Source organism: Urocitellus parryii, chromosome 3, assembly GCF_045843805.1.
Source record: "Urocitellus parryii isolate mUroPar1 chromosome 3, mUroPar1.hap1, whole genome shotgun sequence".
Lineage (NCBI taxonomy): Eukaryota > Metazoa > Chordata > Mammalia > Rodentia > Sciuridae > Urocitellus > Urocitellus parryii.
In genome coordinates, this window is record NC_135533.1 from 11288954 (window position 1) to 11350977 (window position 62024).

Here is a 62024-nt window from a genome sequence, read left to right on the forward strand (position 1 = left end):
GCCACTAATGCCTTCATAGGGCCTCACTCTAAGGATCACATCTAATCCTGATTGGCTTCCAAAGTCCCCACCTCCAAATACCATTAACATACAAATTTGAGAATTAAATTTCCCACATATGAAGTTTTGAAGGACATGTTCAAACCACAACATCATCATCTCTCCATCTCATAAATGAGAAAATTGAAGCTTGAAAAAAGTAGGTGGTTTGTCTAATATCACATAGCTATTAATATCACATATTGATATCGAATATCACTTATTGAGACCTTCTAATAGACAACTCTGCTTCAGACATCTCAGAGAAAACCTCAAGGTCTCTATCTCAAGATTGCCCTATTTTATATACAAAGATCCAGCTATCTAAACCGTATCAGGTGCCTGACTTTTGGCAAAGTGACATGGAAAAAGAGAGGAACGTTGGGGGGGTGGGGGGGCCAGGTACACAATTGGTGTCTGCTCACAGTCCACCTGTGTAGATGCTTCATCAATTCGTGACCATTTGAGTTAGCAAAAAATCTCCTCTGAAAATGGAAGTAGCTTCTAGGAGAATGAAGCATGCCTGATAAACCCTGGGTGTCACCAGATACAACAATTCAAGTGTAGAACATTTAACCATAGATCAAGAGGTCTTTAAAAAATAAGGTGTTCTTCATACAGTGAATGAAAATGAATCATACATTTGGAGCCTGGATCAACACACTGCGTGACTAAATCTCACACCCACAATGAAAGAACTCAAACCACGAAATGCATTTTGGGTGGCTCCATACCAAATCCATGGTGTTTTAAGTCAGGATACTTGTTACTTGTAGGGGTTGAACAGGAGTAGTAAAATAAAATAGGGGTTCCCCAATACCCATGCTTCTTGATATCCTGAGTATGGGTTAGGGTTGGGTAGGGGTTAGGGATGCAGGCCAAGCAGTCACACAGAACTGGGTTCAAATCCTTGGTCTGCAACTGGGTGATTTTGAACAAGAAACGTAGGCTCCCTGTGCCTCCGATTTTTCCATCTATAAAGTGGACTAATAATACCTTCCTCAAAGGGTTGGTGTGAGAAGTAAGTGAAATAATGTATGTAAAGTGCCTGGCAGCCTGCGTAGGTGCTGTAATAAACGGTGACTATCATTATCCCCACCCCGTGCCTGAGAGCAAACCAGGATCAGAGAAGAGATAGGTGAGAGCACAGGTGAGAAGGAAAGGGAAGGAGGAAGTAGGCTTATGATCAAAGTTGTGCAGAATTCACCAGAAAGCTGCACAGGAGGGAGCTGTTTCTTCCCCTCCCTCTGCCCACACAGCCTCCTGAATCTTGTTGCCTACAAGTGTAGGCTGGTCCCATGCAGCTCACAAAGTGGTTTTGGTCCCATCCATACCGGCCTCGCCAGGAGATTTGACGTTCATCTGATAAATTAATTTGTACTAATGGTCTCCTAATGGTTACCAGCCATTCGCTGGGTTAACCTCCTGGTGACATTCGTTGCATTTCAGCCAAGCCTTATGGACATTCAAGACCTGGATGTAGGCTGGTGTGATTTTACCTTACCCCAGGTCAGAAAGGAGACAGGGTGGGAGGGAAGTAGGGAACAATATAAACAAGTTAGCCAGAAAGGTCCAGGCTGCAGGGACAAGTCAGGGCCCGGGAAGTCCCAGGTGGAGAGATTCTGCAGGTTTCCTTCCTGGCTGAAGAATGGAGAACTATACCAGGCATGTTGGGTTCTTTCTAAGGAAGAAGGAAAGATCTCCTGTCAGTCAGGAGCTCATGGCTTCTAGGACATCAGAGGAGAGGATGGATTTTCTGTTTTGACTTTGAATTGTTAAATGATATCTTAGAATATTCATACAGGGGATACTGCTCAATACAAAGAGGAGTAAACAATATTAGTTTGCAGTGAGATAGATCTTGGGATATCAAGATTAAAAGAAAAAGCTGAATTCCAGAGACTACACAAAATTCTGGAAAAGGCCACACTTATAGATACTACAGATGCCTGAGGCCAGAAGTGGAACTGATTTAAAGGGGAGTGAGGAAATGTTTCCAGAGGGTGGAAGCATTCTCCATCTGACAGAGCAGGGCGGACAAAGGACATATGCTTTTGTCAGAGTCCACTGAACTATACACATGGGGTGGTGCAATTTATTTTATGCATGTTATCCCTTAATGAAGTTGATTTTAAAGGGAAAAATATGATGTCTTAGTCATCTAGGTCGTTCTGCTCCTGGAGTAAGCTGGGAAACCAGCAGAGAGCTGCACTGGGTCCTGATCTCCATTATTCTCCTAGTAAAGCAGTGGTGCTCAGTATTCAACAAGTAATGGGACACTTTCTCCTCTCCTGATCATGACAGCCACTCTACGAGGTGGGCATGATTCACTCCATTTTATAAGTAAGGAAACTGAGGCACAGGATGGCTAAGAAAACCAGCCTACGCCTTCTGAGTCAGAATGCTGCTATCTTTCCCTTATTCAGGACCACCCCTGGTCTTAGAGATCACACCCATCTAGGGAAACTGAAGCCAGAGAGTACAAGTAACTTGAAGCAGTTGTGCTATTAGTCAAGATAGTCTAAAACCAAAGGTCTGCCTCCTCTCACATGTGTAAGGAAGAAGTATTCAATTCGGATCCTCCTGAATGAAGACAGAAGGACATTCATTTCCCATAATGAGACTTTCAGAACAGCAGAGAGGCTCTATCTTAAAACACAAGCAAGCAAGCCTCCTTTCCAGGGATGCAGACTCCACCTCTCAGGGCATGGTGCCGGCCCCCCACCCCCTGAGTCCCAAGGGTCTTCTAACTTTAACAAACTACAGCAACAAGCACATGCATTACCTCATCACCGTCTGGCTTATTTCCTAGAAGCGATTGTCCAAAGCTTGCTCCATTTCCCCCCTGCTGTTGGCTTTGCACCCTTGGCCCATTCCTCCTGCCTGAAATCACACAGCTCTGACCCCAGAGAGCCAGAAGGAGCCTCCTCCTCCTCCTTCTCAAAGTCCTTAAGTCAGGGAAGAGGCCCCCCGGTGGCCAGCAATGCACATCATGTGGCCATCCATAGATAGTTTAAAAGCAGGTATGAGCGTGGGAGGGGAGGGAAGAGGGAGGGATGATATATGGTGGTCATGATGATGTGCACACAGGAGAAAGTCCTGGGAGGAACCACAAGAAATAGCAGATGGTGGCTGACAAGAGGGACAGACACCAGAGGGTGGGAGGAGGGAGAGTTCTACTTCCCATTTAGCTTCTTTCTGTTCAACATGAATTTTCTAACCAATAAACATGAATTGCACTTATTTATTTGTGCCAATAAGAATTGGCTAGCCCAAATTATGGGCCATATGCATTCTATACATACCTGTATTTTTAAAAAGGAAGAAAATTGGAAACATGAATTCTTAAACATAAAATAAGCTTCTATAATTTATCACCTCCCTTCCTTCACAGTGACCAAAACATGCATTAGTTTAAATGATCAAAAATAACAACAACAACAAAAAAAAAAAAAAAAAAAAAAAACTACAAAAAGTCCCCTCAGTGGGATAGAGCCAGGAGGGGTGAAGGTACAGTTCTCAATGGGTGCATTGTTCCCCCGTCTGCACCTCCAAGGGAGATCTCTCTGCCATTTTGATCTCTGGGTGCTTGGGTTATCTCCAGTCCCGAGCTCCTTCAAACCAATGCTTATTTAGGGCAGGATTGTCTTACTCTTCTTCGGCGCTTACAGAACATAAAGCATATGTCGGTAAAACAGAGGTAGTCTCCAAGATTGTGGGAGGGCCCAGGCTGACACCACTAGATAGGTAGGCAGTAGGTGCCCTCTGCCCCCTGTACCCGGAACCTTCACCAACTCCCCACGTCTGCTGTGAGAGCTCATGGCAAGGTTCAAACTCCTTCTCATGTTTACAAAGACCGTCCTTGATCTGGCCCGCGCCTGCCTTTCTGCTCTGGCTCCCAAGACAATTTCTGTGCCCCAGCCGTCAAACAGGTCCATTCACCAGTCCTGAGCGCGCCTTGGGGTTCCTTGCCTTCAGGTCCTTTCTCTTGCTTTACCCAGACTCTTCCCGAGACAGCCCTAGTGCGCCCACTGTCTGGGCACGCTTCCTCTGACTGCCCCTCCACTGTGCTACGGGTTGTACCGGCTGCATTGTTTTTATCTAAGCCTCCCGCACGGGAGGATGAAGGCGTGTCTCTCACCCCTCCCTTTCCCGGTGTCTATTACAGGTCTAGGGTCTGCAGAAAAGTAGAGAAGGGAAAACGGGTGTAATTACAGCAGAAGTAGATTCAAATTCAAGGCTGGATCAAGACTGGGTCAGGGACAGAACTGGGAAAGGTTTAATTCCCGGTTCCAACCACTAGACGACGCCCGCAGCCTCATTCCGGTCAAGACGCCTCCAGGTTTTGAAGTTTATTACCTGTCTAACAAGTTTCCTTCCTGTCCTACTATCCCTTTAAGAAGGTGAACCAGGTGAGCCAGGGGCTCCGCCCCCGGCGCTATCCCCGCCCCCCGCCCCCGCCCGGCCCTCCCGGCTCACCGAGTCCCTCGCGACCTGGCCCAGCGGTGGGGGCCGAGGTCCCAGGTCCCGGCCCGGCGCCATGGAGCGGCGCTGGCCCCTGGGGCTCGGGCTACTGCTGCTGCTCTGCGCCCCGCTGCCCCCGGGGGCGCACGCCGAGGAAGGTACCGACCCCCGCCCTCGCCGCCCCCACCGCCCCCACCCCTCCGCGGTCGGCCAGCCTCTCCTGCAGGAGCCGGCATTCCTGAGAGGCCCTCCTTCCTGCGCCCCCTCCAGCTCCCTTGTTTTGCCGGGTCCGCGGGGCGATCGACTGGCCACGCCAATCTTTGGTCTTTAACCCCAATCTCCAGCTGTCCCGCCAGTCCCGGGTCAATCACCCCCACTCCTGCTGGCCTGGAGTCTTTGCCTGGGGGTGGAGAGGGAATTCCTGACTATTGCCAGGAAGCAGCATCCTAACCCCATCCTTCATGGGACCCTTCATTCCCAAGCCAGGGATCCCAACCTCAGGTGCCCAACCCAGAGATCGATGCCCACCGAAGTCCGAGATGGGAAGTTGCTTTTTGCCAGTCCAGGCCATGCAGCAGAGGGACCTGCCATCCTGAGGAAGGGTTAGGCTCAGATAGAGAGATTCTCAGTTGTAGAGGCCAAATTTTGCACTTAAGGCATGCATACCCTTAATGAAGCTGCTCCCCTCACTTCCCAAAATTGGAGCTGTGCTGGTACTCCCACCCACTACCCCCAGTTACAGGCCAGTGCAGGCCTTTGACAGAAGTTTAGAATCAGGTTCCCTACCCAATAGTCCCTTTCCAGGGCCCACTAAGTATTCCCAAGGGCTTAGCACCGCCTGCCATCCACTCTGCAGCTCTGCAGCAGATGGGTGTCCAGCCACACCAGCCCGGATGACTGAGCCCTTGCAATTCTCTGGAGCTGCTCTTCCTCGTGCTTCCTGTCTTGGCTTTGGTTAAAGCTTCACCCTCCAACCTTTGCCTGGCTCTGCCTTGCTCCTTTCACATTCTGAAGGAAAACAATGGAACCCCTGGAGCTCTTTATTCCTCAGTCCTGGGCCCTTTTGCTCTCCTAAACCTCAGGATGTAGCAGCTGCTTGGAAGAGGATGTTGGAGCTTGGGGCTGGAGCTCCAGAGGAGGAATGTGGGTTGCATGTACCTCTGCCCCCACAAATGACAGGCTCTTTTTTCCTCCACCTTCAGTCACTCTAATGGACACAAGCATGGCACAGGGAGAGTTGGGCTGGCTGCTGGATCCCCCAGAGGATGGGGTAAGTGTCCGGAGAGGAAGGATCTGGGGTGCTTCAAGGCTGAAGGCCAATGGGAAATGGGGTGGAGAGGTGGGTGGAGGAACCAAAATGAGCAGGAAAAACTGGAAGTGTCTCCTCCAGGAGGGGGAGGGGAGGCTGAGTCAGAGCCTCCTGAATGGGACATTGGGGGGGGGGTCATTCTTCACCTCATGGGGAATGCCTCCTTGGCTGCTCCTCTCCCTTTCTGCTCCAGGGGTGAATACTTGAGAGGACCAGAGCAGGAGATGAGCCCCTATTTCCAGGGAGACAATGAATGTCCATGCTGGGCATGGCCAAGGGCTGAGACCACAGCCTGGCCCCGGGAGGGACGCAAACACCCGAAAGCATCCTCTACCCAGCTCTGCTCCTTCCAGCAGAGTTGCATTGACAAAGCTTCAGGGAGTCAGGGACCATCCAAAAGTGTATTCTAAGTTACGTTTCTGGAGAAGAGAGCCAAAGCTTTCCTCAGATTCTTCCATGGATCTTTGACTCTCTCGGATCTTCAAGCTGCTCTCCTCAAGGTCCCTGAGTCTTCATACCCCTCAGGCAGGCTCCTCGACCCGAGGTATTACAGTCAGTGGAGGATGCAGGAGCCTGCACTAAGTCCATTCTTCCTTGTGTGTCCCTGTAATAGAGTGAGCAGAGGTCAGTTGTGGGTGGGTCCCAGAGAGCATATTAGGTCATGAAGTCCAGAGAACACTCTTGCTGCTTCCCAACAGAGCTGGCCACAGCAGCACAGGAAGCTGCCTGAGCAGTTGGACACCCTGTTTCCTCAGTAGTGTCTTCCTTACTGTAGGACCTGAGCTTTCAGTTCAGTCTGTTTTGGAGGTCAGGGTTACTTGCTTTTTTTCCTTCCTGGTATGAGGGTCCTGGTTCCATTTGCTGTTTTCCCAGAGTGGCCCATAATTAGAATTAATAAACTAAACCATACCTCCAGGAGGGGCAGCGTGGGAAATCCTGGATTAAGCCAGCCCTAATAGGCGCCTTGACTCATAAACCAGCTAATCACCTCACAATGATGGCTGCAGGTCTCTCTGCTGGCTCCTATGGGCCTTGGTGTGCCCCTGCCACCTCCACCCAAATAACTCTTCTCTAATTGGACTGGAATGGGAACAAGGCCCCTTTCTCAGCCTCACAGAGAAAACAGTATTGCATTAGGAGGGCAAGAAGACAACCAGCAGTCACATGCTTCCATTCTCCTCTGTCCCCCCAATCTTCCCAAAACACATGCACACACACTCAACATCAGGATCCCCAGAATGCACCCATGACCCAGCCAGCAGTGCCTGAGTGGTAAGTGAAAGGATCCTTAGTGCTGTTCCTGGCTGGCTGGTTCTCCCCCATCTGTCACTGCTGGAATAGGGAGAGGCAGATTGCAGCTGGGAACATCTGCTTCTCCAGGCTCCAGCTGCAGCCCTGGCAATCTGGCTAATGAGCTGCACATGAACCACCCACCAACCCGTCCACCTGCCCTGCCCAGTGCCCTTCATCTGGGCTTCCTCAGTCACCCACGAGGTGCCTTTGCATTCCAGCCCCCTTCCTCTCAGACAACCCTTGCTAACTGTGCACTCTCTAACATAACATAATGCAGAAAGATGTGCCTCACAGCAGTTTATAATTCTCCCTCACCCCTTTAAAAATTCTTAATTCATGATGCTTTTTCTTGTCTTTTCCCAGAGCTGAGAGTAGGCACAAAAGCCCACGTACTGCAGTGGAGTAAAACCAGGGAAAGGGAACTTTCTTAGGGCCTCTGTTTCTTCTTTATCAAATTACAAGGTAGAATCCAAAATATCAATGGACTGCTTCTTTCTTAAGTTCATCTGGCACAGAAAAGACTTAAGAATAACAGCATATTTTTTGAAGAAGAATAAAATGGGAAACTTGTCCTACCAGCAGATTTCAGAACAGCAACAATAATTAAAACAGATGGCTTGACAAAAAAATGCTCAGGCCAATGGAAAAGAATGGAAAGTCCAAAAACAAACACACATATCTTTTAACGTGGATGACATTGGAATTGGAAATCAATGTGGAAAGTATTGTAAGGGACAGGAAAACTTTCTACCCTCTAACATTTCTATAAGTGAGCCGTTGGAATAGATAGTAATGGGAGAAACCATATTTTAACTAACCTTCATACACACAGGAAGTCCACAAAATATGAGACTGGAGAAAGGGTCAGATGACTGGTGCATGCACACAATCCTGAGCTGAAGAAAGGAACTGGGGGTGAGAGGCAGCAACCTGCACTCAGATCATAAGCCTAGAGAGTAAACAAAGGCTGTCCTGCTGTGCAGGTACAGAGCCTCCTCCTGTATTAGAAGTTACCTCAAAGCAGTCCTCTTCCTGGTATAGATACCTTACTAATGTAGATTTCCTTCAGACATGTAAATTTTCCTTTTACCAGTTAATTCTGTATCTACAGTTTCTCAGAATATGCAAGAGAACTCTATTTTGGGGACGTATGTGTTGAGTCCATCAAGTATCGAAAGTATTGATGGCTAATTATTAAATTGACCATTAGATGCCTGTAATTTCAAAGAAGAAAAGAAAGTAGACACCTCTTCACTTAACACCATGTATACACACACACACACACACACACACACATAAATGCACACATAAATTCTAGGGAGATTAAAATCTAAACCTAAAAATCAAACACACATAAAATTTAAGAGAAAAAGATAGAAGATTTTTATAATTTGGGGATGAGACTCTCAAGCAAAATACACAACACAAAAAAAAATCATGATGTTATTATGTAAAAATTAAAAATATATAGCCACCTCAAAGATATCATTAACAAAGAAGTGGTATGGCAGAAAACATTTGAAACACACATAATCAAGCAAATGATTAATACTAATATTATGTTTTAAAAAAAACTCATCCAAATGAATAATCAAATGTTAATAATAGAATATCGGGCAAAGGTGCATTCCTGTATTTCCAGAGACTTGGGAAGCTGAGGCAGGAGGATCACAAATTCAAGGCCAGCCTCAGCAATTTAGCAAGACCCTGTCTCAAAATAAGGTATGAAAAGGTCTGGGAATGTAGCTCAGAGTGTCCCTGGGTTCAATCCCTAGTACTTTATCACACACACAAAAAAAAAAAAAAAAAAAAAAACAGGCAAAGATTCTGAAAACATAATTACAAATCGGGCACACACCTGTAATCTCAGCAGCTTGGGAGGCTGAGGCAGGAGGATCTTGAGTTCAAAGCCAGCCTCAGCAACTTAGACAGACCCTAAGCAACTCAGTGAGACCCTGTCTCTAAATAAACTACAAAATAGGGCTGAAGATGAGGCTCGGTGGTCAAGTGCCCCTGAGTTCCATCCCCATTACCCCCCCTCAAAAAAAAAACCACATAATTGCACATAATACAAATAGCCAATGAACAGAAGAGAAACACACAGCCTCCTCTTCAATTAAATCTAAATTAAATTAGCAAGAAGCAGCATCAAAAGCAAAGTGAAAAGTTTTACTCAGAATTATTAGGCTAGGCCACCTCTGGGGATGAGAGTGGAAGGATGGGAGGACTTTCTTTATTTTGTGAATGTTTTTATTCCTTGGTGTTATATAATAAGCACATAAAGGCATGATAATTAGAAGAATAAACCCAGCCAGCCGCAGTGGTACAGGGCTGTAATCCCAGTGACTGAGGAGGCTGAGGCAGGAGGATGGCCAGCATGGGCAATGTAGTGAGACTTTGTCTCAGAAGAAAACTACGGAAAAAACTAAGGGTGTAGCTCAGTGGTAGTGAACTTCCCCAGGATGCACAAGGTCCTGAGTTCAGCCTCTAGTACAGGAAAAATAAACTCTGGAGCTTGAAGTACCTGGCTTCATGTCCAAACTTGGCAAGAGAGCAAGTCACTCAGCCATTGGGCCTTGGTGGGCCTTACATCCACATGGAAAGGGCTTCTTTCGTACTGGGCATTATTATTGCTAGGTGTCAAATGTCTTTTAAAGTAAAGGAAGATAAGGGGGCAGACTAGATGGTACCTGGGAGCACAGCCCACTTTCCCAGTTGACTTTGATAATGGCTGTAACTGGAAGGAATATTGGATAAGGTGAGATTCCCCTATGTTATTCCCCTGTAAACACTCTATACTTGTTGTTGTCCTCCAAGAACATAGGGGTTTTACTTCTTTGAAAAACAAGTCTCCTCTTTGAACAAATGAATAGAAAGGGTTTGTGAATAAGCTTTGCCTTTAGGGTACCTGATAGCTCTGCTGATCAAATAGGTAAAAGTCGGTGCTCACACTCTGGTAGCTTGAGTAGGGCTAACTGAAGGGGCCAGGACTGGCCAGGAATTACTAACCAAGTAATTCATAACTTTCAACATGAAGCCTACTCTGCTGTGGCCCAGCGGTCAGGTTAGGCAGGTTAAGAAGTATGAACCTGGGGACTCGGACACCAGCTTCCTCCTTGTCCACTCTGGTCCCTGACTCTGATTCTCTTCTCACAGTGGAGTGAGGTGCAACAGATGCTGAACGGGACACCCCTGTACATGTACCAGGACTGCCCACTGCAGGAGGGTGGAGACATTGAACACTGGCTTCGTTCCAACTGGATCTACCGAGGGAAGGAGGCCTCGCAGGTCCTGGTAGAGCTGCAGTTCACCGTGCGTGACTGCAAGAGTTTCCCTGGAGGAGCTGGGCCTCTGGGCTGCAAGGAGACCTTCAACCTTCTGTACATGGAGAGTGACCAGGACGTGGGCATCCAGCTCCGACGGCCCTTGTTCCAAAAGGTACTGCTTCCCCTCCATGCCATCTTGGTCCTGGCACTGATCCCTGCCTGGCTCCTTCCCATGACCCTGCTCAGCTAAGAAGAAACAGAAGGTGACAGAGACAACAAGAGAGTGCAGGCGTAGAATAATGAAGAGAATGTGGGACTACAAACCAGAAAGGCTGGATTTGAGGACCTCTTTGCTGTGCCTGTTAACCTCTCTGAGCTTTAATTTCCTCATCCTAAAATAGTGATTGTAATGGGGCCAGCCTTATCTAGTTTAGAGTCTTTCAATTGCATCCAGTAAGAAAACAGGATGCCCCAGTAGAAGAGGGAAATGTAGTGCTGAGGTTTTAGAAATGTCTATCTATCCCTGATGCTTGTCTTCCTAACACCCCAAAAAATATAGCTAGAATTTTGTCACAGGACATTTCCCTACCTGTGATCTCTCAATACCATTCCTTTCTTTCCCACTCAGGAAGTATAGTGAATGTAAAAGAGTAAGGAGCATATTATTTTTTTAATTAGTTGTTAATGGACCTTTACTTTATTTATTTGTATGTGTATGTGGTGCTGAGAATCAAACCCAGTGCCTCACGCATGCTAGGCAAGTGCTCTACCACTGAGCCACAGCCCCTGCCCAAGGAGCATATATTATGGGATGTGCTCTCATTTCTTTCCAAAGAGCATGTTGTAAAATTTATTATTAGCAATAAATTAGTCCTGACACGCTCTATAACTGATCACCACATAGGCACCAGGATTGGGTGCCACCTCCCAATGGTGGAAATTTTACGGACAGTACAGTGCTATTTGCTGGGTTCCAGTCCTCGTCCCATCATGTCATAGCTAGGTGATCTCATACAAGGTCTCTAATTTCCTTTAGTCTTAGTTTCCTCATCTGTTAAGTAGAGATGATAAGACAGCCTACCCCACAGGATGATTGCATGGACTGAATAATAATATAACACATTCAAAATACTTAATCAGGTCCCTCACACAGAATAAGTCCTTCCATCATGATTGAGTAAATTGTAAAGTACAGGTTGAGTATCCCCTGTCTGAAATGCTTGGGATCAAAAGTGTTTCAGATTTCAGGGTTTTTTGCACTTTGGAGTATTTTTGAATACATAATGAGTCATCTGGGAATGGGACCCTGTTCTAAACATGAAATTCATATGTGTCATTCATGCCTTCTATCCACAACTTGAAGGTAATTTTATGCAATGTTTTTAGTGTGCCTGTACCTTGACTGTGACTTGTCACGAGGTTAGGTATGGAATTTTCTGTTTGTGGCATCATGTAGGTCCTCAAAAAGTTTTGTGTTGGGGAACATTTCGGATTTTGGATTTCCAGGTTAGGGATGCTCTCCTCTTCCGTGGGATGAAGCATGGCTCTGCTGTCACTGCCTCTCCTCTCACCCTTCCTCCCAGGTAACCACGGTGGCTGCAGACCAGAGCTTCACCATTCGAGACCTTGCATCTGGCGCCGTGAAGCTGAACGTCGAGCGCTGTTCTTTGGGCCGCCTGACTCGCCGCGGCCTCTACCTTGCTTTCCACAACCCTGGTGCTTGTGTGGCCCTGGTGTCTGTGCGGGTGTTCTACCAGCGTTGTCCTGAGGCTGTGCATGGCTTGGCCCGATTCCCTGACACTCTCCCTGGTCCTGGTGGGTTGGTAGAAGTGGCGGGGACCTGCCTGCCCCACTCACAGGCCAGCTCTGGGCCTTCGGGCGTGCCCCGCATGCACTGCAGCCCCGATGGCGAGTGGTTGGTGCCAGTGGGCAGGTGTCACTGCGAGCCTGGCTACGAGGAAGGCAACGGTGGTGTGGAATGCACTGGTAAGGAAGGACATGGTGAGAATCCTCAAAGGCCACTGGGAGGGCCTCTTAGGTGCCAAGGCAGGGAAGGAAGCCGGTGCTCCACCCAGTGACTTTTAGCCTAAGAGCCCTGGGGACACATTTGCAGAGGTGTTTCCAGATAAGGGATTGGAGTGGAGAGAGGGGTGCCTTTAGTTCTACATTAGGAAACTGACTCCACTTCATCCTCTCTCCAGCCTGCCCTAAGGGCTCCTACCGGACCCACATGGACACACCCCATTGTCTCAAGTGCCCCCCGCACAGCACAGCCCCGTCTGAGGGGGCCACCCTCTGTACCTGTGAGAGCGGCCATTACCGAGCCCCTGGGGAGGACTCCCAGATGGCATGCACACGTGAGTCCGTGGGGCAGGGCACAGTCGTCCGGGAGGAGACCCTTGACCTCTGCTGAGCCCTTGTTCGAATCAGAATTTTCTCGAGCTTATCAGATATTGGAGACTGCCAGGATGACAGGCGCTGGCTTTAGCCCCTCCCCTGTCCCCTGCTTTCCCTGGGAAAACACGGAAATGTGCTTCTGTCACTTTCTCTTCGGTAGAAGTCCAGTCTCTCTCTACGAAGGCTTTGGAGGACTTTGGGGCTGGGAGTCAGCCGCGTGGGTGAGAGCAAAGCTGGCACCTACAGATGGCTCTTTTCCCACAGGTCCCCCATCGGCTCCACAAAACCTGAGCTTCTCTGCGTCGGGGACTCAGCTCGCCCTGCACTGGGAACACCCCACAGACATGGGAGGACGCCAAGACGTCACATACAGTGTGGAATGTTTGCAGTGTCAGGGTCCAGCACAGGAGAGGGGTCCCTGTCAGCCCTGTGGGACGGGCGTGCGCTTCTCCCCGAGTGACAAGGGGCTCACCACGCCTACTGTGCAGGTCGATGGCCTTGAACCCAGTGCCAACTACACCTTTAACATCAAATCCCAAAACGGAGTGTCAGGGCTGGGCAGCTCCCACCCGCCCACTGGTGCCTCCCTCAGCATCAACATGGGCCACGCAGGTGAGGCACCTGGAGCAAACAGAGGACCTAGGACCACAGGCATGAGGGAGGGGGAGGAAGCAGTGGAAATGCTACTTAAGTTATTCCCTCTTTCCTTCCAAATCCACGTCTATCCCTCCGGACTGTCAGAGTCACTCTCGGGCCTGTCTCTGAGGCTGGTGAAGAAAGAACCAAGGCAGCTGGAGCTGACCTGGGCAGGGTCCCGGCCCCGCAGTCCTGGGGGCAACCTGAGCTATGAGCTGCACGTGCTGAACCAGGTCAGGATGCTGCTGGGAGATGCCCTCTGGTGTCCTTGCCTGGGCACACCCCAACGTTCCTAGCCCAGAGTGTGGGATGGGGAAACCACCCACAGCAAACTGTGACTTTCTCAGGACAAACCTTCAGAGAACTCTGTGCTTACCTTGCTAGTTAGCCTCTCCCCACATGTTCCAACACTTCCAGGGGCTGGCTCAGCACAGCCCCTTTAACACGAGTCTCACCCGCAGGATGAAGAATGGCACCAGATGGTTCTAGAACCCAGGGTCTTGCTGACAAAACTGCAGCCAGATACCACGTACATCGTCAGAGTTCGAATGCTGACCCCATTGGGCCCGGGCCCTTTCTCCCCTGACCATGAGTTTCGGACAAGCCCGCCAGGTGGGTTCTCTCTTGTTCTGCCCCAAACACATCCCCCTGTCATCCCATAGAAGCACCTCTGCTCCTATTCCTCTTCCCTGCACACCCCATCTCCCTGGTGTGGGGAACAGACACATACCACATATTAACTGAGAGGCCTGCCTTTTAATTGCCATCACCCCGTGAACTCTGAACGCCGGACCTCTTCGCCATCTGTGTCTACAGTTTCCAGGAGCCTGACTGGAGGAGAGATTGTGGCCATCATCTTTGGGTTGCTGCTTGTGGTAGCTCTGCTGATTGGGATTCTTCACGTCTTCCATTCAAGGTGCTGGCTCCTGCCTCTTCCCTGCTCACCCATCCTGGGTCCCAGTGTCTGGTCAGAAGCCCTGACTATAGCCCCGATGACCCTCCCATCGTCTAGCTCCAAAGCTCAAGGTGGCCCCACTCCCAACCTGCACACCCAGCCCCTGTTGTTTTGGGGGTAAATTCAGCCACAGCCCACTGGGCCCCACATGTGGTCCTGGGACCCTGAAGGAGCTGCTCCGCTCCCACAGGAGAGTCCAGCGACAACGGCAGCAGAGGCATCGGGACCGCCGCACCGATGTGGATCGAGGTGAGCCAGCAGTACCCATGCATGCTGGTGTATGTGTGTGTGTGTGTGTGTGTGTGGCCACTGGGACGCAAACGAGGGACCCACATCTGCCAGGGCAGCTTGGGGCATGCAAGTGGGGTTTATTGTCCCTAGGGCTCTCGTGTTTTGCCACCTAATTAACGTTGGTTAATTAACTCTGCCCAGATGGTCCACCGCGGCTCGGGTGCAGTTAGCTGCTGGCACTGGTGCTGCTGCACTGCCGCGCTGGGCCCTGGGCCTTCCCCACGGTGGTGGCCAGGTCTGTAGGCGGAGACCAACGCCAGTCAGGCGGGGGATTGGGGTCCTCTGAGGCATGTGGGCTTCCTGCTTGTCACCTCATTAGGTGGCCTTGCCAAAGGGAAATCTGTGGTCCATCCAAGTGGCTGGAGTGGGAGGAAGGCTTCATCTGGGAATGAATGAGGTGTGACTGACTGGAGGGGCCTGGGGCCTGAGGCCAGGTCAGGAGCCACAGGAAGATTGGGAAACAAGTTGGCAGCAAATGCGCTGTCCAGGCTTGGGTCCTGACCCCTGCTGTGGACCCTGAGGAGTGAAGAGGGGGGCTTGGAGGTAGACAGGAAGAAGAAAGGCTAGGCCAGGCAGACTTCATTGCTACGAATAGAGACTGTCCTCCACTTGAGCCAGGGCTCACCTCGGGCAGCAGAGAAGTGTGGGAGGAGTGGGCTCAGTTGTCAGCCCCTTCCTCCTCACCCCCTCCATACTCCCAAGCCTGAAGGGGACGCTGCTATTGCTGAGCCCCCTGTCCTCCCACAGAGGACAAGCTGTGGCTGAAGCCCTACGTGGACCTCCAGGCCTATGAGGACCCTGCGCAGGGAGCCCTGGACTTCACTCAGGAGCTTGACCCAGCCTGGCTGATGGTGGACACTGTCATAGGGGAAGGTGATCTCCTTGGTGGTCCACAGCTGGTCCCCTCCGTGTGGTCGCACAGAGCTGCCAGCAGGCCGCTTCCTTCGGGCCTTCCCTGGGGACCCCAAGCTGGCTTCTCCTCTGGTCCCAGAGTTCCCAGATGAGTTCACACTCGCTCTGCCCTGTGTCCACTCTGAGCTGCTGCATTCATGTCAGAAGCCCGTATGTATCAGGAGCCTTGGAGCCGACCTTCCTGGCTGCACCCTTTGCTCTGGGGTTGTGAGTTTTCTGATAAGCAAGTCATCTCTGCCCACAGAGGTGTTGCCATCTAGGGCTCAGGCTGCTCTCAGACGGTTCCCAAAAGCGGGAGAGATCCAGAGCCTCCCAGCGTTCCACCCCATCAGGGGCCCAGTGTCCTTGGGCTGCCCTGATCCTGTAGGTCACCAGAGGAAATGGATCTGAGCAGAGAACAAAGCTTGGCAGTGTCCTTGCCAGTTGTGCAGCCAAGCCAGCTGAGCCGTGACCAGGGAGCTCATGGGAAAAGGCAGCAAGGATCAGCCTCCCCCGCCACTCGGGCCTGCTCTTGACAAACACGGCGGCCCCACACACAGCACAGGGCCCATTTCCCCGGCATTTAGCGAGCACCTACCACAAGCCAAGTGGTTGCACTAACACCAGAAGACAGTGGGACCAGGTAGCAGAGATCAGCACTGGCTCCAGATTGTCCCTTCCCTAGGAGAAACAGACTAATCCCTGACCCAGGAGGTGCACTCCACATTTCTGTGCCCCCAGAGAAGGAGAGGGCCAGAGGACAGGAAGGGGTCACTGCCTGACCCTGGGGCAGCCTGACAGTGCCCGAGACCACAACCTTATTTTGTTTCCACCAGGAGAGTTTGGGGAAGTATATCGAGGAACTCTGAGGCTCCCCAGCCAGGACTGCAAGACTGTGGCCATTAAGACCTTGAAAGACACGTCCCCAGATGGCCAGTGGTGGAACTTCCTTCGAGAGGCCACTATCATGGGCCAGTTCAACCACCCACATATTCTGCATCTGGAGGGCGTCATCACAAAGAGTATGAGCCGGGGGGCGGGGGAAGGAGGGAGTAACACCACCAGCCGTGGAGGGTGTGCTACCAAGGGCAGGAAGCCTGGCTCTGGGGTGACGGCATGCGCTCTGTCTCAGGAAAGCCCATCATGATCATCACGGAGTTCATGGAGAATGGAGCCCTGGATGCCTTCCTGAAGGTGAGGAAGGTGGAGGACCAGCTGGGGAGGGGGCTGTACCATGGAGCCCTGAGCCTTGGGAAAGGAGGTCCTGCTCATCCCCCGACTCACCCACTCATCCTGCTGCAGGAACGGGAGGACCAGCTGGCCCCTGGGCAGCTGGTGGCCATGCTGCAGGGCATAGCAGCTGGCATGAACTACCTCAGTGACCACAATTATGTCCATCGGGACCTGGCTGCCAGGAACATCTTGGTGAGTCAGAACCTGTGCTGCAAGGTGTCTGACTTCGGCCTGACCCGCCTCCTGGACGACTTTGATGGTACCTATGAAACACAGGTTAGAGACAAGTATGCACCGTGTACATGTCCATATTCACCATCACCCATCAACCATACAGTCACACCTGTAGAGTTACAAGTATTTGTGCTCCTGAGACACAATAACCTTCTATCCCCATCCCACGTATTTTTTTTTTTTTGTGGTGGTGTTATTGTTATCGCTTGTTGTTGTTTTTCACCCCTGTTCATGCCCTAAAGCACATCACTTTTCTGTCCCATGCCTTCCTAGGGTGGAAAGATCCCCATCCGCTGGACAGCCCCTGAAGCCATTGCCCATCGGATCTTCACCACGGCAAGTGACGTGTGGAGTTTTGGGATTGTGATGTGGGAGGTGCTGAGCTTTGGTGACAAGCCCTATGGGGAAATGAGCAATCAGGAGGTGAGTCTGGAACATTCTTCCCCATGTCACCCCTGCTTCACATCGCTTGTCCCCTCTCAAATCGCTCCCATGGTCCTTTCTTGCAAATATTTTCCTGACCCCAGTTTCTCTCTGGTCCCTTTACATCACAGCATGTTCTCTACTGTTCCCAACCTGGTCAGGATTGCTTTGAGGCTATATATTGCAATGATCTTGGGTGAACACAGTTTGGTCCTAGGCCTGCAGGTCAGCTTCCTGCCCTAGGGCTGTCCTCCCTGTTTCCCGCTACAGGTAATGAAGAGCATTGAGGATGGGTACCGGCTGCCCCCTCCTGTGGACTGCCCTGCCCCTCTGTATGAACTCATGAAGAACTGCTGGGCATATGATCGTGCCCGTCGGCCCCACTTCCTCCAGCTGCGGGCACATCTGGAACAACTGCTGGCCAACCCTCACTCCCTGAGGACCATTGCCAACTTTGACCCCAGGTAACCATGCTGGGAAGGGACAGGTGAACTCAAAGGGCAGGACTGGAAGGTCAGAAATGGGCACTCCACTCCATCCACCAAGGGTTGGCCCCTGAGGAGCTCTGGACAGAGTCCAGCACGGGAGGCAGGATTCATTGAGGAGAGCCCACCCTGATGAGATCAGATCCCAACCTCCATGGTATTTTGGTTGAAGATAGGAAACAAGCACACTGAAGTGGAATGCACATGGAAAATTTAGAAAGGTACAACTTAAAGAGGTCTTGCTCACCATTACCAAGCCCACAGAAAATCACAGCCTGACCCCAAGTCCCTGCCTTCACCTAGAACCCTTCCTGCAACCATCTCTCCCTGACTATATTGTATTATGGCCAAAGCCACATCTCTGGGGAGCTTCTGTGGCCCCTTCTGAGAATTGGATACGTCCCCTTCCTCACAGAAATATCCTGCATGTGGAGGAAAGGTTCATACATTTGATCCATTTTGGAGCACCAAATGGATCCATTTTGGAGCACTTGCTGGACAACGGAGACAAAGCAGGGCTTATGGTCTGGTGCCCCGAGGGAGCTTGGGCAACTAGGTTGGGATGGGACTGGCAGGCACAGCCTTGGAGTCTGGGGAGGCCTTGTGACCACTGGGCCAATCTGAGGGTCCAGGGAGCTGAAGACCAGAAGACTGCAGGTATTGCAGGATGACAGCAGCATCCAGCTCAGGGACAGCCACCGTGAAGCTGGGGAGGCAGCTGGGGTCAGTGCCAGGAACCGACCCTCTGGGAAGGTTGGACTTCCTCGGTGCAGAGAACTGTTGAGACTAGTTTTTCAAAACCATCCATGAGAGAGGGTCAAAAATGGACTTTACCAAGAACATGGCTAGAATGTAGAGAAAGAAGTGGTGGGAGGGGTTAAGGTAGGGGAGGAGCTGGGCCAGGCCAGGCTGTACTTCCAGTGCTTTATCAGTGGACCAGCCTGGCATACGGCCCTCTGCATCAAACCACCATATATAACCTTGTTTCTGGGCGAAAAAGTGTTCCAAGTTCCAACTTCTGAAACTATCTTTTGGAGCACAGTTCCCTCATACGCTAGAGACTGCATGTGCTAATCTTTCTGGAATGTTGGCTGTTTCTCCCCCAGCAGATTTACTTTGTTAATGGTTTTTGGCTCTGGCTGGCTTTAGTACAGGAACACTCATTGTATTGTGGGTGTCAGAGCGCAACAATAGGTGGCAAAGTGGGGGTTGTCCTAGGACTCAAGCAGCCACCCTGGAAAAAGGTGGGACCACACCCACTACAGGGCCCCTGCTCTCCTGCCCCCCACTTCCTCTCGGTTCATGCCTGAACCAGCATCCAGGCAAGTGCCCAAACAGACTGGTTGAGGTCCCCTTCTGTCAGGGACTCCCAGGGCAGCTACTTTCCTCCATCAGTCAGCTGCCCACAGCAGGAAACAGCCCAGGATGTGGGTTCAGACAATGGCCGACTAATCCACCAAGCCCAGATGATCTCTGCACCCACCGGCTGCGATGCCGAGGCCCATTCCAACCAGCCCCTGAACCCTCAGGAACTGACTCAGTCTGATATTCCACAGGGTGACACTCCGCTTGCCCAGCCTGAGCGGCTCGGATGGGATCCCTTATCGAAGCGTGGCCGAGTGGCTGGAGTCCATCCGTATGAAGCGCTACATTCTGCACTTCCGCTCAGCTGGGCTGGACACCATGGAGTGTGTGCTGGAGCTGACGGCCGAGTACGGACACTGGGGCAGGGGTAGCCTGGGCACGGGACGGCAGCTGGGGGCTGGGCCACCAGGCTCCATGCCTCGCTTCTCTTCCACAGGGACCTGACGCAGATGGGAATCACACTGCCGGGGCACCAGAAGCGCATTCTTTGCAGTATTCAGGGATTTAAAGACTGAGTGGCCACCAAGAGGACACCTCAGCCCTCTCCTTCCACTGTTCTCAGGACAGGCCGCCAGGGTCACTGCCTGGGCCCTTCCTCAACCTACGATACGTAGGCTATTGGTGCTGCTCCTGCCCTCTCTTCCAGGACTCTGTCTCTGGACTCAGGAGCCTCCTTGTTTCAAGAGAGGTGGGGGGGGGGTAGAGGTGAAATGACACCTGGGCTGGGGGAGGGTTTAATATGTATACAGACATACACACATATCTATATTTTTGTAAATAAACAGGAACTGGGTTTTCATCCCTATTCCTAATCTTTTCATCTTCATCTCCCATCACACCCGGACAGTTGTAGGCACTATGAAAGAGTCCATGACTGAAAATTTTGGAAAACAAGTTCTTTAATTTGTGGCTGTAGCCTCAACCTGGCAGCACGGTGCGAGGCGGGTGTCCAGGCTCGTCGGGCCTAGGCAAGCAGAGCACAGAGGCTGCTGAGACCAGCCAAGGGTATTGGTGCAGCAGTGAAAGCAGCAGCACTAAGCCTGGTGCCCCCTAGGGTGGGGACCCTGGAGGACAGCGGGCCATCCCTGCAGCATAGGCAAGGACTGCAGCCCAGGGCTGGGCCTCAGCACCCTAGGCCAATAGGGCCCTGGGTCAGGGCACTTGGGATACTAGGGAAGGGTTTGGAATGGAGGGAGGTTCAGGGCGAGTGGAGGTAGGGATTGGTCTCAATGTGGGTGGTCATTGATGGGGTATGGACCTGCAGTCTGGAAGGAGGCCTGTCCGCTTTATGTCTGGGCTTTAGCAGCGTGGCACTTCCGACAAAGCACATGGCCGTCCAGAGGGAAGCAGCCGTCGTCATCCGCTTCAACGGACAGGGGCTTCCCACAGTCCTGGGAAGAAGGAAGTGTAAGAGGGGCACTGACCAAGAAGGTCCTTGCTCCACCTCACTGTCCTGTCTTCAGCTTCATTTTTTAAATTAGGAAAGCCAAATGCTTCATATGGCCCAGAGCTGGTGTCCTGATCATGTGTGTCTGCCTGAACACAACAGGTTCCCACTCTTTACGCTCTAGGTCTCTCTCGGCTTCCAGGGTCCCCTCTCCCCACCACCCCAGTGCAGGCTTGGGGCCTCTCCTGTCCTGTCTGCATTCCATTCCAACCTCCTGTCTCTTAGAACCTCACTCAACTCCCCATCTATGCCACCATAGAACACTTCCCTCCCACTGGGCAGCCCCTTTCTTATCCAAGACTCAGAGTGACCTTCCTGAGGGGACAGGAGGGACAGCTGACCTCGCACTTGTAACACTTCATGTGAAAGTTCTTGTCCAGAGCGACCACTCTCACGGTCTCATCACGGCCAGGCTCCGGCATGATGGGCTCTGCGCAGACGGAGCACTTTGGGGCGTACTGCCTAAGGCGGGCAGAAAACAAGGTCCGTGGGGTGCAGATCACTTACGTTTTCATGCCCCCCAAGAAAGCACAAGGTACTGCGACTGCAGTTGGAGGGTCACATGGCAGACCTCTCTCTCCTGCATCTCCAGGGGAGGGAGCTCAGGAAAAATGACCAAGATTGAGCACCACAGCCAGTCCTCATCAAGGGGAACTTTCTGCCTCCCCACTCACCCTCCCAGCACCCATCTCCCACACACCTGACTCTGTTCTTTCCCACCAGAGCCTCATCTCAGCCATCCACACGGTAGCTCATCAGGAAGCATGTGGGAGGTGAGCCTCCAGCTCCCATCCCTGGCTTACCCCCAACCCAACATGTGGGTGTGTCTACCCTGAACCCCAGGCAGTGCAGAGGGGCATGGAGTCCCAGTCACCCCACATGGAATCCTGAAAAAATGCATCCCTGAGGTGGGGGCAGACACAGCCGTTTTCCCAGCCGGCCCTTTACTATGTGACGGTATTTTGCCAGCCAGCCTAAGAAAGTGGCCACTCTAAGGAGAAACCAGTGCTCCCACCAAAGGAACTTTCAGAACTCAGCCTGTGTGTGAAATGAAGTCATGCCAGTACATATTGCTGAACACTGAATACACTCCCAAAGAAGCTCTGGAGAGAGAGCTAGGGCAGGAGCAGCCAGTAGCAGGACCAGCTACACAGGCCTAGGGCCACTGCGCAGCTAAATCCAGATGTGCTGTTCCCTGCTATCAACAGGCAGGCTGTGGGGCCAGAAAGCAAAACCAGAGATTTGGAGCTAGCCTGGGACCAGGTGTTAACCTGGCTACCAAAGCATGGATGGAACCCAGAGTGGGGCCCAGAATGCATGTAAGTGGGTCCTCACTTGTGGTAGTCAGGGACGCAGTGAGGCCGGTTGGCCTGGTCCACGATGAAGGAGGTGCCTTCCAGGGGACAGGCGCACACCACGCAGGTGAAGCACTGCGGATGGTAGGCTTTGCCCGTGGCCCTCAACATTCGTTCAGTGATGGGCTGCCCACAGGTGTTGCACTTCTCCAGGGTATCCTGAGGAGTCAGAGGAGCAGGATGCCAGGGAACAAGCACCCAGGGGCCAGGTTCCAAGGCTCATCCACCCCGTTCCCAGCCCCAGAACCCCAACCCAGACTCACTGTATAGCAGCCCTCACAGTACGGCACCCCCTCCAGGCTGTAGAACTGCTGTCCCTGGAGCTGCTGCTCACACTTGTGGCAGGTAAAGCAGGTGATGTGAAACAGCTGCCCCAGTGCCCGGACTGCGGGCTGCGAACGATCCAGTGGCTGTTGACACTTGCCACACGACTCTGGGAAGGCCAAAGAAGAACACCATGAACAGGAAGAAGAACTTAAGCTTGCAAGGGATCAGCCAGCTCAGGCCCCAGCCAACACAGCAATGGAAGGGGAAGTGTCACCACAGCCGGCGATGGGCTCACCATTCACTGTCACACTCTGCCTCTGAGGTTGCTCCATGTCCTGCATCAGCTGCTGAGTCAGCTGCTCCAGCTCCTCCACCTCCTTCAGGGTCAGGGGTCCCGGAGCCCCAGGAGAGCGCACCTGAAACCCCAACACCTTCTTCACATTCTCAAGGGTCACTCCCTCCAAGGACCCACCCAGAACTGCCCGCTGACCCCCTTCTTCCAAGGAGGACCTAGCTCTCGCCTGTTTCCTAGATGCTCAGTTTAAAGCTCTTCCTTCTCCCCCCCTGCCCAGGCCAGCAGCACCACATACATCACAGAGGGGCAGGGGATGACCTAAGCTCGCATCTCCACCCACTTCACCCAAAACCCAACCACACCCAAAACCCAACCCCGCCCCCAACCCCTGCAATCACAGACAGGCCAGAACAACTGAGCAACGGAGGCCACGCACACTGAAGCACTGAATACGCCAGCCACGCACCAACTCCACAGAGCATGCTCAGACACAGCCCCACGGGGCAGGGGCACGCAATGCGTGCACACTCGTGCACACACACCTACCCGTCCCGCCTGCTGCTGAGCAGCCCCTGTTAGCGTGAGGATGCAACACAGGCGGGAAGCACAGGTTAAACCCCAGAGCTGTCTGCAGAACTCCCCAGCCCTGGGCCCTACAGAGACCCTGGAGTCCCTCCTGAGTGAGGGGTTTCTGGTCTACTTGACCCAAATCCCTGCCCAGTAGGCCTCAGAGGAGGCCCAAAGACCAGTGCCTAGGCCAGCCCACCCCTCCTGCTTAGGGGGATTCTGAGTTCTGAAGACTGTGGGTGGAGGTGAGGGAAGTTTAGGACAGGACACTGCAGGAGGGCTGTCAGACAGGCAACAGCATGTTCATATGAAACTCCTGCAGGAATGCTGGTAGGTCCACCCAGGACCGTGATCCCTGGTCAGAGCTGCACCTGCTGATGCCGACATTCCTTCAACACAGGAACTGCCATGCCTCCTGCCACCTCCTTCCACGGCCACTCTCCCCTCAGCCTTGGCTCTGCACCTACTGCTGCACCACAGTAGCACCAGGGCTTGGCTCAACTCTGCTCTGCCCAGGGAAGCACAGAATTAGAGTGTGGACTTCCCCAGCTCTTAGGCATGTTCCCCTAAGACTCCTGCAGTCTCCTACCCTCAAACAACAAGTCCCTCAATGAAAGCGTCCCCTTTTGCTTCAACTAGGTTTTCCTGCCTGGTTGTGGGGTCAGAGAAAATGACTCGGGGAGCTTTGTTCTCCAGTATCACTGTAAATGCCCATTCCGTTCTTTAAAAGGATGAACAAGCTATCCATACCCCTGCCCTCAGGCACCCATGTCCTTTAGTCACTGCCTTCCTCTCTGCCTGCCAACAGTTTCATAGACATGGGACTCAGACCTTGATCTCAATTCCCATGGCTATGAACTACTTTCCATCATTCACTGTACAACTGGAGACGCACTGGACCGAAGGGTTACGGGTCTCTGTCCCAAAGATCCTTTCCAGGTCCCTGGGGCCTCTCCTTTACTCAGTCTGAGTCTGCAAAGGGAGCCCAGCACAAGGCTTGAGTCTCCTGACCCCACCTCCCCCCAATGCCTTTCTGAAATGTCAAGCCCCCAAGCTGACCCCTGGAGTCGGTATGCCCACAGGGTCCTATTGTCGCTCTTATAGCCCTCTACTACCCTCAGCTATCTGGCCCGATCTCCAACCCTGGGTGGCACCACTGCCTGCTTCCTGTTTCAACCTCCAAGCTGCAGCAAGGAGGTGGAGAGATCACCAAACACTGCAGAGTGAGCTCACAAAACACTGCAGCGCCCTCCACGCCCTCCAGCCCCAGCTCGGCTGTCTGTATTTAGCTCCAGCAGATTCCCAGTTGCCTTCCCCACAGCAGCTGTTCCAAAACTTTTCCATGTCCTAGAGCCCCCAAATGCTTCATCCTCTCACTCTCACAGATGACCTCACCCCAACACAACTGATGGCAGCCAGCCAGCACAAGCTCCCTCAGTGTCCTTCTGAAGCATAGGAAGCACTACGCCTGTGTCCCTGTCCTTGATCTCTGGGAATGCCTCGGGGTGAGATGCCCCTGTTCTCAGCACCACTGACCCTTTCCTCACTGGCTCTGGTCTCCTGTTTTTACAGACACACCCTGATCCTCCTCCTCTAACCTGAAAAATACCCACACTCAGTCCTTCCCAGAGTCCCTAACAAACTTTGAGGCTACACTACCAACTCCATGTTCCTACCACCCACTCACTTAACTCCTTTTATTCTGCCCCCATTTACAGGGTACAAATGAGCTGCTCCAAGGCCATCTACAATGTCCTAACAGTCACATCTCTGGCCTTACTGCTCCAGTGGCCTCATTCATTCTCCTGATTCGCCCTTCTCCTCCCCCACACTCCCACTTGGCCAACATGGCATGGCCCCAGCTCCCCCTACACCATCTCTGGAAGCCACAGTCTCTACTGCTTCAGTGTCTATGCACACTACCACGTACACACCTCTGGTCAGGGGCCTATTCCTAAATTCTGGTCCCACATTTCTAGCAGGATAACAGTTCCAGCCTAAAGCAAGGGTTCCTAGAACCTGTTGCTCAACACTCTGACAGTCAGACCCCTCCTCTTCCCATCCAAATCATTTCCTCTTCGGAACTTCTCTATTTTGTCAGCAATAACATCACTCTCCAACACACCCAGGCCCAGAATCCCCCTGGCATTTCTACTTCTCTCCCTCCTCTCTTCTTCCAGCTACTTATCAGTTGCCTCCTCCTGTAGGCTCTTCCTTTGTGATAGCTCTCATCCCTGGGTCTTATTTTTCATTGCAACTAATGTTACTGTGGCCCAGGAGTGAACTCACACACGTCACCGATCTCCCTTCTCTAACACACATCTCTGCTGGAAAAACTTTCCAGAGAGAGAGCTTCCAAAAGCACTGCAATCACCAGCCCTCCTGACCCAGCCACACACTACTGAATATCATTAATGACTCTCCAATATGCACCAGCTCCCTGGTGTACGATTTCATTTCCTACTCTCTCTCGCCCCCACCTACCTAAGTATAGCTCTTAATTTTCCCACAGGAACTTTCTGCTTTCTGTTCTCCAAATACCCCTTGTGTATTTGCACCCTTGAGTTTTGTCCATGCCATTCCCACGTACATGCCGTTCCCTCTCCTCTCTGGATTCTTCAGACCTGCCCATCCTTCAGGGCACAGCATGCCCACAAAGCCTTCCCTAACTTACCAGACCCCTCAATGGCTTCTGGCTCTAAGTTGTGAAAGTCACAGAATTTTCACTTACAGGAACTCACTGGCACTTGGCCTTTCCTCCTATTCTATGGGTGAATATACACATTCACAGTATCGGTTAGACCCTATGGTTGGATTAGACCACCATTAGGGTCTCTTCAATTCTGAAGATCTCTTCTCCTGAACTAGGGAGCAAGAACTGTTTTGTCCCTACTTTGGGCATGTACATGCTACACAGAGAACCTAGCACTTCCTAAGCATTAGCTCACTACTCTTCACATGCAGTATATGAATGTAAAGATGGAGAAACTGGGGCTCAAAGTTCACCTAACTTGACAAAGTCTAACAGCTTGTGCGAAGCCAAGCCAGGAATTCTATCCCAGGTCCCTCAACTCCCAAAGGCTGAACCTCTTTGAGAGATCTCTTCCCTCCCATGTCCCAGGTGTCTCAGCCTACAGAGCACAGAGCACAGTGCCTGGCACTCAGTGGATGCTGGCTCAGCCGGTGTTTACTGGTGCTTCACTCTTATCTCCAGATGGGCCCTCAGGCGGTGACAGTGTACAAAGTAGCCGGTAGATTAACTCAAGATCCAAGAATGAGAAAAACCAAGGCTGGCCTGCTGAGCTCATCCTTCCCTTTAACATTCTGGGGCAGAGGCACAAGGCAAGGTTGACCAATCCTCCTAATTCAGAGAGAGCCCTGGTTGCTCTGCCCATGGGGTCAGGCCCCACCCATGCAGGTCCCTACTGTAGAAGAGCTTTCCCTTCCCATCATTCTATCAGTCCAGCCCCCACCCCCAGTTAAAACTACTATCCTACCCTTCCAGGCCCTCCCTCCCCAGGAACCTCACCCTTATTCTCTGGCTCCTGACTGAGCCCTGGCCCTATCCCCCTGTTCTCAGCCTCCTAGTCCCTCACCTGGTTCCGGTTTTGGTTTTGGGCCGGTGGGGGCACTGGGTGCTGCTTCTCCTGCACTCGGGGCTTCTCCCTCTGCTGAGCATAGGTGAAGTTGGGGGGTTGAGGGGAGCCTGTGCCAGTGGAAGGACCAGTCTCCGAAGGCCCCGATTTTTGATTGGGCTGTGACACGGGTCCACCTGGAGCTCCAGGGCTGAACTTAGAAGCCACAGGAGTAAACTTGGGAGCCACTGGAGAAAACTTAGGGGCTGGAGCTGGGGCTGGGGGACCTCGCAGCTGGGTGTTTGTCAAAGCCACAGGATGGGCCTGGGGCTGGACATGGAGTTGGACCTGAGGCTTGGTCTGGGCCTGGGGTTGGGCCTGAGGCTGGACATGGAACTGCGGCTGGCTCTGAGGCTGAGCCTGGGGCAGAGGCTGGGTGCTAGAAGGGGCCTTCCAAGGAGGCAGGGGTGCTGTGCCCCCAGTTGCAGGCTTAGCACTGGACTTGGGAATGAATGGAGTGGCAACTGGAGGGGGTACATATCCAGATGACACCTGCAAGGGGAGACAGAGAGGAGAGAAGTGCAGTCAGAAGTGGCTACCTCCCTCCATGCCTCTCCTCCCAAACCAGCAAAGTCCCATCCCTTACCCTGGCTTTGAAGGGATCATTCTTGGTCATATCATCCAGCAACGAGGACAAAGAGTCAATCTCCAGGTCAATACTGCTCACCTTCTCCCTGGGCTGGAGGGTCAAGGGTCAGAGCACCCACTCCAGTTCTCCATGCCCACCCCACCCCAATAGGTGCACAGGAGGTAAGAGGAAACACCCTTCTTCCCTTTCCTTAGGGGTGCCCCACTGTAGTTGCCCTCCCAGGTCTCCATACCTGCTGCGGGAATGGGGTGGGGGCCTCAGGCGCTCCCTCCATCTCCAGAGGAGGAGGTGGTGAAGGGAAGATGTCCTCCTCCAGAGGCGCAGGGGGGAAGGGTTCTTCGATGGGGGGAGGCGGAGGTGGGAAGGCACCTCCCAGAGCACCCTCGGCATCATCGCTATCCCCAAGGACAGGAGGAGGGGGTAAAGGAAAGTCTGGGAAGGAAGGAAAGGGCCATCGGTGGGGGCCCTCTTTGCCTCTATTTCCCTCCGTCTACAGCTCTAATCCTAACCCAAGAACTCTCCTGGGGGTCCTGGAGCATATTGGTAAGGAAAGAAGGGGCGCAAGGCGCCCTGGTGCTCCTGGGTCAGGAAAGACTGAGAACTCGATAGAGAAGTGGTGCAGCTCCCGTTACACTAAGGAGAATGGACCTACAGGGTAAAATTCGTGGCCCACATTCCCGCCTCCCACCCCCAGGCGGGGGACTTGGAACGGTCCCAGGAGCCCTGGCGCCCAGCCATGAGCTCCATGATGAGGTAAGAACATCTGCTCGGAACGGGGTGGCTGGGCCCAGCCCCCTCTGCAACCACCTTCCCAAATACCCCAAATTCCCCAAATCCGTCCCACACCCAGTGCCCGCGGAGGTCCAGCCCCAAACCCAGCTGCATACCTTCCGGGGGCGGCGGGGGGATCTCACCCACTCGGCCCATCTGTGCGCGCTGGGCCCCGGCCGCAGCGGGAGGCTCGCTGTCCCCCGGCCGGAAAGGATTCACTTTGGGCTTTGGGGCCACCACGGGGCCGAACTTCTTCTGCGGGGCGTAAAAAGCCGGGGCCGAGACGGAGACGGAGATCGCAGGAGGCGGACGGGGGGCCGCCATGGCCGGGCCGGGCTGCGGGGAGGTGGTGGCCAGGTTACCCAGCGGCGAGGGGCCGAAGACCTCAGGCGGTCTCAGTTCTGTTCCGCGACCCCCCGCCCCTTCCTTGCACCCGGGATCCCGCGCCACCTCCCCGGAGACCTCGGGGCCTCTCCCGCGCCTCACCGCGGGCCGGGAGCTTACGCGCCGCGTCTGGGGTGACCGCCTCGGCACCGGTCCGCGGACTCAGCGTCCCGGTCCTGCAGCCTCCAGCCAGCCGGGGAGGCACGCAGGGAAGAGGGAGGGAGGGAGGGCGGGGAGAGCGCGACGCCGAGACCATACAAGGAGCGGCCCGGAGAGGGGGCGGGGAGAGGCGGGGAGGGCGGACAAGGCAGGAAACTCCCCCAGGAAGGGGCCCTGATCCTGCCCGGGGCCCGAGGCTCCGCGAAGGTCCGCCCGCCGCCGCCCCCGCTGCTCCAGCCCGGCAAGACCACCCTCCCCAAACACAGGCCTCTGATGTCATTTCCTGACCTGCCCCCCCCCCACCGCCCGACCCGCGGGTGCCGGAGATCTGACTCACGTCCCCAGTCCGGGCAGAGCCGGCGGGCATGTGTCCCAGAGGTCCCGAAGCAGCCTCGTCCCCCCACTCCCGACCTGCCGTTACCTGCTCCCCTCCACCCCCTGCTGCTTCTCCGCTGAGCCGTCAGCCCCGCGCCCCAGATGCCCTGGGAGGCTGGCAGGACTGGGAGGAAAGTGGGCTCCAGGGTGGGTGGAGTGGTGTAGGGGGAGTTCCCTCTCCTTGCACCATCACCTACCCCCGCCCTTTTGTGGCCAGAGGGTGTGTAAACACCAACCTCAAGCTATCTTGGGGGATGCTAAATTCCACCGCTGGGCAACCTCTTAAGGCTTCTAGGAATCTGCATCGCCGGCGCCCCCGCCAACCGTTGCGGGAGGGAGAGTGCGAGCAGCGGAATCAAGGTGGGAGGGCAGGACCTAGGTGAAGGTTGCCCGCGGATTTCGGACGTGGGAAGACAGACGTAGACGCAGGCGACACGTCTCCGCAGTTCTTCGCCTTCCGCAGCCCATCTGCTCAAGGAGCGACGGTGGAGCTCTCGGGGATTTGGAGACTTCACTCGGTGGAGCCCCCCACTGGTCCGACCGGATTCCTCAGCCTGCGATTCAGCCCCAGGCTACGCGTAAGAGACCAGACCTGTGTTCTTTCTTCATTTTAACTGCACGTGGAAACTTACCCAAGCGTTTCCTGAATTCTTCCCTACTCACCACGTCATGCTCTTCCTCCTCTAGCTCAATATGCACCCTCGGGCGCTCCCGTTTCTTGCATCTCGTCATTCCTGACTGATATCTGAGACAGTCTCTTGTTCACCCTCTATTCAGTTTCCAGTGCCTGCCCTCCAAATCCCCTACCCCCCACTGTCAAGGAACATCTAGGCTAAGATTTAGGGTTATGCAAAATAATCCCTTGACTTTATGATGAGAAAACGGGGTTTGTGAGCTGAAGAGATGGGCTCAGGTCACATGCAGGTCAGGGTTCATTGCCCCCTACCGTGTAAGTCTGAAGCAACTGCTGGCGGACGCTCAGAGCAGAGTGTAGCCAGAAAGCGAAGTTCCAGCTTGATGCCCAACTGACAAGTTTCTTTCACTAGGCTTCACTTTCTCTATGAGGGTGATGGTATTCAGTCCACCCTCCTTGTTGGATTATACAGAGAAATGAGTGAAGTACTGTACCTGAAAGTGCTACATAATAGTATAATTAATTAAGTTCCAGTCCTGCCCAGAACCCCGAGTACCTTCCAACCTGATTAGCCTTAAGGGCAATTTTCCCTTCCTGATTGCCAGGCCGACCTCTCATGGGTCTTGGTGTATGTAGTGAGTGCCTTCTCCTTCCTTCAACTTAAGTCCTTAATTATATTTAAGACTACATCATCACTACCTTTTCAGACCCCACTCTCTTTTCTTTTATTGTCTTTCTCACTAATATTTCTCATAGCCACAACATGTGTGGTCATGCATGAAAGAAAAAGAGAAGTGCACACCTCTCCAACTCGCACCAGCCAATCCTGAGCCTGCCCCTATGAAGATCTGTTAGAAGCATGGTTCTGGATTTCCTGTGCATGTTGGAGATTGTCTTTTGGGCTCCATAGGCCAATAGTTTCATCTCCTTCTAAATATGCTCACATGGGGGGGAGGATAGTTTTCAGATAATGTTGTAAGAGTCAAAGCCAGTTACTCTCTAGAAGCTCCTTAAGGGATGTGCATGTGCAAAATAGAATATGTGTAATTGTGAGGCAGATAAACCTATTTATAAATCAAGAATAGAAGGGTGCGTAGGCAGGCTTAGTTTTACTGACAACTAAGAGCATCTGGGATGCAGAATATTAGAGCTAAGAGTTTTAAACCAGACATTCTCAATACAAGTATAAACACAGAATTTCCCAGAAGGACAGATTCACTGGCCCAGAATATCTCAGTGGAGCTGAACAATCAACCTTAAAATGCAGACCATGAACAGGAACTGCCCTAATGACTCTTAGGTATTTTTTTTCTTTTTTCGGGGGCGGGGGAGGTACTGGGGATTGAACTCAGGGGCACTCCACCACTAAGCCACATCCCCAGCCCTACTTTGTATTTTATTTATAGATAGAGTCTCACTGAGTTGGTTAGCACTTTGCTGAGGCTGGCTCTGAACTCATGATCCTCCTGCCTCAGCCTCCTAAACCATGGGGATTATTGGTGTGCACTACTAGGCCCCGCAGGTATTTTCTTAAGCAAGTAATTCTGATTGGTATCCTCAGGTAGTACACTTAAAGTATAGCAAATCAGTGGATGTCCCCACCTAAAGCATACCCAACAGCTTTGGCAGGGCCAGTGAGAAGTAAGAAAATAGACACTCACCTTTACTGCCTAAAACATCTGACACATCTCCAAGGATTTATGCTTTCCAGGTGCCAGAAAGTTTTCTTCAAAGGTGCACCGTATAAAGAAGTTTAAAACATTCATGGAAGCTGGGCATGGTGGTGCAGGCCTATAATCCCAGTGCTGAGGATGTGAGGCAAGAGGATTGCAAGTTTAAGACCAGCTTCAGCAACTTAGAAAGATCCTGTCTCAAAATAACAAAATAAAAAGGACTGGGATGTAGCTCAAAAGTAAAGCGCCCCTGGGGTTTACTCCTTAGTAAATAATAATAATTAATGAATAAATAAAAATCATGGAACAAAAGGGAAGAAGCAGGTTAGTGGCAAAAGATGAATTCCAAAATGAAAAGAGGGATTCTGTCAGGAAGCTCAGGTGACCAGAGGAACAATTTGGTACTGGGCACCATGTGAAGCACTCTTTAACAACAGCAATGCACCACTGTGACAATAACAACAGCAGCAATTGTGAACTGTTAAGACTGGAGGTGTAGCTTGATGGTAAAAGCAATTGCCTAACATGCACAAGGCCCTGAGTTCAATCTCTAGCAACACACAACCCACACAAAATAGCACACACTGAGAAAATGCTTAGTGCGTTGTTACAGGTACAATGCTGAATTCTTTATATTACCTCCCATTTAATCCTCACAATAAACCTGTAAGAATAGACATGCTATCCCATTTTTTATTGAAAGAAACTGAAGCTAACTAGATGTTGGATCTTCACCTCCTAAAGTGCATAATTTTTTGCAACACAAATCTTTTGTTATTTAAACATTCCTGCCACTCCCAGCCACCTCCAGCCTCGCCTACACCCTTTTGTTCCCTGGCTTCTCTTCTGGAGCTCCAACCTAGCCCTCCACAGCCTTTTCACTGCTGCCAGGACCTGAACCCCCTTAACTTTGCATTCATAAACAACCATTTCCTTTGACACACAGCATCATCAAACTCCATCTCTCTGTCTATCTGCATGTAGACACACACATTCTGTATCTGAGTTGTACATGTCTGAGCTTTGGAAAACAGTACATTTCCATAAGATTTCTAAAGAATTGTTAACAGCAGTTAGCTTTAGAGAATAGAATCAGGAATGGCTGCAGGTTTTGATACTGTTTATTTCCTCCTGAGAACATGTGTTATTTTAATAATCCAAAAGAAACAAAAGAGGAGTGAAAGATGGACCCTGTCTTTGTGCTTGACTCGTCCTGAGTACACAGCCTGCAGTTTCTCACTTGCTGCCAGATTTCCTGCCCTCCTGGTCTCCTGGGCTCTTGCTTGTCAATACAAAAATTTCCTCTGGTGGAACTGTAGACCCAATGGAGGGTGAGGTGAGGATGAAGATCAGGTGAGAGTTGAAGGATAGGGTTACTACCTGTCCTCCCACCCCAAATTCCTCCCATTACCTGGCCCTGCCCTCTAAGAGGGCCTACCAAAAGTAACTAGCTCCTCCAATGACCTGGCTCTGCAAGAGCCATATAAAAGCCAGACCCTTGAGGTGGCCTGCCGCTATTTTGCCCCCAAAGATGTGCCCCTCTGGGGCTGAATAAAGCATCGCTGGTCCATGAGGTCTCCCTGTCTCCCTTTTTCTTTTGCTTTTTATATTCTGTGCTTTCAAGGGTGAAGGGGCCAGCAAGATCCAGGGATCTTGGCAGTCAGGGCCAAAGCCAAGCAGCTTTCTGCTCTGCACAGGGACTTCTCCCCCAATAGAAGGGCAGGACTGACAACCACACACCCCTACCCCCACCTCCCAGCCCCGCACCAAGCCTCCTTTCTTCCAGAGCATCCATTGCACTTTCTCTCCCCTTCCCCAACTTCAGTCCAACCAATAGTTACCAATAACATATATTCTAGGCATTCTGGATATAAAGACAAGTAATCCTTGTTTTTCTTCTCAAAAAAAAAAAAATTCTTTTCGAATCTCCACCCAGTAGTGCTTACTTTGCGTGGTGACACTGATGGACTTCTCACCATGTAAACTTCGATCTCCTATCAGATGTCTGCCATAGCAGTGAAGGTTCAGGACCAGGGCAGTGGAATCTGCACAGGGCATCTGCAGAGCAGAGGGCAGGAGTGCTCCACTCCAAGGGCTGGGCAGATGGGCACCCACGGGCACAGCAAGCGTCAGCAGGCCAGAAATGTTGGGGGGGCAGCGAAGGCAGATGGTCAGATGGCGAAGAGTCAGCAACCGTGGGAGCTGAGAAGGGCGGACAGGAAAAGAGTCCCGGGCACCCACAGCAGCACAGGCAGGTTGCTGGCACCAAGGCAGTCGTGAGCAGGGCATCTGCTGCTTCCTTCTCCCTGCTCCCAGAGGAAGCCAAAATCAGAGCCTGGCCCTGGAGTGGGAATGTTTGTCACTGAAAATAGCCAGTGAAGTCATTAGGGGGAGTAAACGTTTCAAGGAGTGGGGGTTGAACTCAGATAGAAAACCTGCCTCGCTTGAAATGGAAAGTCCATCTCTAGTTGGTCCCCCACCTCCCCTGCCTTTAAGAAGCTACCCAAAAGGCTGATAGCACAGAGGAAGTGGGCTCTGGTCAGCTAACCCTCAGAGCTTGCAAGAGCTTCCTTAGCCTGCGGGTCCTTCCACCCACTGAGTTGCTGGTTACCTCACCACCCAGAGGTGTGACCAAAGTTGCAGATGGACACTGTCTTAGAAAAAAAAGGAAGGGTCTACTGGAACAAAAGATGCTGAGACTTGTCAACATGTGTTATGGTGTAGATATGAAGTGTCTCCCAAAAGCTCATGTGTGAGATAATGAAAGAAAATTTAATAATGAATGATTGGATTAGAAGGGGTTTAACCTAATCTGTGCATTGATTCCTGATAGGGATTAACTTGGTGGTAACTGAGATGGGTGGGGCGTGGCTGGAAGAGGTGGGTCCCTGGGTCATGCTTTTAGGGTTCATATTTTGTCCTTGTTGAGCAGAGTTCTCCGCTTCCTGGTGTCAAGTTCCCATTGCTCTTCTCTGCCACACCCTTCCACCATGATGTCTGTCTATGAACTGAGACCTCTGAAACCATGAGCCCCCAAATAAAGTTTCCCTCCTTAAAATTGTTCTTGTTGGGTCTTTTGGTCTCATCATTGAAAAATCTGACAGAGGGCTGGGGATGTGGCTCAAGCGGTAGCGCACTCACCTGGAGTGTGTGCGGCCCGGGTTCGATCCTCAGCACCACATACCAACAAAGATGTTGTGTCAGCCGAAAACTAGAAAATAAATACTGAAAAATTAAAAAAAAAAAAAAATCTGACAGAAACAACGCGCTTCAGCAAACCAGTTCTGGCTTTTGCCCCCAAGCGTGAGAAGTAACTGGAGGATGTTCTGCCAAGCAGCAATCTGTATAGTTCCAGCAAAGGTGTTCTAGTCTGCTTTGTAGCAGCAGAGTAGGCCCCGCCCCATTCCTGGTAAAGATCCAAATGCTTATGTAATTACTGAGTGAAATTGAGTTCCAGAATTTTTGGAATTGCATGCTAGATCAAAGTAGACCCTGTATTTGATAAAATATGAGGGTTTTTATGACATCTCGAGCCATTCATCTATTCATCCCAAAATATTTATTGAACACATACTGTGTGCTGGGCTTTTTGTTAGGTGCTGGGAATATAATACTGAGTAAAAGCAAGCATGACTCCAGCCCTCAAGGTGAGTCCATGCCCGTAGGGGATCTGCAGGTGGGAGATACTCATCCAATAATTATGGCCCAAAACTGCAATGGTCACAGGACCTGAAAGAGTATATAATTGGGAGATGTGACCTGGCCCTGGAGGTCAGAGAAGGGATTCCCAGCTGAGACCTGAATGATCAGCAGGAGTTCACTAGGCAGCAAGGGAGGGGAAGCATGCCAACAGAGGAGCAGCTCCTGGGAGGCCCTGTGATATCTGGAGACGGCCATGTGAGAACGCAGAGTCAGGTGCAAGCACTGCGGGGAAAGAAGGCTGGATGGTGTGCAGAGAAGCTGCAGGGCACAAGGAAGAGCTTCAGTTCTATCCCGAGGACAACAGGGAACTGCTGCTGAGCTTTAGATGAAAAGAAAGGCATGAAAAAAGTTGAAAATATGCCCCTAGAGGTGGTGTGCACCGTAGCAGGAGGGGCAGTACTGAAATACACAGGGAAGAGACTACTATAGCGCTCTGACGCAGAGGGGTGGTTTGAGGAGATGGATGAAAATGCACAGATTAGAGAGCTTTTTAGGACACAAAGTTATGGGCAGAACCTAGCAATGGGTTGAATGTGGGGAGGGAGGCAGGGAGAGCCGTTGACCCAGCCCAAGTTCTGGCCCCATGCAGAGTGGTGCTTTCCATTCAGAGGCACAACTGTGGGAGTAAGAACATGTGCTTTGTTCTAGTCATGCCCAGAATGAGCCAGAGTACGATGGAGTAGGTTACCCACACCCAGAGAAGAGAAGGGAGCAGAGGAGAATTATAGGGAAGGTTTAAAGTCATCTGCTTCCGAGTAGTAATTTGAAGTTAATGATTGGCTGAAGAAATCACCTATTGAAGTTCTGTTAGCTTTCTGTCACTGTGACAAAATACCTCAAATAAATCAATTTAAAGGAGGAAAGGTTTATTTTGGCTCATGGTTTCAGAGATTTCAGTCCATGGTTGCTTGGCCCTGTTGCCCTTGGGCTTGTGGCTGCATAGTTCATCCTGGTAGAAGTAGATGGCAGCCAGAAAGCAAAAGGAGAATGAGAGGAGGAGGCGATTCTACTATCCCCTGCAAGGGCATGTCCCTTGACCTCCCAGGAGCTGCTCCTCTGTCTGCATGCTTCCCCTCCCTTGCTGCCTAGTGAACTCCTGCTGATCATTCAGATCTCAGCTTGGAATCCCTTCTTTGATCTCCAGAGCCAGGTCACATCTCCCAGAGGATTCCACCACCTTCCAGTAACACCACAAGCTGGTGGCCAGGCTTTAACACACAGGTCTTCTGGGGATATTCAAGATCCAAACCATAACACAAGCACTGCATAAAAATCGAGAGGACTTTGATGGAGTCCAGCATTTGGTGGCCCTGTAGAAGAGGGAGACACGCACCCTTCCTCAAACTCAGGTACAAATGCCCTTTCCCAGGCCTCCATGTCCCCCAGCAGAAATGAAAAAAAGAACACCAGTCCTCCGAAACTCCCTGTACTCAGAGCCTCACCTCCATCCATTCTGCCTCAAGACCACCAGAGCTCACTTTATGAAGTCCCATAACCCCAACATGCCAGTCCCCTAAAGAAGCCCCAGGTTCTCGGCTCACCCTGCATTTCACTCCCCTGCCAATCCAGGGGTGCCAATCCAGGGTGCCCTCTAGGACTCATAGGCCATTTTCAGCTCATGCTCCTCTTCTTGGAACAGTTTCTGCCCTCTTGCCCTAACCCAGCCTCCTCTGAAAACACCCCTCCTCTGTAGCCCTTCCTAATGGCAGTGAACGTCTTTGCTCCACAACCTTCTTTCCATTGGTCCTGACTACAGAACAGATACCCCTGTGAATCCTTATTGTTATGTCCAGACCATTTTCCTTCCCTTGTCCCTAAAATCTCCCAACTTCAAATCTCCAGTTAGCTCACTACATGCTTCTATGCACATTTGCATTGTCATCTATCACCCTGGGCCATACATCTTCATTTCTTGAACATCATTATGTTCTACTTCACTGTCACTCACTCAACCATGACTCTGCTATGAATTCTTAGTCACTTCAATATCTGCATAGATGATTCTTCCTTCCACTTGCTTCTATGTTCCTTGAAATTCTCTCGCCAGATGACTTAATTCTACTTCACCAGCACCCCCATGAAAAAGAGAGAAATATAATTTGAGCCATATACATAATTTTAAAATAAAAAATAAATGACATTAATTTTAATAATGTACCTTAAGCCAATATATATCCAAAATATTATCATGTCAACATGTAACTAATATCTTAGAAATTATTACTGAAATATTTCACATTTTGGGTACTAATTCATGAGAATGGTATATATTTTGCACTAGCAGCATCTCAATTCAGAATAGTCCCATTGCAGTGTTCAGTGGTCACACATGGCCAGTGGCTACCATATTGCATGATATAATTTCAAATAGAATTTTTTCCATCTTCTCAATATCATACTTTTAAGCCACCTTTTATCCAACCAGCTCTTTTTTATTTTCTAACTCCTTCCCTTCTTTTACCTTAACTCAAACAAACCTTTGACCACTGAGACCTTTGGTTCATGTCAGCTCTTCTTTCTACCTCCCTCATCATGCCACCATACCAGTTTAAATTCCTTGGACAATCATTAGAATCATTCCCATGTGTCCACTCTCAAAGCCCCCATACCTCTCTCACACTCTGATACTCACAAACCCAAGCCTAGCCACCTATTAAACGTATATGTGCAAAACAGTATTTGAAAGGAAGCTGCCTGTGGTGGCACATGCCTGTAATCCCCGTGATTTAGGAGGCTTAGGCAGGAGGGTTGTGAGTTCAAAGCCAATCTCAGCAACTTAGTGAGGCCCTAAGCAACTTAGTGAGACCCTGTCTCTAAATAAAATATTTTTTAAAGAGGCTGCTGAGGATATCACTCTGTGGTTAAGCAACTCTGGGTTTAATCTCTGATACAAAAAAAAAAAAAAAACTATTTATATATAGATATATATGAAAGGAAACACATCAGAATATGATGATCGATTGTCTTTTTATTTTTTTCTATGACAAGTGCTTGCTTGTGCAATTTTTTTTAAGTTAAAGAGAGAAATACACACACACACACACACATTACCTGAAGTTCCAAGCTTCCAGTCTCCTGTGGACTTTCTTGTCTGGGTGGGTTCACTGGTAGGCAGTTCTTGTCTACGACAATCTTTACTGACTCATTGTGTGAACAGCCCTCAAGTAGACCTCCATCCAGGACAGTAATGACTTATGCCTATCAATTTATCACAGTGACAAAATCTTAACCAAACAATGACTCGAACACAAACACTGGAGTTACACACCTATTCTTAAACACAAAGAACAAAAGAACAGTTCACACTGGAACTCATAAGTTAGAAAGAACACCAGTCTTTTTTAAATTTTATTTTGTTCTCAGAAAAAAAAAACATTTAACATGAGATCTGCTCTCTTAAAATAATATTCTTTATTATGCTGAGTAAAATAAGCCCATCCCAAAGAACCAAAGACCAAAGGTCTACTCTGATATGCAGATGCTAATTCACAATAAGGGGTGGGGAAGAATAGAGGTATTTTGGACTAGACGGAGGGGAGTGAAGGGGAGGGGAGGGGGCATGGGGCAGGAATGATAATAGAATGAATCATACATTATTACCCTATGTGCATATATGATTACATGACCTGTATGACTCTACATCATGTACAATCAGATGAATGAGAAGTTATTCTCCATTTATGTAGGATGTGTCAAAATGCATTCTACTGTCATGTATAACTAATCAGAACAATTTTTTTTTTAAATTGTTCTTTTAAATTCATTTCATCTGTAAGAAGCTAAGGAGTCTACCTGAACAAAAAGACACTGAGGAGCTTCTTCCACAGGAGGCCTAACGCTGCCGCTCTGTTGCTGCCATGTCTCTAGTGACTCCTGAAAAGTTCCAGCACATTTTGGGAGTACTCAACACAAACATCGATGGGCGGCGGAAAATAGCCTTTGCCATCACTGCCATTAAGGGAGTGGGGTGTTGAGGAAAGCAGACAGTGACCTCACCAAGAGGGCTGGAGAACTCACTAAAGATGAGGTTGAACGTGTGATCACCATTATGCAGAATCCACGACAGTACAAGATCCCAGACTGGTTCTTGAACAGACAGAAGGATGTAGAGGATGGGAAATACAGCCAGGTTCTGGCCAGTGGTCTAGACAATAAACCCTGGGAGGACCTGGAGCAACTGAAGAAGATTAGGGCCCACAGGGAACCGCGCCACTTCTGGGGCCTTTGTGTCCGAGGCCAGCACACTAAGACCACTGGGCGCCGCGGCCACACCGTGGGTGTATCTAAGAAGAAATGAGTCTGTAGGCCTTATCTGTTAATAAATAGTTTATATACCGATGGGGGGAAAAAAGACACTGAGGAGAGTTCGTTTCAACAGTGTTTAATGCTATAATCAAAATCAATGAACAATAATCTAAGATAAAGTTATTATGGAGGTATCATAGAAGAGGGGAAAGGATGATAGACCAAGAAAAAAGGCCCTGAATTTTGGTCAGAGTTAGGCCACTTACAAAGCCACTTAGAGTTATGTGGCTTTGAAGATCTGAGAGATGGGTTTTCCTTGTCCGTGAAAGGATAGCAAGACTCTTGACTTTCAATTCCAGCATGCAGCCGTCTGCAGTTAATGCTCTGTGTACCAGCTGCTCTTTAATTTTCAGGAAAACACCTCTATGTGTCTCTCTGGACTCAGTGGACCAGCTCATAGGAGGTGGCAGACTGCAGCCACGTCTACCCCTGGTGCATTATGTACCATTCAGGAAGATCAGGATGGCAAAAGAGGTTCAGACAGGTAGACTTTGCCAGGAGCAGATCTTCACCCAATCAAGCATTTACAAGAGGGGTCCAGGCTGAGGTTGCAGGAATCCCCAAATCCAGAGTGGACACAGGGTTGGAAAACTCAGAAGAGAGTACATTCAGGGATCTGAGGTAGGCTGTCAGCTGTCGTTGGTGACAGAGATGACTGACAGGAAGGTATTCCAATCAACAGGCCTGCCACCCAGAAGGGGGAGGGCTAAGGGCTCCCAGGGGAGATGGGAGGGCTCCAGGGCAGAGTGAGACAGCATCCACTGCTCCCCCTCCCTGAACGCAAAAATACCTGCCAGGCCACTGTGGCAACTGTCAGAAAGGGGTCTTCCAGTTCCAGGTTCTCACTGGCTCTCCTGGAGGGAGGGCTATAAAACTGACAAGTCACAGCCACTGGGGCTGGACCAGCAACCACCATCTGTATTTCACAGCCCATCCCTTCCTTTCTTTGTAAATGCTCTGAGATCTGTGGTTGCGGAGCAGCTACTTTCTGAAGATCCCACCTTGTTCTTTTCTCTGGGAATATGTATTATTTACCTGGCTCTCACTCCTGGTTGCTGAGACTCTAGGTCCTGCTTCTTGGGTCCTCGCAACTTAACTGGTCATCTTCCACTTGTGACCTGGTAATGATCATGGTACCCTGAAGCCCTGAATTGTCTGGGGGCCTGATCAGGAAACAGCAGGAATGTCCACACATTCTTCTGGGCCCTCTGAGAGAGATGCAGGAACCCCATAGCCTAGAACTCTCAGACTGGTCTTCCTCATGAGTAAGTTTGGATGGTGTCTTAGCTTTCTTTGTGTTCTAAAACAAAATACCTGATTAGAAACTTTATAAAGAAAGAGGTTTATATTGGCTCATGGTTTTGGAGGTAAAATATCCAAGTTTTGAGTGGTCACTTCTCAAACCTCATGTTGCATCAGACATGGTGGATGTCATCATGGAGTTAGCTTGGAGCAGTACCAGCACAGAAGGATGGTGCCAAGCTTTACCACAACCTACTCTGACAGCACTCAACCCAGCCCTGAGATATCTAACTCACTTTTGCTTAAGGGCACTAATCCCTTCAGAAAAGGTATCCTCAATGACCTTTAATCACCTCCCACTAGGATCTACCTCTTAACCACTTCACCACCTCTCCAAACTGTTATATTAGAGACCAAACTTCCAGCACATGAATCTTTGGAGCACAAATCATATCCAAACCATAGTGGATGGAACTAGGGAATCTGAAATAGTTGTCTTTCAGGCTTTCCCACAGACCTATCTCCCCCCCCCCAAAAAAAAAAAATGCTAGGCAAGTCCACTTACGTGTGATCTGAAGCACAACTTCTACAAGAGTCTGCAGGGAACATTTGCCTGGGCACTCTCCTCTGCTGAACAGGAACCACAGGATCCTGTACAAGATGGATTCAGTGATGCTGAGCTGCCCATGCAGGAAGCTTCACATGGAGATGTGTACCTGGGGTGCACCAAGTTCAGAGCACCATGGCCTCTACTGGTCCTCATCTAAAGACCAGAGTGAATGCACCTAGAACCCGGTATTTTGCAAAGGCTTCAAACTTTATCAAATAAGCAATCCATGCTGCCCTTAAGGCTTCTGTCTTCCTCAGTGTCCATCAGGTCAGAGATTGATCAAGTGAGGCCTTTTTTCTCCACAACTGACAGAAACTAGAGGATTTTGCTATGGACCATGGCTTCATCTATAACTAACTGCTCTGAGATGCTGAGATATCCTTCCTTTACCAGCCAACTTGTTCTGCTCAGGGAAGGGCCCTGCCTTAGCATGGAGGCCTGGGACATTATTCACTGATTGCTTGGGAAACCCAGCTAAGGGTGGGGACTGGAACAACCTAGCCCAGCAGGGCAGATTTGGCAGCCACTCCCTATTCTGTGCAAATACAACACCCACATTACCAGTACTCCCACTCATCTGGAACTTAGCTCTTTTCAGTACCCATATGTGAATGGGGTCCCTTGTCAGCAATCAAACTCCCCCAAACCCTACTCCTGGTGCTCTGTTCACGGAGCACTGAGGAAATTACTTCCTTTAAAAGAACACAGATCTGGGGCTGGGATTGTGGCTCAGCAGTGGAGCTCCCCCCTAGCACGGGTGAGGGCCTGGGTTCGATCCTCAGCACCACATACAAATAAATTAATTAGTTAATGATATTGTATCCAACTACAATTAAAAATAAGTACATAAATATTTAAAAAAAGAATACAGATCTGCATCATTTCTAGTCCTCAGACCCTTGTGATTTCCACCCAGACCCCAAGATTGTTTTTGCCAGTTTTCTAGAATCCATACTCCCATGTTTGGTGCCTTAAGCACATGGGGTCCCCTCTGAACCTCTAAAAGCTGACCCAAGGCTGAGCTGCCTGCATAACCTCCTCCAAGCCCCAGGATGCAGACTCCAGCCCCTTCCTACATGTTGATCACTGAGACTTCATGACAAAGCTCTCCTTACAAGGTACTCTAAGGAAAGATCATCTCTGTTCCACTTTAAAATCTAGGAATGTAAGTAGCTATGGCCCTCTCTTCAGCTTATGGGCACACCTTTAAAAATGTCAAGAGTGGGCAGACCCCGCTGCCCCAGAGGTGCACAGAGGCAGTGCACAGAGGTCTTTTCTCTGGTCACTGCCGCTGCTACTTCTGATGCTACCTCTGAGGTCGCTACCACTGAAGCCCCCGGAGGTCTCCTCTCCAATCAGCACTCCTCTCCACTGCAGCTGCTGATGACACTGTTTCAGAACCCCTGCTGCTGACGGGCTATCTGCTGCCACCAACCACCGCCATTCCTGAGAGACATCTGAGACAGGGCTGAGAAACTGTTGAACACTCACAGAGACAGCTCGACTTTCCAGCAAGATTTATTTTATTTTATTTTTCAATTCACTAATATCTGTACCATATTTGGAATGGGATTTTTTTTATGCATCAGTGTGTGGAGGACAATGATATATAATTGGTGTTTTGCATTTTTGTTGTATTCTTATGTCTTTAATTTTTTTATCTTTGTACTCTTCCTCTTACTCGTCTGTTTTCTTGGATTTTCTTTCCAACTTTTCTCCAACCAACAGCCAATCTCTGTTGGCTCCCTTCCACTCCTCCTTCGAATTTTTGCTTCTAGCTTATCTCTTCCTCCCTCATGAACATTGTGTACTACACTACCTCTGTTCTCTCATCTACCATTCGAAATTGTACACCATTTTAACAAATTTTCTGTTTATAAGTTATTGAACTTATCATTTTGGTTTAATGTGAGAAAGCAGTAGACGCCTTAGTGGGAACTATTAGTTTAATGTGAACACTGGGTGCTGTTGATATGGGTCTCACTAGTAAAAGCGAAGCGCTGGAAACCTTCAGGGACACAATAGGTCTACAGGGCATAATTTATCCTGCCTTAGATCCAAACTTCTAGATGGGAAAACTCACTAACAACATGAGAAAAAAAAGGTGGGGGGGGCGGATAAAGCGTCTCAAACACACCAAGATGCTTTAATGACAGAAGCCGCTGATAACAGTAGAAGAAATGTCCAAAAAGAAGTTCAGACTGTATATAGTTCAATTAATTTGTGAAGTAAAGGATAGTATAAGGAGGGAAATCAAAGATAAACTACAGGAAGTGAAACATCACTTCAATAAAGAGTTAGAGATTGTTGGGGGGGGGGGAAGCAGAAATCCTTGAAATGAAGGAATCAGTAAACCAAATTATAAATTCAATAGAAAGCATCACCAACAGACTAGACCACCTGGAAGACAGAACCTCAGACAATGAAGACAAAATATATAATCTTGAAAGTAGAGTTGAACATGCAGAGAAGATATTAAAAAATCATGACCACAACATCCAAGTATTATGAGATAACATGAAAAGACCAAATTTAAGAGTTATCAGAATAGATGAAGGAGCAGAGATACAAACCAAAGGAATGCACAATCTTTTCAATGACATAATAGCAGAAAATTTCCCAAACCTAAAGAATGGGATGCAAAATCAAATACAAGAGGCTTACAGGATCCCAAATGTAGAAAATTACAGCAGACCCACACCAAGACTCATTATAATGAGAATGACTAGCACAGAGAATAAAGATAAAATCTTAAAGGTTATGAGAGAAAAAAATCAAATTACGTATAGGGGGAAAACAATTTGGATCTCAACTGATTTCTCAATCCAGACCCTCAAAGCTAATAGGATGCTGGAATAATATATTCCAAGCTCTGAAAGAAAATGGATGCCAACCAAGTATTTTATGTGCAGCAAAATTAAGTTTCATATTTGAAGATGAAATTTAAACCTTCCATGATAAACAAAAAAGTAAAATAATTCACAACCAGAAAACCTACATTATAGAGCATTCTCAACAAAATATTCCATGAGGATGAAGTGGAAAAAGAAAAAAGTGAAAACCAGTAAAGGGAGGATCTACACCAAAGGAATATTCATCCAAAGGAGAAACTAAGTCAAATTAAAACCCAGAAATAAATTCAAATGACAGGGAATACAAATCATATCTCAGTAATAACAGTGAATGTTAACAACCTCAACTCATCAATCTAAAGACATAGATTGGAAGATTGGACCAAAAAGCAAGACCCAACAATATGCTGTCATCCAGAGATTCACCTCATGGGCAAAGACATCCACAGGCTGAAGGCGAAAGGATGGGAAAAAACTTATCACACACATGGATTTCGTAAACAAGCACGTGTTTCCAACCTTTTATCAAACCAAAGTTAATCAGAAGAGACAAAGAAGAACATTTCATACTTCTTAAGGGGAGTATATATCAGCAGGTCATAACAACTATAAATATTTATGCTCCAAACAATGGAGCATCTATGTACATCAAACAAACCCTTCTCAATTTCAAAAGTCAAATAGGCTACAATACAATAATACTGGGTGACTTTAACACCTCTCTCACTACTGGACAGATCTTCCAAACAAAAATAAATAAAGAAACTATAGAACTAAATAATACAATCAATAATTTAGACTTAACAGATGTATAGAATATTTCATCCATCAATGAGTGAATATACTTTTTTTCTCATAGCTCCTTTTCTAAAATAGACCATGCTTTATGCCACAAAGCAACTCTTAGTAAATAAAAAAAAGGATGATATCCTGCATTCTATCAGATCACAATGAAATGAAATTAGAAATCAATGATAAAATTAAAAATATAAATTACTGTAAAAAATGGAGACTAAATAATACATTATTGAATGATGAATGGATAATAGATGAAATCAAGGATAAAATAAAAATTCTTAGGGGTAAATGAAAACACTGATAACAACATATCAAAATCTCTGGGACACTATGAAGGCAGTACTAAGAGGAAAGTTTATTGAATTGAGCGCATTCATTAAAATTAAAAAGTCAACAAATAAATGACCTAATACTACTACATATCAAAGCCCTAGAATAAAGTACAAATCAATACCCAAAGCAGCAGAATTAAAATCAGATCTGAACTCAATAAAATCAAAACAAAAGAAACAACTGAAAAAGATTAACAAAAAGAATAGTTGGTTCTTTGAAAAAATAAATAAAATAGATAAACTCCTGGCCATGCTAATGAAGAGAAAAAGAGAGAAAACTTGGATCACTAAAATACAAAATGAAGAATAAAATATCACAACAGACATGTCTGAAATGCAGAAGATAATCAGAAACTACTTTGAAAATTTATACTCCAATAAAATAGAAAACATTGAAGACATTGGCAAATTTCTAGAGACATATGACCTACCCAAACTGAATGAGGAAGGAGGTCATACATGATTTAAACAGATCAATTTCAAGTAATGAAATAGAAAACACCATCAAGAGCCTGCCAACCACCAGGCGCGGTGGTTCATGCCTGTAATCGCAGCAGCTCAGGAGGCGGAGGCAGGAGGATCATGAGTTCAAAGCCATCCTCAGCAATTTAGCGAGGCACTAAGCAACTCACTGAGACCCTGTCTCTAATAAAATACAAAATAGGAATACAAAATAAAATACAAAATAGGAATATGGCTCAGTGGTTGAGTACCCCTGAGTTCAATCCCTGGTACCCAAAAGCAAAAATTAAAACCAAACCAAAACAAAAAAAAGCCTACTAACCAAGAAAAGCCCAGGACCAGATGAATTCTCAGCCAAGGTCTATAAGACTTTCAAAGAAGAATTAACACCAATACTCTTCAAATGAAATACTATCCCATGAAAGGAGAAGATCCAAGATATTCCACCAGAAAACTTCTAGAACTAATGAATGAATTTTCAAACACATTCCCATAAATCAGCGATGAATCCACTGAAAGAGAAATTAGAAAAACTACCCCATTCACAATAGCCTTAAAATAAATAAATAAATACAATACCTAGGAATCAATCTAACAAAAGAGATGAAAGACCTCAACAAAAAAAACCTACAGAACACTAAAGAAAGAAATTAAAGAAAACCTTAGAAGATAGGCAGATCTCCTGTGAGCCCAGATAGGCAGAATTATATTGTCAAAATGGCCATACTACCAAAAGTGTTACACAGATTTAATGCAATTCCTATTAAAATCCCAATAACATCCTTCATAGAAATAGAGAAAGCAGTCATAAAATTTATTTGGAAAAATAAGAGACCTAGAATAGCTAAAGCAATCCTTAGCAAGAAAAGTGAAGCAGGAGGCATCACAATACCAGAACTTAAAATATACTACAGAGCTATAGTAACAAAAACGACATAGTATTAGTACCAAAATAGATTTGTAGACGGATAGTACAGAATAGAGGACACAGAGACAAACCCACATAAATACGGTTATGTTATACTAGACAAAGTTGCCAAAAACATTACCTGGAAAAAAGATAGTCTATTCAACAAATGGTGCTGGCAAAACTGAAATCCATATGTAGAGGTTTAATTAAACCTCTATCTCTTGCCCTGCACAAAAATCAACTCAAAATGGATCAAAGATTTAGGCACTAATACAGAAACCCTGTGCCTAATAGAAGAAAAATTAGGCCCAAATCTCCACCATGTCAGCCTAGGATCTAACTTCCTTAACAAGACTCCTAAAGCTCAAGAAGTAAAATCAAGAATCAATTAATGGGGTGGAATCAAATTTAATAAAGCTTCTTCTCAACAAAGAAACAATAAAAAATGTGAGGAGAGAGCCTACAGATCGGGAGAAAATCTTTACCACATGCACCTCCAATAAAGCATTAATCTAGGATATATAAAGAACTCAAAAAACTTAACACACACACACACACACAAAACGAATAACCCAATCAACAAATGGGCTAAGGAACTGAATAGACACTTTGCAGAAGAAGAAATATAGTTGATCAACAAATATATGAAAAAGTATTCAACATCTCTAGCCATTAGAGAAATGAAAATCAAAACTACTCTAAGATTTCGTCTCACTCCTATCAGAATGGCGATCATCAAGAATACAGGCAACAATAAATGTTGGTGAGGATGTGGGGGGAAAGGTACACTCATACATTGCTGGTGGGACTGCAAATTTGTACAACCACTATGGAAAGCATGGAGAATCCTCAGAAAGCTTGGAATGGATCCACTATTTGACCCAGCTACCCACTCCTCGGTTTTTAGTCAAGTCAATGTTTATAGCCAGCTCAATTCACAGTAGCTCAACTATGGAACCAACCTATGTGTCCTTTAATAGATGAATGGATAAAGAAAATGTGGTATGTATTAAATGGAATATATTCCTTAAAGAAGAATGAAATTGTGGCATTTGCCAGTTAATGGATGGAGCTGGAGAATATCATGCTAAGTGAAATAAGCCAATCCCAAAAACCAAAGGCTGAACGTTTTCTCTAATACACGGATACTAATTCACAATAAGGGAGGGGGCACTAGAGAAGAATAGCGTTACCTTGGATTAGGTAGAGAGAAGTCAAGGGAAGGGAGGGGAGGGGTTGTGGGGACAGGAAAGATAGCAGAACGAAACAGACATTATTACTGTATGTATATATGTGACTACATAACCAATGTGATTCTACAACATGTACACTCAGAAAAATGGGAAATTGTATCCCATCTATGTATGATACATCAAAGTGCATAAATGCATTCTACTATCATGTATAACTAATTAAAATAAATTTTTTAAAATGTCAAGAGGGGCTGGGGATGTGGCTCAAGCGGTAGCGCGCTCGCCTGGCATGCGTGCAGCCCGGGTTCGATCCTCAGCACCACATACCAACAAAGGTGTTGTGTCTGCTGATAACTGAAAAATAAATATTTTAAAAAAATGTCAAGAGTGAAAACATATGTTTCAATTGGATTTTCTGAGCCTAGGAACTTTATTTAAAAAGCAAATGAACAAGGCAGGCACCAGGGTGCAGGGTCATAAGTTCAAAGCCAGCCTCAGCAAATAGTGAGGCCATAAGCAACTTAGTGAGACCCTATCACAAAATAAGAAAGAAAAATGGCTGGGGGTGTGTCTCAGGGGTTAAGTGCCCCTTGTTCAATCCTTGGAATCAAAAAACAAAACAAAGAACAAAAACAAATGAACAAATGCATAACTAAAGCTCTTTTCTGTAGAATCCAGGTTGGGTTTTCCTGTCTGAATTGAATTTAAAACTCCAATTCCTTCTCTGTCCAGCTGGATGATCCTGGGGACAAGAAAATTAACTGACCTCTACCCCTGACTCTCAACTGCAATGCTACCACACTGTCTCCCCTACAGAGCTGTCCTAAAAACAGACTGAAAACCCTTGATCAACTGCAAAGTGATATTTGCATATTATCTATTGTTATTTATTTACTTTTCCTCTCTTCCCCACCTCTCTCCCCCATTACCTGACTCTTGGTAGATGATCTTGTCTCTTTGTCAGAGAGAACAGATGCCCGCAGACAGGAATCCCTCATCTTTCCAACACCAAACATGCAGACTGCTGCCCTCTCCCATCTTTCCTTCTGCTAGGATGAAAGAGCTGGATTCCTCCTGCTGAGCCCAATGTCTCTCCCTGAGCTCCCCAACACACACCTGCCACTGCCCAAGCAATCAGTGCTGTCCTCTTGGACTTGGAACCTCCCCTTCTCAGCTGGATCACTTCCTAGGCCTTTAACAGTGATCTAATGTCTCCCTTTAAAACAATAGTAATGCATCATTAAGGGCTGGGGTTGTGGCTCTGCCTTAGAGTGCTTAGCTAGCATGTGGGAGGCCCTAGGTTCAATCCTCAGCACCACATATAAATGAATAGAATGTATTGTGTCCACCTACAACATATATATATATATATATATATATATATATATATATATATATATAAAATGCATCACTAAGCTGTTGTGCTTGTGTGTATAAAGGCAGCCCCCCCACGCCAGCTTTCACACCCTCAGTCTTTCAGATAAGAGGAAAGAACCTACCATAGTTTTTGAACACCCCAGATACAAATGAGAAGATACATATCTTACTAGGCCATTTGGTTTGCGACTGCTAATATGATTAAGTCCACACAGAGAGGGGTGATGAAAGAGGTGATCCTTCCACCAGATGCGTCTTTGGAGGCTAGGAGTTCTTAAATGGTTTTGTGCCCTGGACTCGCAATCTGGAAAGCCCATGTTCTCCCCTCTCAAAATAATATTAAATGTGTAAAATGAAATAAATATGATTACAGCAGAGCAAGGTACTCACATCTGTAATCCCAATGACTTGTGAGGCTAAAGCCAAATGGCAAGTTTGAGGCCAGCCTCTCCTCTGAGTTCAATCCACAGTTCTGGGGAAGAAGAGAGAAAGGGAGGAAGGAAGGTAGGTAAGAGAAAAAGAGTGGGAGGAAGAAAAAGAGAAAGAAGGAAAGAAAGAAGGGGAGGGGAGGGGAAAAAGGGAGAGAAAGAGAAAAGGGAAAGAAACAAAAGTGAGAGGGAGGAAATTATATCAAAATAGAGTTATTATAAAATTGTGTTATAGTAATGTATTTGCTTCTTTATAAAAGCATTAACTAAGGATCTGGAGATATAGCTCAGAGATATAGCATTTTCCTATATGCACAAAGACAAAGCATGAAATAAAAAATGTAAAGGCAATGGTGATGAACATAACAGATATTGTAAAACAATATAATGACTATCTTATAACCATATGTGATTTGTACTGGTGACAAAGACACAATACAACACCTCTGATTCTATAGTCCTTGCTACCTACGTGTTTACAGAAGTCAATGGGAATTAACAGTTACAAGTTAGTGCATATGAAGATGTCATTTTTCCCATCCAAGGTTATGGATTCTTTACTCTCTCCATCCATCCTAGAACAAGAATATAAACACTATTGCTACTGAACCTGATCAGTTCCTTCTGTCCAAGAACTACCGACAGGAGGCCAGCCTCTCCTGGCCAGCAAAACAGAGGTTGGGAGACATGATTTCACCTTGGTACTGTGTCCCAAAGGCGACCAGTTAGGAAGTACAATGCACACAGGGGCATTCTGCCAAAGTCCTATATTTTTAGATTTTGGAAATAACCCAGTTAATATTATGATTTCATTGGAGGTCAAACTGTATAGTATGAATGGACTTAGAGCTTTGTGAAACATGAGCTTTCATCAGGAATTCCATAAATTACTTGGGATAGAAAGACTGAGAAATGATAGGAAGAATGTGTGTATATTTTAAACAAAAACTGTTATACTCTCCCTTTTATAATAACTTTTATAGGCCTACCTTTTATAATGTTACAATATAGCATGAATATTTTCCCATGTCAACAAATGCTACTATACGATATTATTAGTCGTATATTATGCTATTATAGACATATGTCATGATTTATTTAAATAATTCCCAGGTATGATGTTAACAGCTTTGCTCTGATGAGTGATGAAGGTTAAATATTTCTCAACATTCTATTTTTATTCCTTTAGAATATTTCTATAAATGGAATATTGTATCACAACTTAGTAACAACCACAAGAACAATGCATATGTTAACAATTTTTTGATTGGTATTGTCAAATTGTCCTTTAGAATGATTGTTTCCGTTCCTACCAGAACTGGAATCTCTGGCCTTGGCTCAGAAGGTGTCAAGGAGACTGGGAGAATGCCCTAAATGATGGGAGGGAAGAGGACCCTGACAGGGAGTGGAGTTGGCCTGGACTGAGCCTAGAGTTCATTTGCTTTTCTCTGGTGCTGGAAATATCCTCAGGACAAAATGTGGGAGGGGTCTCCAGGGCCTGGGATTCCTCATGCTAACCCGATTTAAGTCATTTGGATAGATTCAGCCTTGTGTAGCTTTGGGAGGGGGACCAAAGGAAGGCAATGGTAACCATGGTACAGAATTACATAGTACAATATAAATATATTACTCAAGGATTACTGTAAGGGGACAGCAGTTTATGGCGGAAGGCAGTTGGTCTAAGATCTCTGTATCTGGCCATTCACCTGTCAATGTTTTCTCTGATCAAGTAATAGGGGTTTTAGGGCATTGAGACTAGTATTTTTTCTCGTTTGTTTTACCATTTTTCTGTTTTCTTTCCTTTGCAGCAAAACAATACATTCCAGAAGGACTGAAACTATTTGATGTTTCTGTTGTATCACCAACATAGTAGATGAGGGGGAAAAGAAAGTACTTTTTTTCTTCGTTGTTGAAATAAGGCATCAGCTGCTGCCACAAACTGTACTGATTTGTTACAATCCAAGCAGACCTCTAACTTGTTCTTATCTGTTCTCCCCTAAGGCGTTATATCCTTCAATTTGGTTTATTTCTTCATGCACATAAACAAAAGATCAATTTCTCTCCATAATCTCGCCTCTCAGATCTGCAATTAGATTACTAGTATTGTCTATGGCTTAAATGTGTTCCCCCCAAAATCCAAGGGTTGGAAACTTAATCCTCAAATTCACACGTTAATGACATACAGAGGTGGGGTCATTTGGAGGTGATTAGTATTTGATGCAATCATGAGAATGGAACTCCCATTTTGGCATTAGTGGCTTTATAAGAAAAGAAAGAGACTAGAGCTGGTGTGCTTGTTTTTCCCCTATGTGATACCTGCCGGTCATGTCATGATACAGCAAGAAAGCCCTCACCAGACTCTGAGCAAACGCCACACCATGCTCTTGGACTTCCAGCCCCCAGAACTGTGAGCCAAATAAACTAATTTTTTTAAAATTTTTTTTTTCTAAGTTGTAGTTGGACACAATTCCTTTATTTTTATTTATTTACTTTTACGTGGTGCTGAGGCTTGGATCCAGCGCCTTGAATGTGCTAGATGAGCACTCTACCGTTGGGCCACAACCCTAGCCCTAAACTTCTATTCTTTATAAATTACCTAGTCTTCAGTCTTTTGTTGTAGCATCAAAAAAACAGACTAATTATCTTTGCCCGCATCTTCCGAAATTCCATAGGATGCAGCTTCCCATTCATAACTGAAATGTTGCAAAGTTGCATCCATAGACTTCTTTGCTAGAAGCACACATCAGGGGCTCTGGCCCACCATCCTCTCTCCAACTTAGGGAGGAACACCAAAGCTATGGAGAGCAAACACATCCTGGACTAGTGTTTGTTTATCTTCCTTGGGGCTAACCTGACCTGCTCTCACAATTTGGGCTTGCTGGGACTATTGAGACTAAAGGGGCTCCTTGCCTCTTCTCAAGTGTCTTTCCAGGACTCCACTTCTTCCCTGTTATGACATAGTGCCCTTAGCCCTTGCAACTCATGGTAGGAGACCACCATGACGCCTTTGGTATCTTCCTCACTTCTTCCCACCAGAGGTCCGCCTTCCTCTCCCTTTCCTGCTTCGTGACACCCACGCTCTCCTTAGTCCGAGGAAAGCAAGGCTTAGAAAGTTAAATGGGACTTAAAACTATGTCTTGCAGCCAGCCTCCCGTCCTGAGGTTTTTACTGCACTCAAGCTGTGATTGAATTGTCCCGACTCCCCATCCCAGGTCAGGCTTGGAGTTAGATGGCCCGCACCGTCCCCACACCCATCGCAGAACGTCCAGCGAGCACAGAGCGCAGGGAAGCTTCACACACGACCCACTGGCAAAGACTTCACGATCTGTTTGGGTGGACAAAATAGCGCACATGAAACGCAGAGCAACCAAAGCTGTATCCAATCACGCTCCCGTGTGCGTCCCAGATGCGGCCCCAGGAAGAAAACAAGTGTTTGCGGAATTTGGTCTCCAAGGCCCTTCAGTGGGGCTTGATTCCCACCCCATCCTACTTTCTAAACCCAAAGCATTCCCACCCCCAGCCCTCAAAGTCCACCCGCCGGCGTCCCAGGGTGGGCCCTGGGTTCCTGCCCCGGCTCCCAACACGCCAGCCGGGCACCCTGGGATCCCACCGGCACCCCGGGGAGGGGTCTGGGAAGGGCAGGCGGAGGGAGGCGGCAGCGGCGCGGCGAGGGGCGCGGGGCGCGCGGCGGCGGGGTCGGGGCCAGGGGCGGGGAGGCGCCGGGCGCAGCCAATCCCCGGGCCGCCCCCTCCCCGGCCGCTGCGAGCCGAGCCCGGGCGGGGGAGCCAGGCGGCGGCGGCGGCGGCGGCGGCGACGGAGGCTGCCGTGGGGAGGGATGGAGAGGGGAGGGGGGAGCGGAGCCGAGCGGAGACAGCCGCGGCGCTGCAGAGCGGCTGGGGCGGCGGCGCGGCTCCCGGTGCTCCCCCCGGCGCGCGCCCCGAGTCGGTGAGGGCCCGGCCCCGGAGGCCCCCGGAGCCATGGGCTGCATCGGCTCGCGGACTGTGGGTGGGTACCGCGGCCGGGCGCGGGCGGCGGAGGCCGGGCTCGGCCCCGGGTCGCTCCTCCGCCCCCTCCCCCATCCCTGCCCTCGCCCCTCCGGGCACCGCTGCCCGCGCCCGCCCGGCCCGGCCTCGCGCCTCCACTTTCCCTCCATCCGCGCGCGGTCCCTCCATTCCTCGTCCTCCCGGCTCGCAGCCTCTGGCGCCTCCAGGGCTTCCGTCCCTCTCGGCTCGGTCCTTCTCCCCGTCGCCTTCCCGCAGGCGCGGTCCCTCTCCCTCCGTCTCTCCGGCAGCCTCCCTCCGCTCCTCCGTCGCTCTGCCCTACTCTCGGTCCCCTCACCCTCCACCTCCAGGCCGTCGCCTCTACTCCGCGGTGCCCAGCGCCTAAGAGCCCCCTGCCCCGCTCTCGGCTCCGAGTGCCTTTTGCACGCCCCCTCCCCATCCCGCCAACCTCCATCTGGCTCGGGTGTTTTGCCCCCAACCCTTTTCCTCTCGGCTGCCTTTTCCCGTCGCTCCTGCCTCCCCCGATTTGCTTTGTTCACGTGCATTTTCCCTCTGGGGCGGGGGCGGGAAGAGCCTGGTGCCTGGGGAGGGAACCGGTTCCGCGCCCGCAGGGAACCGGGCTGGGCTGGGGTGGAGGGGAGGGCGGTGGACACCTGGACACCGGCGGAGGCTGGGGCTTGGAGCGTGGAGAGGGGCCGGAGCCCGCTTCCCAGAAGGGTGGGGCCGGCGCCACGGAGGAACCCCGGGACCCGCCGGCACCTGTCAGCGGGGGCTGTCGGGGCGGGGCCGGCTCTTTATTTACCTTTGCCTGGGGGAGGTGGAAGGCGCCTCCTAATCCGACCTCTTCCTTCAACCTCTGCCTTACCACCGCCTTTCTACCCCCCACCCCATACACCCATTCTGCTCTTGCGGTTTAACAAATTAATCCCACCCTCTCCCAAACCCCCAATTTTTCCCTTTCCAACTCCCAATTTCTCCCGCCTACACGCCCCAGTGAGTGACCTCAGGCTGAGAGAATAATTCGTATTATTATTACAAACAAACTCACTCTCCGGAAGCCTGATTTCTCTGAGACCCGATTTATTTCCATGGAGACCCCCCTCCTCCTCTGCTTTCACCCCTTCTCCCCTGTTCCCCTTCCCTCCCCCTCCCTGCCCCCCAAGGCTCTGACTCAGCTCTCCCTCTTCCTCAAAGGCCACCTTTCCTCCCTCCCCTCTCTCCCACTCTGCCCTCCGCCATCTCTCTTCTCCTCAGAGATTGTTCTCTGCCTGCCCCATTCCTGCTACGTGCAGATGTCCATATTTTGTATCCCAGTCACAGCCCCTGACCTGACCCATCTCAGCATCCCCCGAGGTACCCAAGGGGGAGCTGGCCAGCTTGACAGGGGTCCTACCTCCCCCAATCCCATTAATTCCAACCCCCTTCCTTTTGTATCAGTGATGCCTCCTCATGTCCAAGACCCCATTCAATGCATCCTTTCCAAGAAGGGACCTGTAACCCCAACTGAGTCACAAAACTTCTTGGTGTAGAAGATCCATAAGAGCAAATGGTTCAGACAGCCATTTGATGCTTGAATCCCTCAGCAACCACCCAAGAAGTTCTTCCCTGAGACTTCAGAGGGTGCCACTCTGCACTAGGGCTACACATCTACCCCTTGGCTCCTTGGTTCACACGCCTTGGTTCCCTTACATTGCCAGCCCTCAAACCTGTCTACTCTTCCCATGTCTTCAGTTTTCTTGAACTTGCCTCAAATTCCTATACTTTCAATGCCGATTTTGCAAAGTCCCATTGTCTCCTACTTTCCTGTCCCTCCCCTTGAATCTATCACCTGTCTCCCAACAGTGCAGTGTCTCCATCTCACCCTTCACTCTTTCTACTCTCACTGCTTCTCTGGGAACACATGAGCCCTTGCCACTCTGCCTTTATCCTCACAAGTTCAGCAGTTCTTATGGAAGGTCTTTTCTTGAGGGAAGTCACATTTCTCCCCCATCCCCACCCAAATAATAAAGCCTCGGCAAGAAGCATCTCCTTAAAGTTCTGCTCCCTTTTGTACTCTGCAGTTGGTGAAAAACCCAGATCCCATATAGAAACTGTCAGATTGCTCTGGACAGAATGGAGGATTGTTATCCTACTAAAATCCAACCTCTGATTCCTCCCACTCTATGTAAACAACAACAACAAACAAGGCCATGAAACACTTTTTCTGAGTGTGCTATTCTTGGTGGAGCTAAAACTGAATGTTTTGCCTCAGCATTATCATTTCTCTCACCAAAAATATTGGGACACTAGGAAATGGGAAATCAGAAGAAAGCATGACAGTTGTTGAGAAGAGATGGGGTATGTATAGTCCCAGTCTGTGGCCTCAGCATTCTGTGAGAAAAGACAAAGGACAGGCCCAGGGGACAAGAGTGAGCAACTAACCTTCTGGTCCCTTCAGGGAATGAGGTGATTGCAGTGGACTGGAAGGGTCTGAAGGATGTGGACCAGATCAACATGGACAGCACCAGCTCACTGCATGGGAGCAGCCTCCACCGGCCTTCTACGGAGGTAAGGCCTCCCTGCTTGGCTGCCCCCTTTGCCGGAGAACTCAGAGATCCCAAGAACAGCCATAAATGAAGCCCCTCAGTATCTAGCTGCCTGATCTTTGAATTCCCTTTCCAAATTTCATGGCAGCATCCCCCAAAACTCCTTCAGACTGACACTTTTACAGAACATTTTTTCCCGCTTTTCTGAAAATACATGCCAGCCGTTCCCACTGAGATCCTACTTCCCCAAGTTAGCCTCGGGAAAGCTGGCTGCACTCTGCATACTTCTAGACATCCCTGTGAGGAATGTGGGTTTACGCACACCCTTGGAAGTGCCTACAATACCATTCCCTTTCCTCTCTCCTACAGCAAACGCGAACTGATTTCTCCTGGGACGGCATCAATGTGAGTGCACTTGCGCCCAGCCTTCCCCAGTCCACACTAACCCCTCTTCTTTATAGTCTCCCTTAGACCCTCCAGAGGACACGTGCTGCCTAGCTCCAGCAGGCACTGTGGGCCCTCCCATCCTCCACCGTGTCCTCCATTTTCAAGAGTGATTGGTGTATATACCTCCTGGGGACTCTAGGATATATGACCTGCCCCAGTGCATATTATTTGTAGAAACCACGGACCCCTCTCCACTCATAGAACATCCCTATACCTTCTTGTTCTTCTGCTCCTCCTCCCATATTCCCTATTGCAGCTCTCCATGGAGGACACAACTTCCATCCTTCCGAAGCTTAAACGAAACTCTAACGCCTATGGCATCGGGGCCCTGGCCAAGTCATCTTTCTCAGGTGAGACCTGCAACCTGGAGATGCATCCAGACAAGGGAATACTTACAAGCTCCTGGTCTCTGTCTCCTCATCCTTTCAGGCTTGATAAGGGCCCACATCCCCACACCCCTGAGTTATTTGTTCTTTTATCCAAGCTCCTGTGTCCTCCTCCAGGCTTGTCCCTCTTATGTTGAGTCCCGTGGGGTACTTGCTCTAATGGGATGGAAATCCTTTGGCCTGGGGCAGGGATGATGGGGGAGGCAGGGTCTAATTTGTGATATTCTGGAGGATATGGAGAATGTCTGGCTCCTTAGGGATCTCAAGAAGCATGAAGGACCATGTGACAAAGCCCACAGCCATGGGGCAAGGCCGGGTGGCCCATATGATTGAGTGGCAGGGCTGGGGAAAGGCCCCAACCATTCAGCCGCAACATAGCCATGAGGCGGTGCGCAGGGACACGGATGCCTACTCCGACCTCAGCGATGGCGAGAAGGAGGCGCGCTTTTTAGCAGGTACTTGAACCTCGAACCCTCAAGAGATATGTTTTGAGATGACCACAGACTGACTCTCCAAACTGTTTCCCTTTGCTGACCCCATCCATATGCTGACCCTAGGCTTACATTTCCCAATAATTTCAAGTGTTTTGACCCAATGCTGAGAAGGGCCTTCAAACATGCCTGTATTATGATCTTACAAATGAAAGAAATTCTAAGGGATTTGTGAGCCTCCTTTTCCTGATGCTTTCTCTCTTGCATTGGGGGACTACCCCATGACTCCTTTAGTAGAGAGAAATGCAGGAGCCTTGGGCTTCAAAGCCTCTGCTTCTACTCATGTTTCTAGAAGTGAAAGAAGGCCAGGCCTTGGGGATCTCTTCTAGCCTTAGCCTGTCAGCATTTCGTGTCAGGAATTCACTTACTGGGCTCATTACTTGTGACAACCTCTTCATGCTCAAGGGAACTGGACTAGGAGACAGCGGTCTACAGAAGGAGTTGAGTTCTAGGAACGCAGTACAGGTTCCATTACAGACATGTAGTTTACCCATAAGAGTGGCAGAGCTCTTATGACAGGTCTGAAAAAATGCCTACAAAGAGGGATAGGTCTAGCAGCAAGGCAAGATTTGGTGTGTTGGTGGTATGGGTGATGGAGAAAACGGCAGGACATGCAGGGGTTGGGAGGTAGGACAGGGCAGTAGCAATACAAGCTTCAACTGACTCATTACTTTGACTAGAATAGGGTCCCCCAAGTACAACCATGTCCACTATTATGCCCTTCTTTCTCCTTCCAGTCCCTTGAGCTTACAGTTTATAACACTGTAGACCCACATTCCCTTGATGTGCCTTTGGGGATTCTCTGTTGTTCTTGAGACTTGCCAGTTAGCTTCTGCTCTCAACCGCCTAATACTAGGTTCAATTCCTAAAAACCTGCGAAGATGAACTTTTGGAAATCCCTAACTTTAATCTCTTAGGACATCTCACTAGAAGACCCCCAACTCTTTCCCCTAGGCATCCTAAAGCTGACCTTCTGGGAAGTCCCACAATATTGCCTCTTTTCGAGGCATATACAAAAACTATGCTGTTCAATACAGTAGCTACTGGCCACTTGAAATGTGGCTAGTCCAAATGGAGATGGGCTCTAAGTGTAAAATACTGACTGGATTTCAAAGACTTCCTATTAAAAAAAGAATGTAAAATATCTCATTAATAGTTTTTATTTTTTTAAGAGAGAGAGAAAAAGGATATTTTAATATTTATTTTTAAATTTTCGGTGAATATAACATCTTTTATTTTTATGTGGTGCTGAGGATCAAACCCAGCGCCCCACGCATGCCAGGCGAGCACGCTACCGCTTGAGCCATATCCCCAGCCCCCCATTAATAGTTTTTATATTGATGATATGGTAAAATTATAATCTTTTATACATACTGAGCTACATAGGATATAAGATATATTGTTAAAGTTAGTTTTACTTGTTTCTTTTTTTAATTTTCTTAAATATGGCTATTATGAAGTTTAAAATGAAACTGGTGGCTTGCATTCTGATTCTATTGAGCTTCGCTGCAGTAGGGTGTCTCTGCCCCCTTTGCGTGTGTCTGCGGGTTCCCTGAGGAATCTCGTGGTGACTGCACTTCTTCTCCCAGGAGTCATGGAACAATTTGCTATTTCCGAGGCCACACTCATGGCTTGGTCTTCCATGGATGGTGAGGACATGAGTGTCAACTCCACCCAGGAGCCACTGGGCTGCAACTACAGTGACAACTACCAGGAGTTGATGGAGAGTCAGGGTGAGAGATGGTTCCAGAACCTAACCCCTGGGGCCTAAGAGGCTCCCCGGTTTCTGGGCTGCCTCCATCTACCTGTCCAGGACTCTCCCACTGTCCTCCCACTCTGTGCACCCTCTGTTTTACCCTCAGTCTTCTGTGTTGTCATGACTGCCTCTGATGTTCTGTGGCCCCTTCAACCTTCCTGATTCTCTTTACAGATGCCCTCGCTCAAGCCCCCATGGACGGCTGGCCTCACTCCTATGTGTCCCAGGGCATGTACTGTCTGGGATCGTCTGATGCCTGGGAAGCAAGTGACCAGTCCCTCATTGCCTCTCCAGCCACAGGATCCTACCTTGGCCCTGCATTTGATGACTCACAGCCCAGCCTACATGACATGGGGCCTGTCCACCCTGCTTCAGGATACTCTGCTCAGGAGCCTCCACCGTTGCTGGGGGGAGACACTGACTGGGTGCCAGGGGTGGGTGGGGTGGACCTGGCTCGGGGCCCTGCTGAGGAGGAGAAGAGGCCACTGGCCCCTGAGGAGGAAGAGGATGCGGGATGCCGAGACCTGGAGTCGCTTTCCCCACGAGAAGACCCCGAGGTGTCCACTGCTCTCAGCAGGAAGGTGTCTGATGTCACATCTTCAGGCGTGCAGTCCTTTGATGAGGAGGAGGGTGAGGCCAACAACTAGCTTCTTCCCACGCCACTCTCACCTGAGGGGCATGGCTGCAACCCAGACCGTCCCTTGCCCCAGCAGCACAGCTGAAACCCGGGCAGAAGGCCTCGGGGGAACCCTGGAGCTTCCAGCCCTCGCCTGGAAAGTGGAGGACCCACAGGGGTTGTGTCTAGGCTTACGCTCTAGAAGCCACAGGCCGGGAACTGAGACCCAGGCAACTATATGGCTGTGAACCTGGCATGGTAGTGAGAGAAGAGCCGTGGCTGTGGGTCTCTGGGTCTGCCTGTGTGCAGCCCAGAGACAGGAGGGCAAGGGGCCTGCTGGAGACTGGATCTCAGTTCTTTGCTCCCTGATTCCGTCTTCCAGGAGCCTTGGCTGTGCTGTCTGAATGCCTCCTTTCTCCATTTCACTCTTGCTGTTCCCGACTCTGTGTTTCCTCTGGCAGTGGCCCCAGCTTATTCCCACTGTGAGGAGCAGACCTCATGGCTCGGCGGGCACTGAAGGGCACGTAGGTGTCCAGGGTGGACAGTCTGCCCTCGATGGGTAATTTGGCTTCTGAGATCAGGAGCCAAGGAGGAGGTGGAGGTGGCAGCTGGATTTACAGGGAGTACAAGCATGATTCTTGATCTCAAGGCCTGCCCAGAGTTAAGAGGGTTACTAATGAGATCAAGGACAAACACGGCAGCTTGTTCTAGGATCGGCTTGTTCTAGGATCTCGATCTCGAATGTCCCATGGTTGAAAGGAGGATCCTAAGATCTGGGAAAAGACCAGCTGGGGCTGGCTGCTCCAGCTCTGGCTCCCTTCCTGCCTTCTTCCACCCCTTGCTCCAGGATTCTGGCCCTGAGGAGGGTGAGGGACACGAGATCTGCTGACACAGGATGTAGGTGTCCTGGCTGGTGGGGAGCATGAGGGCCAGGGCTCCTCCCACCCACCCTAATTCTCTGGAGCTGTTTACACTTTTCTCTTTGCCTTTTCTACATTTTTATAACTTTGTGGGACTCAGGGTCGAGCAGGGCAGAGGGAGGAGTCGGGTGCTGCTGCTGCCTCGCCCGATGAGGCTGGTGGTTGTGGGCCAAGGTGGGCACTGGTTCCTTCTGTCCCTTTGTCAGCTCCTCCCAGAACTCCTGGGAAGGCCTCCCAGGTGTCCTCCCTCCCTCCCTGGGCTGCCTGAGGAGGAAGAGGGGAGCATCAGTGCATCCTTCCTTCAGGATGGGTTTGCAGTGGGGTACAGGCTTACCGTGGGCACCCAGTGTCCACTCTGGTTTGGATTGGAAGGTGGGGACGTGGAGCAGCAAGTCAGCCCAGTACTTCTGTGAGGGTACCTGAGGACAGGAGCCAGTGTGAACTGGGGAGTGAAGCTGGGCAGAACTTGCCCCTACCATTGAAGTGGTGGCCCACTCCTGGCTGATGGCGGAGGTAGAATTTTGGCAGGAGCAGAAGCCTCAGGCTCAGAGCCTGCTTCCCTTTCCTTGTGCTCCTAAGGCCCCAGCTCAAGGCCTGAGTCACACACTCTGTTAGGGGTCCTACTACTTGATCCTCTGCTGGGACAGGAGCACAAGCTACCCATTTTCCCATAGGCCCGACTTCTGTGGCTTTGGAGTGAAGAGGTCAAGAGTTGGGGTGCTTCTGTCCATCTGTGACCCTTGCCCTCCACCAGTTTCCAACCCTCATACACATGTGCCCCTCAAGTGCAGCCAGTGCTGTCTTCCAGGGGAGGGGGAGAACGGCTATCCTGAGATTGGTTCTCGGCAGAAATGAGAGTGGGCATGGTGAGCCACGGTAGGTGACTGGTCACTTACTTCATCTAATGCTGCCTGAACGGGAGAAAATACCTCTGTGCTTGCTAATGTGTCATGACTCGGCGTACCAGGGCCTCACTGCTAGGAGGTCGGGAAGGGGTTAGCTTGCCTACCCAGGCAGGCAGCTGTCCTGGCCCATCTCCTGCTGCAGTCGCTGGGGTTTGTGTGCTCAGGCTACCCTCCACCCAAAGGCCCCCGATTCCTTGCCTTATCCGACCCACTCTGTCAGTGCATCACCTTCTCCTCTTTGTCTCATCCCCCAGTACCCTACATTCTACCCCTAGCTCATGATGGATGCCTAATCCAGGAAGCAGTTTCATTTAGTACAGTTCCTTTTTGCTCA

At 49.3% G+C, this 62024-nt stretch overlaps 3 protein-coding genes and 1 pseudogene across 8 annotated transcripts; 3 read left to right on the plus strand and 1 right to left on the minus strand.

Annotated features, from left to right (window-relative positions):
- The first annotated feature begins 4579 nt into the window (after positions 1–4579).
- On the plus strand, positions 4580–19822 carry Epha1 (EPH receptor A1). The gene is made up of 18 exons (XM_026409378.2): positions 4580–4661; positions 5706–5773; positions 10262–10543; positions 11955–12357; positions 12573–12728; positions 13033–13380; positions 13510–13637; positions 13866–14016; positions 14221–14320; positions 14550–14608; positions 15398–15523; positions 16378–16563; positions 16674–16735; positions 16844–17050; positions 17282–17431; positions 17702–17895; positions 19473–19628; positions 19718–19822. Exons 1-18 carry the CDS (start codon positions 4580–4582, stop codon positions 19794–19796), a joined length of 2937 nt encoding a protein of 978 aa, XP_026265163.2. The 3' UTR covers positions 19797–19822.
- A 340-nt stretch (positions 19823–20162) lies between these two features.
- Zyx (zyxin) lies at positions 20163–29619 on the minus strand. 5 transcript variants are annotated; one of them, XM_026409386.2, is made up of 11 exons: positions 28694–28809; positions 28324–28543; positions 27669–27868; positions 27434–27526; positions 26809–27339; positions 22646–22781; positions 22347–22516; positions 22064–22242; positions 21070–21190; positions 20540–20672; positions 20163–20245 (listed from the first exon to the last, which is right to left on the minus strand). In XM_026409386.2, exons 2-10 carry the CDS (start codon positions 28529–28531, stop codon positions 20568–20570), a joined length of 1743 nt encoding a protein of 580 aa, XP_026265171.1. In that variant the 5' UTR covers positions 28532–28543; positions 28694–28809; the 3' UTR covers positions 20163–20245; positions 20540–20567. The 5 variants fall into 5 exon arrangements, with proteins under 5 accessions (XP_026265171.1, XP_026265170.1, XP_026265169.1 ...); XM_026409385.2 differs by lacking the exon at positions 28694–28809 and adding an exon at positions 29362–29619 and having other exon boundaries at positions 20185–20672; XM_026409384.2 differs by having other exon boundaries at positions 20185–20672; positions 28712–28809.
- Positions 29620–38976: 9357 nt separating this feature from the next.
- LOC113197180 (small ribosomal subunit protein uS13 pseudogene) lies at positions 38977–39465 on the plus strand (annotated as a pseudogene).
- A 14112-nt stretch (positions 39466–53577) lies between these two features.
- On the plus strand, positions 53578–59990 carry Fam131b (family with sequence similarity 131 member B). 2 transcript variants are annotated; one of them, XM_026409405.2, is made up of 7 exons: positions 53578–53648; positions 56082–56191; positions 56539–56574; positions 56873–56966; positions 57260–57457; positions 59083–59226; positions 59424–59990. In XM_026409405.2, the coding sequence occupies exons 1-7, from the start codon at positions 53621–53623 to the stop codon at positions 59894–59896; spliced, it is 1083 nt and encodes a 360-aa protein (XP_026265190.1). In that variant the 5' UTR covers positions 53578–53620; the 3' UTR covers positions 59897–59990. The 2 variants fall into 2 exon arrangements, with proteins under 2 accessions (XP_026265190.1, XP_026265191.1); XM_026409406.2 differs by lacking the exon at positions 56539–56574.
- The last annotated feature ends 2034 nt before the right edge of the window (positions 59991–62024 follow it).

Excerpts from the sequence above, each read along its gene's own strand:
- Epha1 (XM_026409378.2), top strand. The coding sequence starts at position 4,580 with ATGGAGCGGCGCTGGCCCCTGGGGCTCGGGCTACTGCTGCTGCTCTGC. Across the intron at positions 5,774-10,261 it reads TGGATCCCCCAGAGGATGGG|TGGAGTGAGGTGCAACAGAT; the intron begins GTAAGTGTCCGG and ends CTCTTCTCACAG. Across the intron at positions 16,736-16,843 it reads CCCTGGATGCCTTCCTGAAG|GAACGGGAGGACCAGCTGGC; the intron begins GTGAGGAAGGTG and ends ATCCTGCTGCAG.
- Zyx (XM_026409386.2), bottom strand. The coding sequence starts at position 28,531 with ATGGCGGCCCCCCGTCCGCCTCCTGCGATCTCCGTCTCCGTCTCGGCC. Across the intron at positions 27,340-27,433 it reads ATGATCCCTTCAAAGCCAGG|GTGTCATCTGGATATGTACC; the intron begins GTAAGGGATGGG and ends CTCCCCTTGCAG. Across the intron at positions 21,191-22,063 it reads TGCGTCCCTGACTACCACAA|GCAGTACGCCCCAAAGTGCT; the intron begins GTGAGGACCCAC and ends TGCCCGCCTTAG.
- Fam131b (XM_026409405.2), top strand. The coding sequence starts at position 53,621 with ATGGGCTGCATCGGCTCGCGGACTGTGG. Across the intron at positions 53,649-56,081 it reads CATCGGCTCGCGGACTGTGG|GGAATGAGGTGATTGCAGTG; the intron begins GTGGGTACCGCG and ends TGGTCCCTTCAG. Across the intron at positions 56,967-57,259 it reads GGCCAAGTCATCTTTCTCAG|GGATCTCAAGAAGCATGAAG; the intron begins GTGAGACCTGCA and ends CTGGCTCCTTAG.